The 72089-nt window shown below is 38.4% G+C and overlaps 1 protein-coding gene across 5 annotated transcripts; it reads right to left on the reverse strand.

The window, feature by feature from the left end:
- Positions 1-12060: 12060 nt before the first annotated feature.
- PNPLA4 (patatin like phospholipase domain containing 4) lies at positions 12061-40815 on the reverse strand. 5 transcript variants are annotated; one of them, XM_063305071.1, is made up of 9 exons: positions 40786-40815; positions 36664-36863; positions 35096-35222; positions 22387-22571; positions 19535-19629; positions 19199-19334; positions 18470-18535; positions 15222-15374; positions 12061-12463 (listed from the first exon to the last, which is right to left on the reverse strand). In XM_063305071.1, the coding sequence occupies exons 2-9, from the start codon at positions 36853-36855 to the stop codon at positions 12332-12334; spliced, it is 1086 nt and encodes a 361-aa protein (XP_063161141.1). In that variant the 5' UTR covers positions 36856-36863; positions 40786-40815; the 3' UTR covers positions 12061-12331. The 5 variants fall into 5 exon arrangements, with proteins under 5 accessions (XP_063161141.1, XP_063161140.1, XP_063161143.1 ...); XM_063305070.1 differs by lacking the exon at positions 40786-40815 and having other exon boundaries at positions 36664-37078; XM_063305073.1 differs by lacking the exons at positions 35096-35222; positions 36664-36863 and having other exon boundaries at positions 40786-40807.
- Between the last annotated feature and the right edge of the window lie 31274 nt (positions 40816-72089).

Consider the following 72089-nt stretch of genomic DNA (forward strand, 5'->3'; position numbering starts at 1 on the left):
ACAATGTGCACAAGCAGATTAGAGTTGGAGAATTGAGAACTTGACCAAAGATAAATATAACAATTTCATGTTGTTGTTGTTTATTTGTTTAGTCACTTCTGATTCTTCGTGACTTCATGGACCAGCCCACGCCAGAGCTTCCTGTCAGTCGTCAACACACCCAGCTCCCCCAGGGACAGGTCCGTCACCTCTAGAATATCATCCATCCACCTTGCCTTTGGTCGGCCCCTCTTCCTTTTGCCCTCCACTCTCCCTAGCATCAGCATCTTCTCCAGGGTGTCCTGTCTTCTCATCATGTGGCCAAAGTATTTCAGTTTTGCCTTGAATATCATTCCCTCAAGTGAGCAGTCTGGCTTTCTTTCCTGGAGTATGGACTGGTTTGATCTTCTTGCAGTCCAAGGCACTCTCAGAATTTTCCTCCAACACCACAGTTCAAAAGCATCGATCTTCCTTCTCTCAGCCTTCCTTATGGTCCAGCTCTCATAGCCATGTTACTATGGGGAACACCATATGCGGACCTTTGTTGTCAGTGTGATGTCTCTGCTCTTAACTATTTTATCGAGATTTGCCATTGCTCTTCTCCCAAGAATTAACTGTCTTCTGATTTCCTGACTGCAGTCAGCATATGCAGTAATCTTTGCACCTAGAAATACAAAGTCTTTCACTGCTTCTACATTTTCTCCCTCTATTTGCCAGTTATCAATCAAGCTGGTTGCCATAATCTTGGTTTTTTTGAGGTTTAGCTGCAAGCCAGCTTTTGCACTTTCTTCTTTCACCTTCCTCATAAGGCTCCTCAGTTCCTCTTTGCTTTCAGCCATCAAAGTGGTATCATCTGCATATCTGAGATTGTTAATGTTTCTTCCAGCGATTTTAACTCCAGCCTTGGATTCCTCAAGCCCAGCATGTCGCATGATGTGTTCTGCGTACAAGTTGAATAGGTAGGGTGAGAGTATACAGCCCTGCCGTATTCCTTTCCCAATCTTAAACCAGTCCATTGTTCCGTGGTCTGTTCTTACTGTTGCTACTTGGTCGTTATACAGATTCTTCAGGAGACATACAAGATGACTTGGTATCCCCATACCACTAAGAACTTGCCACAGTTTGTTATGGTTCACCCAGTCAAAGGCTTTAGAATAGTCAATAAAACAGAAATAGATGTTTTTCTGAAACTCCCTGGCTTTTTCCATTATCCAGCGGATATTGGCAATTTGATCCCTACTTCCTCTGCCTTTTCTAAACCCAGCTTGTACATCTGGCAATTCTCGCTCCATGAATTGCTGAAGTCTACCTTGCAGGATCTTGAGCATTGCCTTACTGGCATGTGAAATGAGTGCTGCTATTCGATAGTTTGAACATTCTTTAGTGTTTCTCTTTTTTGGTATGGGGATACAAGTTGATTTTTTCCAGTCTGATGGCCATTCTTGTGTTTTCCAAATTTGCTGGCATATAGCATGCATTACCTTGACAGCATCATCTCGCAAGATTTTGAACAGTTCAGCTGGGATGCCGTCATCTCCTGCTGCCTTGTTATTAGCAATGCTTCTTAAGGCCCACTCAACCTCACTCTTCAGGATGTCTGGCTCTAGCTCACTGACCACACCGTCAAAACTATCCCCGATATTGTTATCCTTCCTATACAGGTCTTCTGTATATACTTGCCACCTTTTCTTGATCTCTTCTTCTTCTGTTAGGTCCTTGCCATCTATGTTTTTGATCATACCCATTTTTGCCTGGAATTTACCTTCAGTGTTTCTAATTTTCTGGAAGAGGTCTGTTGTCCTTCCTACTCTATTGTCTTCTTCCACTTCCATGCATTGCTCATTTAGAAACAATTCCTTATCTCTTCTGGCTAACCTCTGGAATTTTGCATTTAATTGGGCATATCTCCCCCTATCACTGTTGCCTTTTGCTTTCCTTCTTTCTTGGGCTACTTCTAGTGTCTCAGCAGACAGCCATTTTGCCTTCTTGGTTTTCTCTTTCTTTGGAATGTATTTGTTGCCGCCTCCTGAACAATGTTGCGAACGTCTGTCCATAGTTCTTCCAGGACCCTATCTACTAAGTCCAGTCCCTTAAATCGATCCTTCACCTCCACTGCATATTCCTTAGGAATATTAGTGAGCTCATATCTAGCTGATCTGTGGGTCTTCCCTAATCTCTTTAGTCTGATCATAAATTGTGCAATAAGAAGTTCGTGATCGGAACTACAGTCAGCTCCAGGTCTTGTTTTTACCGACTGTATAGATGTCTGCCACCTTTGGCTGCAAAGGATGTAGTCAATCTGATTTCGGTGTTGTCCATCTGGTGAAGTCCATGTATAAAGCCTTCTCTTAGGTTGTTGGAAGAGAGTGTTTGTTATGCAGAGTGAGCTGTCTTGGCAAAAATCTATCAGCCTATGTCCTGCTTTGTTTTGTTCTCCCAAGCCATGCTTACCTGTGATTCCAGGTGTCATTTCACTGCCCACCTTAGCATTCCAGTCTCCCATGAAACAGTTTCATACATTTCTGTATTTCATATATTTCCATCTGTTAGAGCTGGAAGAATTGATCTGCAGAAATTAGGGAGAGAAAACATTGACCAAAAATATGGTTATTTTTCTAATGGATGAACAAGCAATTAGGGATTGCCATACTAATGAAAGCGGATTGCTACTATTCTGTTCCATACTGGGCAATTCAAACTCAAATGCTAATATTATCAATCTTGATAAAACTGTGTTAAATAATTCAAGGTTACATATCTAGGAAATTCATTTCCATTTCTTTTTATTTCTATGTAGAATGCTGATGGAAAAGGGAAGAGGTTTCATTTTTCAAACAGACCATCCCAATTTCAAATTTTATATTGGTTAAGGTTCTAACAAGCAATATAATTTTTGAAAATCACAAACGCAACAGTCCCATTTCTCCAAGACTCATTGGCATATGCAATAGATTATAGTAGAATCAGTGCTCCATGCTAGATGAGTAAATACTCTTCTCATTGACATAGACAAAACGCACCATAAACATAGGGGTAGGATTGGGAGACTTTTCAGAACAACATACATAAAGAAGAAAGAACTGGCAAAAATCACTTATACTTCTTCTAAGAGTAGAGACCCCACCTTAAGTGGAAGGATTGCTCCAATCTATAAAAGAAGACAACTGGACTCAGTTTCAAATGACTAATTTAGGACCTTGTTTAAACATTCTTGCAGGCATCTCTTTTTCATGCACACATGCACTTTCGAAACAATAAGAAAGTTTTCAGGATTTGGAGGAGGAAAGGTTAATCAGCTCCCTGACATGCTGGTTTTCTATGGCAAGAATCCATAATTGGTGGAGCAGCATCCAGTCACTTTATCTACCACTGGCATGTTGAACAAGACAAATCAGGAAAGGCCAAATCATGTCTTTCTGTTCCACCTGTAAACCAGGGTATGACTTTTCACAATATGGATTTGAATATATGCCTGCAACATTGATATAATGTTCACAAAACATAAACAAGATAATGTAATTTCATTACATATTTGCATTGGAATAGAATCATAGAGTGGAAAGAGTAATTTATACCAGCAAATCTAACTTCCTGCTCAGAGCAGTAATCTAAATTAAAGCACCCCTGACAGATGGCTGTCAAGCCTTGCTTGAACAGATCCAGAGGTGAGCCTGTCGCCTTTTCTGGACAACCCAGTCATTTCCCATCCAAATCACTGCATTTACTCTCTTCCTCCTTCTATCAAAGAAAATATTGAAATTGAGCCACAAGTAATTTCAATGGTCTTTCAAACCTATTTCTGAACCTTGAGTAGTTCTTAACTCTTTAGCCAGTTCCTAAGCTGTGGATCTTTTATGCTTGGCTTCAGTTGACTGACAATGGCTTAAGTACATCTGGCATGGAAGAAAATCATTTGCCAGTTTTGCTTTCTATTTATATACTCACAAACTGAGGGAGGTTAATTTTCTTCTTCAAAGCTCTCATTAATATTCCATGGGCCTCTTCCATAGATTTGACAAGACAAACATGGTCATCACCTTTAAAAGTTACATGAAATGGGCCTCTCCAAAGCTTTACAAAGGCCTGCCCTGAGTTCAGACATCTGGAAATAATGATAAACTCTACATTTTACATTGCAGAGCAGGAAATTCAGCTTATCAAGGGACAGAAAGCATGTCTGAAATAGGCCAGAAAGCTTTAGATTTGATTGGCTCTCTTTGTAAATGGAATTAGACATTTATTAATTAGTTACTTTATTTATTTTTATGTTTATGGAAGGCCAATATCCAGCCAAATCAAATCAAAATATATTTGTGCAGAGAGCTAGCAAAGAGCTTTCCTTAGGAACAAGAAAACTTGTCGGCACGGTCATTATACAGACTGAAAGTGAACCAAGATTAATTATTGTAACTCACAGTTTCAGATAGCTACTATAGGTGGACTATATGAGACATAACATTAAATATTCCACCTATTAATTAGACAACAGAAAATTTAAAAAGCCTGTGACCAGGTGAAGACTCAGAAACTAATAATGACTAATATTTATTGTCTTCAGTTATTGCATGACAGTGCCCTCACCGTCTGGCCCTTATTCTGTCACTTATAGGCTAGGAAAGAACAGGAGAAATAGCAGAAGAGACTGTACAAAACAAGTACTGAGATAACTGAATTTCAGGATGTTATAGAATGTCTGTGCAAGATCTCCACTAGTGTCTTCTACAGTGATCCAGCCACTGTTGTACCAATATAATAGTATTAAGAACAGGCTTTATATTACCTTTAAAAAATGGTTGGGAGATGCTAGAAGATGCTGTAAATTACTGGTGGAGAATGGCCTTAGTCAAATCCTGAACTGAGTTGGCTTTTTTTACAGACCTTTGTTAGATGCCAGAAACGTAAGGCAGGAGCTTTCAAAAATCTTTAAATCATATCTGGATACCTCTGAATATTTACCAGTCATTTGAGATAAGGAAAAAGCTAAATGTTGATTGGATTTGTTCTCTATGTGAAACTCATACCTAATTGGTTGGCTTTGGCATAGTGTGATCCACCCATTTATGGCTTAATATTATGTCTGGAATAGGCATTATTGAAGTTATAGATCATCCAAACTTCTTGCACTCAAACTCTTTGCTCAGTGTTATAAATCAGTGTTTTTCAAACTTGGTAACTTTAAGATGTGTAGATTTCAACCCCCAGAATTCCCCAGCCAGCATGCTGGCTGGGGAACCTTAGGAGTTGAAGTCCACACATTAAATTGCCAAGTTTAGAAAACACTGTTATAAATGAACCTACCCAGAGTATCTGAAAAGAAATGTATACTTTTATCCAACTCACTTCATATAGAAACACTAGGAAAGTTAAGGACTCTTCCTTTTGGCAGAGTGATAGGACTCTAGGACAAACATACAAGTGTTGGAGTATGATTATTAAACTGGGAGGCAGCTGAAGTAAAAAAAAAATAATCTCCAACCGTAAGTTTACTATGGGGTCCAGTCCCACTGATACTGTTCCTCAGCGGTAACCATTGAAGTGGGGCTTTCAGTCTGAAAAATTCCCACAACAAAGTGCCAGCAACACTGGACTTCTCAGTATTTTGGAAAATAAAAAACAAAAGAAAGAAGGTGGATCTTATGTTGCTATTCCGTTTTTTTCCCTGAAATTCTAGGAGTTCTAACCTAGAGAACTATTATGTGATACTATATTTTCATACATATTGCCCGAGACTTGTTATCAATGAAATTGTCGTAAAAAGACTGACTTCTTCAAAAGCTAATCTGCAACAAAATGTATGGTTCCATCTCTAATCACATCAAAGAAAGCTTAATTATTTGAAAATATCAGTACAGTATTTGAGAAATGGCAGAGCACATCAAACTGTCTCTGATATTCTCTGCTTTTACATTTATTTTCTACTATTTAGTTATTGATAAGAAGGCTGGCATAAGTAATATTGCCCAGCATATACTTTGTTATATGTAGAATTCCACCTACATTTATGATTTAGAAGTTGTCTTTATAAATAATATATAATACTACCTAAGAAAAAGAGAATGTTGAAATAAAATATAGCTAGTGATGCCTGATATGAATTTATTATCTGAAAAATTCAGTGGTCATATTATTAATGGTGTGCCAGCCACAACTGGCTCTCAGAATGAACTTTATTATGGACAGAAAAGCAAAATATCAATTTGGCATTCTAAGTACAAGGCCAAAATAAAAGTGCTTAATAGTTCCTCAAGAGATGAGTGAAGTATCAAATGTGGTACCACAAGATTCAGTCCCTGACCTTTATTCTTCAAAATTGTATTAATGACTTAGATGAGGAGTTGTTGGCTCTTAGCTACCACAAAGACCACAAAGATAGACAGGATGATCTATCTCCGGCCTGGCCCTTCAGGCCTTCCAACAATGCACCTGCTTTAATTTTGCTGCTGGTCATCCTGTTCTATTTCCTTCCACCTTTTCCAGCATTATGAACTTCTGAAGGGAACTAGAAAATTCAGTCATTAGACTAAATATGCAGTGTCTACATAACAATAGATTGCTTTCAATCAAAGCTGTTTGTATGCACTCAGAACTGCCTCCCATAATTTTTTCCACTTGCATTAACCTGTTTAGTTGTTGTTGCTGCTGTTGTTGTTTTTCTGGATGGTGCGACTTTTTTTTCCCATATTTTAGAAACCTCAGTGTAGAGGAAGTAGAGGAAAAGCAGAATAACAGTCCATTCTCATTGCAAGTATGGAAAATGTGGGATCAAGGCAGAGTAGGAAAAATTGTCCCTGGAAAACTGGAAGATGCTTTGGTAAATCTTTCCTTTCTTGACTGCGTGCAATGCATTTCCCACCGCAAAGCTGTATCCTGTCCTGCAATTTTGATTTACCTCCCCTAAAAAAGGAGGAAGGATTTTTTGCCTTTAAATTTGTCAATCCTTATGCACATTTTCAAGAATATGTGTAAGATTTTATTTGTTATGTTGGTCTTTCCTGCTTTGGGTTCTTCCACACCAACATTTCTAACCTCATAACATATTCGTCCTGAGATATTTCTTTATGGTGATGTAGCCCATGTCAGGCTGAAGTACTGAAAGTGGCATTTGATCATAGGATTCAGCTTGGTATTTTGGTGATTTTTTTTAAAGACGATATTTCAGTTCTGATGAATATGATACATTAACTTTTTATACTGCTATAGCACAAGGACTATAAATGAAATGAGAAATCACACTGCTAAAAAAAGCTCATGCATTTGTTTCTTTAAAAAGGGGAGGTGTCTGCTTTCAACTTTAGTTGGTTTCCTAAGAATCTTCCTTAGCAGATTGTGTTGAAATAGAACCCTTTTTGATGGCAGATGGGAAGGGAGGCTGTATAGGTGTCTGCAGACTCCTGCTGCTTTAACTAAAATGATCAAAGCATCATTGCTTATGGAACATTTTCCTTCTGGAGGTCAGGATGGCCTTTTCTAAGGCCCCAAAGACCTAGTTCTTTGCCCGGGCTTGGGGCCCTGAGTGTGTGCAGAGACCCACACCTTGACTGTGTGATTTGGGTTGTTGTTTCTTGGTTGCCTGTATCTTCAATTTTTATGTTTTTGTTTTTATTCTATTTTAATTCTGTTCGCTGCCCAGTCATTTACCGAGATGAGTGGCCTTAAATAGATAGATAGATAGATAGATAGATAGATAGACAGACAGACAGACAGACAGACAGACAGACAGACATTCATTGCACTGTCAGCTCTGCACTTTTGGACAAGCATGTGATATCACCTTTGTCCCACTCTCACCCACCTCGCCTTGGACACTGCTGGGAAAGTTCCATCTAGACATGAGCTGGGAGTAGCACTGACCCGGTTGCTCCTTTTTTAACTGAGATTGGCTGAGCCAAGCTCCAAAAAGTAGATGAAGACAAAGCTTAGTCTAATTAAATGGAGTTATCATTTACATTTAATTAAAGCAAAGTAAGTAAATTACACTTGATACGACTATTTCCCATGTGTGTAATGACTTTTAATATGATAGAAGGGGTTATGTTTCAAGAGGCAACTTTTTAATAGATTCTGAAGCCACATCCAAGATGTCCCAGGCCAGACCTACCTCAGGTTTCTAAGATTTCCAAAAGAAGGCTCTGCCTCTCCCAGCCTGGCACAGATCCTGTTAGCAGTTCCAGCTGATACAGATAATGAGTACTGGTTTCTTTGCCTTTCATCTACACCTCATTCTACAAGATCAACAGACTCTTAGCCAAGCTCATTTTCACCCATCACTAATGCTGATATTTGATTAAATATTTGCACACTTTGAAATTTGCCATCCAAGGAGCAGTTTCTGCTTCATCATAGATAGAGGCCAATATAATGTTTAGACTGCAAATCTACACAAGCTTGCTTTGAAATAAGAGTACTTCCTCACAGAGAGCTCCGAATGCTACCATTCAAAAGTCATTGCCCAGCTAGTCCATCTTCTTCTATCTAAAATTTTGTGAGAAAAAACAGAGAAAGAAACATCTGAACAGATTTGAAGAGAATTGTATTCTTCACCCAAGAGAGAAATAACTGTGGTCCTCCAAATGCTGCTGAAATACAACTCCCATCATTTGTTACTACTGACACTGTTTGCTGGAGCTATTTCAACATCTAGACATTGACAAGCGTTTTATCCGATGTTACTAGATATATAGGTAGCTCTCAAATTAGAGCATTTTTTTCTCAAATGTGTATTAGATACCACACTGAGTCTGTTTTTTTGCTATCATTTTTGTTCAGACTTTTCTCTCCATGCTATCAGCAATCCTGCTTATCTCGCTGGTCCCGAAGACAAGCAAGATTTCAGTAATGGTATAGTCTCTACCTTATGTCCATTCTCCCTGCTCTGTTTTTGACAAGAGTGGTTGCCTAAGCTTATATTGTTAAAATGCATTGCATTAAACTGGATGACGACATTCACAGACTTCAACTATTTCCCTCTTTAAAATTATTCTTCTAATAAGTTTTAAAATTCTCATCTCCTCCACAGGGGAAAAAAAGGCTTTTACATTAAAATAGAAAATAGTCTGTCCGTTATTGGCTATATCCTGCTTTATAACACAACTGTTATCTAATTAATCTCATTTCCTCCTTTTCCAATATAAGGGGGAATTTGATTTTTTCCTAATCAAATGCAAATCTCAGAAACCTACTCCATTAATTTTCAGTGTGACATACTTCAAGTGTGCACATGGGATTACAGCCATAAATTATCACCTGGACTTTAAATTCTTTTCTATTTGAAGATCTCTATCAATTTCAAAAGCTCCATAAACCAATTGGCTGCTTCTTCCCTTTGCCTTCTACTTACTCTTGGCAGAACTGAAAATAAAATCCAACCCAGAAAAAAATCTAGGTTGTGATGTGCCTGTTCTATGGCTTGAAAGAGAAATGTGTGTGCATACACACATACACACACACACACACACACTATATATATATATATATATATACATACATACACACACACACACACACATGCATGCACACACACACACAGGGTCTGGATCTTGACTGTCATTGAAAGTCTTGCAAAAATCTAATTGTGTACATAAAACATACTTTTTGGAGCCAAAGCCAGAAAAAGGAAGGAAATGAGAATCTTTTAAGTTTTAACACACTGATTTTTTTTTTTAAAAAGTCAGTTTTTGATGCCTGGTGACTGCCTGGACAAGTCCCCATAGTTTTCTGGGCAAAGTTTTTCAGAAGTGGCTTGCCATTCCCTCCTTCCTAGGGCTGAGAGAAAGTGACTGGCCCAAGGTCCCCTAGCTGGCTTTGTGCCTAAAGTGGAACTAGAACTCATGGTGTCCCGGTTTCTAGCCTGGTGCCTTAACCACTACACCAAAGTGATTCTCATAAAAAAACCCCTCAAAATTTAAGTCCCCCCAATAAAGCTAAATCAGTATTTTTTTTTTCATATACAGTATATATTTAAAAACTATTACGTGATGAACAAGTCTTGGAAAATGGAGACTGTCCTCTGCAATAGTGAATTATAAGAACTTTCTATATACTCTGTCTTGGAACTAAACTTAAAGAGCTTTGCTTCCAAGTAGAGTTGTCACCTTGTCAGTAATAGAGGTCACAGAGGACATATGCCTTCAGTAATTTTCTACCTAGTGACTATTAGAACAGATTGGAGGTCAAACAGCTTAAAAAAGAATCTTTCACACTGATGTCTGAATTGGCTCTTATTAGGCCCCTGCTTAGCAGGGACAATAATCTGCCGTACAGAAACCTAGAAGTAGCATCTGACATTACTGAGAAGTCAGCACAAACTCTTTGAAGAAAAATATGGCATAAAGATACAGCATAGTTCCAGCGAGAATGGTAGAATAGGGCATCCAGGGAAGGGAACTTCACTAATACTTGAAGCTGCCACCAATGAATATTTTAAAAGGAACCAAATGAGGAAGATAAGATGTTACTTTTCACACACTTCCAAAACCCTGGCAAACTTCAAAGCTCTTTTGGCAGCCTTCAAACCTTAGTACTGGAAAAACCTGCATTTTTTCATTGGATGAATTTTGCTGATGACTTCTCCCTTAACTAACATTAGGGTTTAAAAAAATGTTGTAATTTGTACTAAACTTGCTTTGACCAAGATACATAAAATCTCATTGCTGAGGTACATTTACTGAGTAGTGGGGGGTGAGTCACTGATCTGTTGACTAACACCACGCCCCTTCCTTTCAGCACATAAGAAAACATGGACGAAAACACAGAGAAACTCACAAACCTCATAAAGAAGATTGTAGCAAGATTACATTTAGTTTACTTCAAATGGATACAAAGAAAAATGCAAATGTTCTACAATAAAAAGGATAGGTGTCAAATTACAGAATTAGGAAGAAGAGAACAAAGAGAAATATTATAATGGAACAAGGTAAACTTCTCATTCCTAGAATGAATCTCATTTTCAGAAAATGTGCGTGCATTATACATATATATGTATGTATACATACAGTATATACACACACCCCACTTAAAAATACTTTGTTTATTGCTGTGATATAAAATGTTAATATTTATTTATTTTATTTATTTATACATTTATTCACCGCCCATCTCCCCCTCACGGGGGGACAATATATACATATGGAGAAAATGCTAATGAAAATAAAATTTGCTTTTCAACAGTGGTTTGCTGCATTCATAAGCATAAATTCTATAGTGGAAATAAAGAGTGAAATCCTGCTTCTACAACATCATCTCCTGGGCTTATACACAAATTATGTTCGCTAGTCTCATGCTAGACATAGAAAAGAACAGGTATATGAATGAATTTAAAAAAAAAACATTGTGAATTTTTTGCAATAAAATAAGAATTTATTCAAACAGTTAATAATTTAAAATTGATGCTGCAATACATACTATAAGTAGAATCAATATCAATACTATTCTTAGATTATGCTGACAAGAGATGTCGCACTAGAAAACCATACCCAATGGGTTCCAACTACATATTAAGCATTTTGGGTAAAAATGCAATTTGGGCAATTTTGATTAAATCAGCAAATTAAGTCCTTTGGGACAATGTTGTAAATAGAAGTGTATGATGCAATTTGCTTTATACGTATTTAAGAATCACTGTGATCTATTTTCTAGCTATCGCATAAGCAAAAATGCCAATACTTTCAATTGCAATGTTTCTTTTCTTTCTACAATGAATTTTATATGACAGAAAGGATAAATGAAGCTTTTGAAAGTCAAAATGTTAAAATTTATGCAGGCTATCTGAAAAACTAGCTCTGCTAATGGCAAAACACATATGTAAGACAATGAAAAGACATGCAATTAAGTTGTTTTGTCTCCCATGGTTTCATTGTAATTCATGCTTGAGAATGCACTAGGTTAAAAAAAAATTAAAACCAAAAGGAGTAAACCAATTAATGGACACATTAATAAGATTCCTTATGAAACAGCACAAGTATTTCATTTGCAGTAAATTGCACCTATTTTATAACTACATATGAATACATAAATTTAATTAGCGCCCAAACTCATATTTTTAGCATTTTAGCATCCACATGAAAGAATGAAGACAAAAAAAAAAAAAGAACTAAAGTTTTGATTTCTCTTAATCTTTTCTAAGCAGCAGCTTATCTTCTATGCCAAGTACATCTCCACTACATTTGAAACCGTCTACAAATTCAGTCCAGCACATCAATATATAAAACACTTGTTTGGCAACAACGAATGAAAACTCTATGGTATTCTTGTAAGATAAACAGAAATGGTGGCATTAGCCCTTTGGGCTCTGTGGGGGGCTTGGAGTTTTTTGTTGACAAGCCATCTTTTTTTTTTTTTTTTCATCATATATAATCTATTCAAACCAATTTTCCTTCAATAAAAAATGTATGGCATCATCATATCCATCTTGATGTAGCGATTCCATTTTCTCCTGGCTTGGTGGAAATAGAGCCTGATGAAGTCTTACAAAGTTGGTGATGGATAACTGCATCCAAGAGGGAGAAAAGGCAAGGTAGTTTTTACTTAATTCATCACATTTTGACATAATGTATTATTTCATATAGATAATTCTTACATTGCTAAGCCATAAAGTGCCTGATTTTTTTAATCTGTTGGTGAACCTGGCCTCTATGGTATATAAACCATGGCTTATGACTTAGAATATTTGAAGCTAGCCAATTGGGGTTTATATAATAAATCATGGTGAATCATGGCTAAGTTTATTGTGAGGAACTGCAAGGTTTCACGATATGTATACAACATACAACACTTAAGTATAATTAAATTAATTAGAACATTAATTAAATTAAAATGGAAGCAAATTGGTTATTCCGATTCTAATTATTTTCCCCGTCCTCAAAGCATGAAACTGAAAAGAGGCAGTTCTGCAAGGGGACAGAACTCTAAAATGTTTAAAAACAGCCAATCAGACCTTTCGGCCCATTTTGAAACATTTGAAGCATATTTTAAAACATTCACTGGTATATTATGCACATTAATTTCACACCTATTTTTACTAGATGTACTAGCAAAGGAAAATCGCACTACAAATATCCAGTAACCGCCAAAACCTAGTGATTTGATCTTGGAGCATCAAGATAAATCTGTGAACCTGGCCTTGATGCCCCCCCACCCCAAAGGTAAGGGGCCAGTAGTAGTTTGTCTAATGTCTTACCTAATTAAAAATAGCAGTGATAATTAAGAGTGTAAGACCAAATTACTAAGTTTTAATCACTAATACGTTTGAGTGATGAAAACAAAAATTTTGCTATAATTTTTTTAACATTTTAGCAGAATATATACATTTGTACTATTCTACTAGGCATTTAAATGTAGAATATTTAATGTGTAGGCATTTAAATATTATCTGGGGAAGATTAAAAAATAATTACAAGAAATGGAACAGAATCCAATAATAAGCAAAAACACACAAGAGTGATATAGACTGGAAATAGATCTTGCTACCTCTATCCATCATGGCAAATTAAAGGGTGGCACAAATCCAATTCAGATCTAAAGCATCAAATGTTTTAAACTTTTAAATGAGGTGTGATTTGCATATATTTTGTGTCCTCTGATGTACATTCCTTTTAAATGCTAGTCTGCCTTGAAAGTTTGATGTTTTTTTCATGCTCTTATATAACTATTTATTTTATATCCCACATTCTGGAATTCATTCTATCTTATTTTGTCAACCCAATTCAATGAAGTAGATTAGTCCCAGAGATGGTAAGTGCACCAGGATCAACCAGTGGATTTACACCTTGATAGGGATTAAACCAGATGTTCTTTTAGAACTTGTTCAACAATAATCACTACAAAACAATGAATCTCATATTTACACAGTAAAGCTACTGTGTAATACTATAATACAACCTATTTGTTTGGCCAGACACTTTAAATGGCTTATTATGACTTATCATTTTGACCTACCTGTATTGTGCATTTCACATCTTTTACCAGTATAGTTGGATTTTTCAGAAAAATGATTTATCCAACTTGTACCTTCCAAATGTGTTAGGCTACATTTGGATGCCATGCTGGCTGGTATTTCTGAGAAAAACTAGAAAATTTCATCTGAATGATACCAAATTGAGGAACTTATTGTACATACTAAGATTTTGAAATTATTCACGCTATTCTTATAAAGACTGATATAATCCTATATTTTTCAATAATTAAATGTTAAAAAACTTAACTCTAAACAAGCCTTAAGAAATGGGATGAGGCAGACTTCTGGAAGAAGAATGTGGACTGAAGATGGCTCCACAAAAAGTGGAGCTGACGATCATGACAAAGAATGAAGAGCCGACAAGTAGCCTGGCCCTTTGAACCTCGCCGGACAAAGGAGAAGACAAGAGATCGCCCACAAGTGCTCCAGACAGTTGCTCCTTGCAAGGAGACAGCAAGACCATGGCTTTTGAGCATGCAGAGACAAGGGAGTAATCATCTTGCTCAAACTATGGTCAGCACCTTTGAAAGGACACTAAGTTTGCATACTTCCTTTTCGACTCACTTTTGGAAATTGCTTGTTAACTACTTTTCAGCTATTAAACCATTGGATAGACAAATTTGAAAACACCAGGTGAGTCTGCCTTCAATGCTTAATGAAAGAAAGTTTTAACCACAAGCTTAAGAACTTCAAATAAATTGAAATAAACAGCAAAAAGTTGATTAAAACTTTGATTTTAGAAAGGTACAAAAGACTAAGGGTCCAGATAAATTTGAAGATTTTGGAATTAATTATAAAGAATCTTTTCTGTGGGAAAATATTTTGTTTTGATTTTTTTTTAAAAAAAACATAGATTTTAAGCACTGGACACTAGAGGGAACCAAACATTCCCATTAAAAGAGAAGAATACATAAACTTCACTAACAGGTACAGAATTACACAATATATTCTAACACTGGAAATACTGAAGGATACTTTCCCTGTCCTGAAGCTCAAGGCAATTTAAAAAAAGTATCAAAACATTCTGAACCAAATATTTATTTTATTGTTTCCTTAATAAGTTAGCTTCTGCCTCGTAGAACCCTCATATCTTTAATTAAGTGACCAAATTTAATTATCCTAGCTTCACATTATAACAATAGGATGCTAAATACAATGTGTAATAAATCTACATGCACAGAACTAAAAACATTACAAGGTTATCATATCCAACCTTTAGCACAAATACTTCCGAAACAACAAAGAATAATTCTGAAACTGGAGAGTAGATCCTTTTCCTTGCATAACTCACCATGATGTCTTGCTTTGCAACTTTGGCATAAATATCCACTCGTCCTTTGTTTTGTGGGCAGATGTCTAGTCGGCCACAAAAAGGAGAAATAGTCACAGTTCGTCCTTTTGGCAAGATAGGGAGGCCATTGGTTAAGCCACCGTCAATCCATTTCTAGTGGAAAGAGTTATGTTCTGTCAGTAATTAACTGCTTCATTATTCTGTTTACATATCTGTGTAAAATCTCCTATGTCAAACTCAGGGACATCAACTACTCATCTGTATTCATCCTCTTACTATATCATCTGTTTGTCACCCAAAAAATCTCACGGCTTCAACATCTAACCTAATTTCTAGATTTCCATGGTTCCTCCCTATCCTTTACAGTCCTTGCCTGATGAAAACGTGAAAGCCTGCATACACTGTTGAACTATTTTAGTTTATTCTATGAAAGGTTTTGTTCAGATACTGACTTTGGATTTTTTTTTCCTCTGTAGGCAAGATGGTTGTGATTGATTTTTAAATGGAACAGGTAGATACCCTATCTGTGCCTGCGTCTTAAATGTTTTTTAGGCTCATAATACTCTAAATGTTTATTAATACCAATAGAATTAGGTGAGAGGTGCGTATGATTCACTAGTACCATCAAGAATGACAGAGAATGTATGTGCTAGACAACAGCAATTCAATCCGTGGCCAATATAATGGTTCAGTAAAGGGAACTGACTCCAAGGTGAACATAAAATAGAACCGAGAAGCAACTTGGAGCCAAATTCCATAGACAGACCCATCAATACTATAATTAGGACTATTTTGGCTTCAAGAATTAATGTAAATCTTTAATAGAACACCATAGAAATAAAATATGGCATGCTGCTTGGCATACATTTCAACTTCATTGAGTACTGCAGAACAGTAGAATATCCTACAATGAAAGCCAAGATAAAAAGAATTACATAAAATGGCTTTAAAACTTTCAATTGCTCCTTTTCTTGGATATACGCAGCTTTTCAACATCTAGGTGATCAGGCCAACACTTTCAGAAGGCAGTAAGGAAACCTGTCCAGCAGTTTAAATTATTAAAGGCTACATGATAGGAAACGGCTGCTTGAACACAAACCCTTAATTTCTGTAGAAAAAGGACAGGGATTCCTAGATAGAGAACATAGAATAATAAAGCCTGCTGTAGCAAGCTCTAACAGATGCATTACTAGCTCTCACAAGGGTTGTGGTGGAGTTATACTGCTTTCCAGGAAAGAATAGTGAGTACGTGAGGATTCCTTGCAAAGGAGGACTGAGATCTGGTTAAAGCTAAAGACGCTTAGTCTAGAATGGAAATATACTTTTGAATGATCTGATTGCCAGGATTTTTATTATTATGGTTGGTCACAGTCAGCCAGATGTTTAGACTGGATTTAGCATTTTTATCCACCTATCGAGTCCTTCCCAAGGACCTGGATAAACAGATGTTGTTGTTCGATGGTGTTAAAGGTACCGTGGCAGGATGTAAAGTGTTCCAAGTAAAGCTGCCATTTGCAATTGACTGACGGTGATTTTGTCAATGCCAATGGTGTTCAAGTGATCCTCCAGATGTTTTGGAATGGTACCCAAGGCGCCTATTACTATTGGTACTATCTTTGCTTTCTTTTGCCACAGTTGTTCTACTTCTATTTGCAGGTCTTTTTGTTTTGTGATTTTCTCCAGTTCTTTGTTTTCTATTCTGCTGTCTCCAGGTATTGCAATGTCCACTATCCAGACTTTTTTGTCTTTCTTATCAACAATTAAGTCTGGAGTGTTGGGTGGCAGATGCTTGTCTGTTTGAATTCTAAAGTCTCAGAATACTTTGGCTTCTTCATTTTCTGTTACTTTGTCTATTTTGTGGTCCCACCAGTTTTATTTATTTATTTATTGAAACAGTAACAAAACTCTCCCAGCAAAACTTTAAAGGAATGTATTTTTCCAACAAAATCCTTACTCTGTTATCATTTTTTTTCCTAATTCAGAAGCTGTTTCACTCTTAAACTTCATCTCTAGTAATTCACATATATACTACAAAGAAGATACTGTAAAATAATGTGTAGTTAAAATCCACTTAAAAGAAATCATAGAGCATGACGGCAACATTTAGGATATACACTGACTCAGGTACCTAAACCTATGTAACTGTGGAATCATTTGTTTTAGAGTACTATGCATTGTTTCATGGACCACTGAATTTATAATCAGTGTAAATGAATAAGTCTGTCTTCCTTATCCCTCCTAAGTCAGCATAAACTCCCAGAACACGAAGCTCATTAAAAAAAGTCCACTTTATAAATACCACTACCATCGGAGAGTAATAATATACTTTAGATACAGAGCATTAAACAATTTTACTCTAAGTAAAGAGAATCTCAGCTTTTTACAATATGAGAGAGAGAATGCACAAGAAATTAAAGAAAAAAAAACTTGGTTGGTTGTACAACTTTTGTAATAGGAGTGATCCAGCACAGCAGACAATAAAATTACTAGACTTTTAATGGCTGCACAACAAAAGGAATTTTGACACCTCTGTAGTTCAAAATATAGCAAGTTGTGTCTACTACAGCATTCTCTTGTTCAAAAGTATATCTAGTTCTGTCAGCCTTGTGATGTAGTCTAGCCAAGATGCACACCCAAAAATATTAGCTCTAACTAATAGCTTTATTGTAAGGTTACATTAACAGATTCTAGCAAGTCTGAAAGTTCACCTCTCCTCCTTTGCCTTTACAGTCCAAGAAACTAGGGAAGGTCCCTTCTGATATGTTTATCATGCCCCTTTTGCTTCTGTGGGCTAAACCGCCTCTTTTCTGACCGTTGTCTAGTCTGCGGCTCTTCCTCCTGTCTCCAAGGTCATTCCCACATACCATTACAAGTTCATACATTACTTCTAAGGTTGGTACTAACAAAAAATAAAAAAACCATCCATCCTGTAGTGATACTCTCACTGTTTTAATAATACCCAGAAGTGTCAATCATACAAGACATCTACAATATTTCATTAATTTTAACATCAGAAACATTCCATGCCATTTCAGAAGCCCATTATGAGTGATACTTTTGCCAGAGCAAGTCTTGAAGCATAACATTACATAATTGGTTTTCAAGGCCACAGTGCTTCAAAGGTGACATGTTAACACAAGTTCTTAAAAATATATCTGCTGATAGTTATGATCAGCCTAGTTGATATGAGGATTTTCTGCAGTATGCATGAAAATCTTATCCAGAATAAGAAATCTAGCTATACAGACCTGTCCTTTATAATCCACTGCATTAAGTCCCGCATAGAGAGGAATAAAACTGCTGGCTAACAAAGCCTAGAAAACATAAACAATCAAAATAAAGGTTTATGAATAATTATTACCTTATTTCCTTAATTAAGGAGAAATACTGAATAATAACAACTCTATTTTAACTAATATTTTGCTTATAATTTTAATTATTAAATGATGTGTATGTGGCTAGATGGGGATGAAGAGACAAGGGTAGATCCGCTCTAGTGTCAAAATCCAGGTATGTCCCATTTTTCTGCTATGCAATATCTTCTTTTCAATCCCTTAATTCTGTTTGTCCTGGACCAAGGCACCTATATTATCCTAGCATGAGAGCTTAAAGATAAACAGCTATTTCAGTTGTACACTGTAATAATTGTGCAGTAAGCTATGAAAGAGGAAATCATCTTCACTTCATTATTGATAATTTTGAGATAGAGATTAAGCACAAAAGGAAAATCACAATTACTGCTTTAAAAATAATGCAACAAATAAAAATAAAAATAAAAGCCAATTGTTAAGATTTCCAGGTTAAGTCATGCATTTCTGACTATAAATATGTCAACAGTCTTTATTTTTAAAGCAAGGAAGTTCTTCTAGTGAAGAAAATAAAGAGCTTGCAGGCCAAAACTATTAAAACCTAAACTCTTAAGACCCTGGAGACAATTGTGTGCTTTCACTTATAGAAGTAATATGCAACTTCCCTACCTTAATAAGATCTTCCCTGGAGGCAAAATTTGAAAGCAAATAATTTTTTCCATTTTTAGTACTAGTGACTGATACAAAGAGGCGATTTTCTGCTATCTCATGGGCATTAGGGGGGAGGATTGAATCAATGTAGCCCCTATGGAGAAACCAAATAAACATTAATCAGCCTTAATAATTAAACAACTTCTAAATAATTTAGGAAGAAAAGAATGCTGTATTTCCCCAGAGTTATTATCACAAACGATGCATACAAAATCTCCTAGGTACCATTTATTGTAGAGTTTACAGGAAACCAAATCTGGCAGTATATTTGTAAAATAAACTTACAATCCTTACCCAAGTTTTGTCATGAGATCATAGCCGGGTGTTAATGCTCCAAAATATAATTTTCTAGTATCTTCAGCCAGTTGATAGGTAATATTTGTACACGTCTAAAAAAAAGAGTCAAATGCCAAATTGTATGATTGATAGTAAATACAGCTCATTTCAGTAGATTAATCTATTTAATTATACTAAGCATTTAACTGGCCATTTAACATGTGTATTTGGATAGATGGATAAACAGACAGATACCAGGAATGCAGCTTCTGGGTCTCTTTTTATATACTCCAAATATTTAAGATTGTACCAGTGTTCACCATGCTACATATTAACAAACAGGCTTCCTAATTAGAAGAAGATAAGTGTGAGCCCATACAACTGTACCTGTTTAATATAAGAAAAATCACAAAACTAAGGAAAGATCTATCCCCCAATAGGGAAAGGTTCAAAATCACGTCACTATTCTATCCCTCTCAGCGGTTAAAAAACTATTTTAAAAACTGCAGTCTCTGATCATATAAAGGTGTACATACATTATGAATGTCTTTTTCTTAGAATACTCTATGTATCAAAATACAACACATGTCTGCATTGTTACCGTTACTGATAAATTAAGTAGAATTCATTATGTTCCTACCCACAACCACTGTAATTTTGATGAAAGAATAAGATTATCCATACTGGTAGAATTCTTTGTTTAAAAAAAATAGTTTATCACTACACAAAAAGACCTACCTATCTCAGGATCCTACCTGTCTCAGGATCTAGGTTTAGATAACCTAAGCTAAAGTAAATGAAAAATCAAAATGGAAGCAAAGAAAAACTTCTGAAATCATGCTTATAGCTGTGGTAAAGAAAAATAGCCACAAAGACTTGAAGAAAAGGACAAAGATCTGTTGTTGCTTTTATAATATATAGTTTATTACAAGGTCTAAATATTGCCAATAGTTTATCCATTTGTATAATTATAACTTACATATTGTGATGCCTGTTTGTCCATACGCTGATTGTAAGAACAGGCAGAAATATTCGTATTTTTCTTATAATTAGTATTTATCCCATATTTCAAATGTTCATGATAATGATATATCAAAAGCTGCTAATTTATTTCTATTAACTAAGAACTATTTCTATTTTACTGAAATATTTCATGATGCCTGAAATTTTTGTCCAGCTAAAGGGCAGTTGCTGAACTACAGTATAAAGGATTTTGATGAGCAAAGGAGATCCTGGAATTTATGGAAAGAATCATACAGCTTTAAATCAAAGAAAACTATGGATGACAGCGTTTAGCTACTTTAATGCCACAGACTTTGAAGATGTAATCTATTAAGATAAATCCTCATAAAAATGCAAAACCAGCTTTAACAGCTGCAGGTGGCATATGGGCAATCCCGGTGACATTGGAATTTTAAGAGAAAGTTGGTTAAACAGCAGTGATTTCCACCACTGACTTCCAAAACCTTTAAAAGGATGTGACCAGGGTAGTCACAGCAGTCTTAGATGAAATATGACCAAGAGACTGAAGCATGGTCAACTGATTTACAGGTTAACGAAACAATAAGCTCAGCACATAAATCCTTAGCAGATGCAGTTGAGCTAGGCTGGAGTGAAACCTGGCAATATTACTAAGTCAAATGAAATACAAAATAAAATTGTATTGTAACATATAGAACAAAGTGACACTTGCTATGTAAGTGATTTTTGGGTAACATTTCCATTTCTAGCCTAACTTGCGTGCGCGCACACACACACACCATTTTTAGGATCAGGCCTTGTCCTCTCAGCAGCCACCTCCACCTCCTATCACTTACCTGCCATTCTTGCTACAGCCATTCATGTACACTTCGGCCACCCAATCAACCTGTTGATTTTTCCCCCCTCCTGCTTTTTTATAATATTTTCTTTCCACAGTTACCTTCTTTGGAAACACTTTGGAAATCTTTTCCTTTCAGATAGGGTATCATTTATGCAGCAGTCATAAAACTGTCTGCAGTTCTGGTGGGATGAATTCCCAACTCAACTTCTGTCGCTAACTCAACTTCTGTCCCGTTCAATCAAATTCATATTCTGATTAATAAAATGGACAACATTGTATCTTGGGATACACAACCAGTTCTTAAAACCTAGGATTTATAATGGCAGTTGCAAATGACACATCTGTTGGAAATTATCATCCAATGTTATGGAACATATAAAAAAAACACCAGGCTTTTTATCTTCACTCAACAGGAGGAGGTGAAGGGAGAGCAGCACGTGTTGTTGTCACGCCTATTTCAATCATCATGTCATATTAGCAGATGACTTTCCCTCAGAAACATCTCAGTGCCCACTACCATTTCCGTACACGTCATGACTACATAAGGCAATGACCCTGTTCACCCTATTTTGCTTAACAATGGTAACTGAGTATGTCTCATTTTTGTTTTGTAGAACAAGCTAACACTGCAAATTTACAAACCACAATGGCTGGTTCGGCCAAGCATGCAAAGCCAAAACCAACCAATTCATGTTATAACTGAATGTGTTATCTCTCTCAGGCGATCAGGATAAAATATTGTTTTTAAAATCCACAGAAACAACATCCCTGTTTCTAATCTTCATTGCCATAATGTTCCTTAAGTTTTCAAATTGGTAGCTAAAAACAAAATACATCTCCAAATTCAAATTCAAATGAGTGAAACCCTTTTGTTGCTGCTGCTGTTGCAGTTTTCCCTTCTATAAAGCGCCTTCGCTGACACAGTCAAACACATGCTGCAGCTTCATGACAAGACGGTGGTCTCATTGTTAAAAGCTTAGCTGAGCTTATCCAAAGCAAGTAGTTTTAAGCTACGTTTTCAAGATTACAGGTTCTTTTTCGCAATTACCTCAATACTTTCTGGCACCGTTAAAAGAACAGTGGCAGTCAAAGCTCCAGAAGATGCTCCTGCAAAGGCCTTCACAATCTTCAATAACTTCTTACCATGTCTGCAAAGGGCAGATGCTGCCCCCAAGTGGTAGATCCCCAGAAAGCCAGAGGCTGCAAAGGATAAGTTGAGATGTTTCATCGTTGCTGTGGAAAGGAAATTTCAAATGGAAATGCAGTTATTTTAAGACTTCCCAAGCATCTTCTGCAAAATGGGACCTATATTAGACTAAATGAAAAATGCACAAGAGATAGGTCATGGCTTGTCATTAGTGATGAGCATCTCTACTACTCTGCTTAAAAGCTGCTATCATCAATGTTGTTTAAGAGGCGTGCTTTTCTGTTTCTAATTAATACCAGGTACTAATTGGAAAAACAACCCAGGCCTTATTTGGGAGGACAGGGGGAGCACATTATATATTATGTCTTACATACATCAGTGGTAACTATTTTCAGTTCTTCTTGGTCAAGGGAGAGGAAACAGCTGATGCATTATTGCTTAATCATAACATTTGATTAGCATCTCATGCTAACAAACTTTATGATGGGCTATCTGGAAGATTAACCAGAACTTGGCAAAATAAAGGCAATCACAAAAATAAGCAACTCTGGACTTTCCTACTCTCTTTCAGTATAATTATCTAATTTAAAATGCATACATTTGAAATGCATTTTTTCCTCTCTGTTCAGGACTCAACTAATTAAGTGGAGTGGTGGTGGGAAAATTTACAGGGTAAGATATATCAGCATGCACTTCACATTAGTAAATATTACCACGGCAAGTGAATGAGATGCCAAGGGATGCTAAGTTGCACATTCAGCCATATGATTAGCCTATTTTGGTGGACAAAAAAAAACACAAATACAACATCAGATAGCTGGTGGCAAAGAAATCTAAAGAAAACATTAAAACATATTAAATAATCACCATACAGCAGAATGAGCACTGCTGTAGCTTGAAACAAAGAAAAACAATGTTCCTAAATGGTGCAATGTTTTATATTTCAGGATAAATTGGAGATGCTTTGCATCTAAATCCATATTTGCATGAATTTACCATCAAGAATTTTAGTGATGGTGCCTGGTGTATATTTTTTAGTGAAAAGAAAAGACTAACGTTCATGGTCTTATTCATATGCATTCATATTATCAGCAAAGAAACTGAAACTGAAATAAATGAGGTAAATGAGTGCAGGAAGAAACCATGATATTCATGCTCTTCACTTAGTCTCTTGCTATTATTGGCTCAAAAAATAAAGTTTCTCGTATAATCTGCTTAACATTTCTATGAAAAGTGTTTGACCTCTTTAGGATTTCTATGTTTTGCAAATATTTACTAGTGAAAGATATAAGACTAGATGCTTGATGAAGGTCCAGTAGATAGGGAGCTGAGTGAAAAAATAACATCAATGTTTAATTATTGTTTTATTTATTTCTTAAACAAAGTCATCCAAAATGCAGTGTGCCAGTGTGAAAAAGTAACTGCACTTCATAGTTCATGCAGTTCACTTAAGGGGATTTCTAGTGGCAGGTAAAAAACTTCATTAAACAATCAGTGCTACCATATTACATGTTTTAGGAACAGTGAACAAAGATGGATCAAAATTGACCACTCAGATGAGTACATTATCTTCTCTGAGGATATAAGACCATATGAAGAAAAGAATGGCAAATGTACACTGCAAAAATCACTGCTTTTTTCCACTATGTTCATAGATAACCCAGTAAATGAAGCATCCTATCTATTTGAATTAGCAAAAGTCAGTAGTACCTAAGAGCAACCATCTACTGCAGATGCAATGGTGGAAGCTACTAAGAAATTCTACAGCAAATTACAAAAGCTATTAAATGCATTATCAAGAAATGAGGTAGTAGCAATGGTTAATGACATGCAAATGTTGGAGAAAGAAAGGCCTACAAGAAGATTTCAATTGGGTAAACAGAATAATGCAGGAGATAGATTAATAGAATAATCTAAATTATGCAAAAAGAATTTTGCAAAGAGAATTCTTCAGTCCTTCAATACCAGCCTTCAGACAATATATACATGGACATCACTGGATACACAATACTGGAATCAAATCAACTATAGAGCAGGAAACAGAAGATGAAGAAATGCAATCCAATCAGCCAGGACAATTCCAGTTGTAGGTTATGAAACAGTCCCTGAATTGTGTATCAAATACGTATGACAAACTTAGAGAATATGTATTAAAGACAGTAGGCATAGTAGATTTGATTAGGAAACATCCAGTCTGAATATAAAATTTATATACAGAACAAATTCAGTATGCTTGATTTATGTGAAACTGAATCTGAGAAGCTATAGAAAGAAATCTATCACAAAAACTGTAGCAGAAAAAGATATTCCCAAAATTTCAAAAATGGAAAAGAAAGCAATGAGATATGCATATACTTTACTGAAAACTGGGTCCCAACGTGCTTTGATAGGGCTGTAATGATAAAAATAGCATCTTTACACTGCCTTGAATTATAAGTACAAATAAAAGACACAAAGGCTGGCTAATGAAGAGAACAGAAGAAGCTTTACTGTTGCTTTATTACTATAGCATGTGCTTTTATTGTGTAGATTGTACTAGAAAATGGAATATATTATGGCTAGTTTGTGTGCTAGAATGCCTGCTGTTATAAAGATTCCTCAGAAGAATAAGCAAGAACCTGCTGGAAGAAATAAAATGGAAAAACTGATACAAAATTGCAAAGGAAGTGTGACAAGGATGGATAGCTGCTTATCATATACATTATAAGAGATTGGAAGAGTTTACAGTGGACTCAAAATAGGAGGCTGAAATACTATCTGAAATATGCAAATAGAATTATTTTGTTAAGCCAAAGTTATTTATAGTTCCTTTCCAAAGGAAAAGTAAAAATCTGGATTTATGTTAAATATTAACAAAGGTAATACCAACTGGCATCTCTCCTGAACTTAGCATTCAAGTTTAATAAATTATTAGTATTAATATTCACATCAAAGAGATGACGGGGGCAGACCATGTGGTATTCTTCAACTCAGTTAAAGATAAAGATGGGTAGTGCACAAGAAAAAAGGAGGACATTAAGTTTAGGGAGGAAAGGAAAAGGCCATGAAGGATGAATAAAGATCAGAATGGTTAAAGCAACGGTCCTGCTAGTTAGTGGCAATGTTTAGCTGTAAAAGCTTGACATTAAGAAAACATGAAAGAAGTTTGATGCCTTTAAATTATGGACTACAGGTAGTCCTTGACTTATGACCACAATTGGGACTGGAATTTACGACCACAAGAGATGTGGTCGTAAAGTGAGATGTCACATGACTGAATTGCTTAGCAACTGCAATACTGGCAATTCTCCTTGCCATCGTTAAGTGAATATTACCAGTCATTAGCACAGGACTCCTCCTCCCAGCCCCAATCCTTAATAAGGTAAGGGACTCCCTTTAACTTCCCCCACCTGCCTATCTACTCCCCATCTCCATCCTTTTGGCCACTCTGCACCCTGTCTTGCATGGTGGAAAGCAGCCCCAGAACCACGTGGTTCCTTGCCATGCCCCAGGAAGCTGCAGCTGCCCTCGCCAGTTCCAGCCACAGCTGCCCTTGCCACCCTGCACTCCAAGACCCCTGCCGCCCTGAGCTCCACCACCCCAGCTGACCTTTGCCGTCTTCTTGCTCTTGCTGCTGACAAGGCATGCCCAGCTGGGCTTCAGCTACCAAAAAAAAAACAGCCAAAAGCAGCCTCAGAGCCCCAAAACACCCCTTCACAAAAAGCTGCTGGAGCACAGCATGCCAAAAAACCAAACCCCTAAAGGACTGCTTTGGGCTTCTTTTCCCCCCTTTTTAGAAGCAAAGCCCAGCCCTGACCAGGAGCCCTTGCAAAGTGACTACTTTGGGTTCTTTTTTTTCTTTTTCCAGCATAAAGCCAGCCCCAGCTGGCCCAGCAGCTAGGCTGGGCACACCTCATCAGCAGTGGGAGCAAGAAGATGGCGAAGGTCAGCTGCGGCGGCAGAACACAGGGCAGCAGGTGGCCAAAAGGGCAGAGATGGGGGGGGGGAGAAATAGGTGGGTGGGGGTTGTTGAAGCGCCCCTGCAGTTGTAAGTATGGGTGGACTGCCAGGCACTTGAATTTTGATCACATGTCTATGGGGGGGCTGCAACAGCCATAACTTCAGGCACAGGTCATAAGTCCCTTCTTTCAGTGCCATTGCAACTTTGAATGGTTCCTGAATGAATGGTCTTAAGTCAAGGACTTTTGTTGTTTATTCATTTAGTCGCTTCCGACTCTTCGTGACTTCATGGACCAGCCCGCGCCAGAGCTTCCTGTCGGTCGTCAACACCCCCAGCTTCCCCTGGGACGAGTCCGTCACCTCTAGACTATCATCCATCCATCTTGCCCTTGGTTGGCCCCTCTTCCTTTTGCCTTCCACTTTCCCTAGCATCGGCATCTTCTCCAGGGTGTCCTGTCTTCTCATCATGTGGCCAAAGTATTTCAGTTTTGCCTTGAATATCATTCCCTCAAGTGAGCAGACTGGCTTTCTTTCCTGGAGTATGGACTGGTTTGATCTTCTTGCAGTCCAAGGCACTCTCAGAATTTTCCTCCAACACCACAGTTCAAAAGGATCTATCTTCCTTCTCTCAGCCTTCCTTATGGTCCAGCTCTCGCAGCCCTATGTTACTACGGGGAACACCATTGCTTTAACTATGCGGACCTTTGTTGCCAGTGTGATGTCTCTGCTCTTAACTATTTTATCGAGATTTGTCATTGCTCTTCTCCCAAGGATTAAGCGTCTTCTGATTTCCTGACTGCAGTCAGCATCTGCAGTAATCTTTGCACCTAGAAATACAAAGTCTTTCACTGCTTCTACATTTTCTCCCTCTATTTGCCAGTTATCAATCAAGCTGGTTGCCATAATCTTGGTTTTTTTGAGGTTTAGCTGCAAGTCAGCTTTTGCACTTTCTTCTTTCACCTTCCACGTAAGGCTCCTCAGTTCCTCTTTCCTTTCAGCCATCAAAGTGGTATCATCTGCATATCTGAGATCGTTAATGTTTCCTCCAGCGATTTTAACTCCAGCCTTGGATTCCTCAAGCCCAGCATGTCACATGATGTGTTCTGTGTACAAGTTGAATAGGTATGGTGAGAGTATACAGCCCTGCCGTACTCCCTTCCCAATATTAAACCAGCCCGTTGTTCCGTGGTCTGTTCTTACTGTTACTACTTGGTCGTTATACAGATTCTTCAGGAGGCATACAAGATGACTTAATATCCCCATACCACTAAGAACTTGCCACAGTTTGTTATGGTCCACACAGTCAAAGGCTTTAGAATAGTCAATAAAACAGAAATAGATGTTTTTCTGAAACTCCCTGGCTTTTTCCATTATCCAGCGGATATTGGCAATTTGGTCCCTAGTTCCTCTGCCTTTTCTAAACCCAGCTTGTACATCTGGCAATTCTCGCTCCATGAATTGCTGAAGTCTACCTTGCAGATCTTGAGCATTACCTTACTGGCATGTGAAATGAGTGCCACTGTTTGATAGTTTGAACATTCTTTAGTGTTTCCCTTTTTTGGTATGGGGATATAAGTTGATTTTTTCCAGTCTGATAGCCATTCTTGTGTTTTCCAAATTTGCTGGCACATAGCATACATTACCTTGACAGCATCATCTCGCAAGATTTTGAACAGTTCAGCTGGGATGTCGTCATCTCCTGCTGCCTTGTTATTAGCAATGCTTCTTAAGGCCCATTCAACCTCACTCTTCAGGATGTCTGGCTCTAGCTCACTGACCACACCGTCAAAGCTATCCCCGATATTGTTATCCTTCCTATACAGGTCTTCTGTATATTCTTGCCACCTTTTCTTGATCTCTTCTTCTTCTGTTAGGTCCTTGCCATCTTTGTTTTTGATCATGCCCATTTTTGCCTGGAATTTACCTCCAATGTTTCTAATTTTCTGGAAGAGGTCTCTTGTCCTTCCTATTCTATTGTCTTCTTCCACTTCCACGCATTGTTTAAAAATAATTCCTTATCTCTTCTGGCTAACCTCTGGAATTTTGCATTTAATTGGGCATATCTCCCCCTATCACTGTTGCCTTTTGCTTTCCTTCTTTCTTGGGCTACTTCTAGTGTCTCAGCAGACAGCCATTTTGTCTTCTTGGTTTTCTCTTTCTTTGGGATGTATTTTGTTGCCGCCTCCTGAACAATGTTGCGAACTTCTGTCCAGAGTTCTTCCGGGACCCTACCTACTAAGTCCAGTCCCTTAAATCGATTCTTCACCTCCACTGCATATTCCTTAGGAACATTAGTGAGCTCATATCTAGCTGATCTGTGGGTCTTCCCTAATCTCTTTAGTCTGATCCTAAATTGTGCAAGAAGAAGTTCATGATCTGAACTACAGTCAGCTCCAGGTCTTGTTTTTACCAACTGTATAGATGTCCGCCACCTTTGACTGCAAAGGATGTAGTCAATCTGATTTCGGTGCTGTCCATCTGGTGAAGTCCATGTATAAAGCTGTCTCTTAGGCTGTTGGAAGAGAGTATTTGTTATGCAGAGTGAGTTGTTTTGGCAAAATTCTATCAGCCTATGTCCTGCTTCATTTTGTTCTCCCAAGCCATGCTTACCTGTAATTCCAGGTGTCATTTGACTGCCCACCTTAGCATTCCAGTCTCACGTGATGTAAATAACATCTCTTTTAGGCGTGTTGTCCAGTAGGTGCTGCAGATCCTCATAGAACTGCTCTACTTCAGCTTCTTCAGCATCTGTGGTTGGGGCATATATTTGGATCACTGTGATGTTAGATGGCTTGCCCTGAATTCGAATTGAGATCATTCTATTGTTTTTGGGATTGTATCCAAGCACTGCTTTAGCCACTTTACTATTCATTATGAAGGCTACTCCATTTCTTCTGTGGTCCTCTTGTCCACAGTAGTAGATCTGGTGGTCATTTGATGTGAAGTGGCCCATTCCAGTCCATTTCAGTTCACTGATGCCCAAAATGTCTATCTTTAATCTTGACATCTCACCAATAACCACATCCAATTTGCCCTGGCTCATAGATCTTACATTCCAGGTTCCAATGGTGTGTTGATCCTTAGAACATCAGATTCGCCGTTCACCACCAGCACCGTCGGCCGCTAGCTGTCCTTTCGGCTTTGAGCTAGCTGTGTCATCATGTCTGGAGCTAGTTGAACTCATCCTCTCTTCCTCCCCAGTAGCATTTTGACCACCTTCCAACCTGGGGGTCTCATCTTCCGATGGTATACTGACATATCTCTGGTTGTACTGATCCATTTAGTTTTCAGGGCAAGAATACTGGGGTGGGTTGCCATTACCTTCCCCAGGTATCGCATTTAGTCTAACCTCTCTGTCACGACCTTCCCGTCTTGGGTGGCCCTTCATGGTTTAGCTCTAGGCATCCTTGAGGTGCTCAGGCTCCAGCACCACGAGAAGGTAACGATCCTTTGCTGAAGAAGTCAAGGACTGCCTGTACAGAAATCATTACTAACTGTACAAGACTAATAGCACCTGGACTAAATGAAAACTGATGGTTCCTTGAAGCCATGATCAGCAAGCATAAACTCATAGGCTTTGGGCATGTTGACTGCTGGTTGCTTCTATGACTACACAACTCAACCGGGAGATCTAAATTCATATTAGAAGTAATAAGCACAGACATCAGGCCCACAACTAGGGTCTGTGTCACCTGGGGCAAAAATGGATTCTGCACCCATTTTGGCACCCCCCACAGCACGGCACCCGGGGCACATGCCCCGCTTCCCCCCCCCCCCAGTTGCAGTCCTGACAGAGATCTTTCTTCTTCTATCCTGGTGCAGAAGAGAATAAAACAAAGCTGCATCTTAGAGACCATTTTGTTTAATGTTTATATTAACAGTATGTACAGACCCTTATCAAAAAGGGACACCGTCTGCCTAGTTAATCGCAGTTATATTATATGCAGATGACACTGCCATTTTTTCATTAACACGTATCAGGATAAAAAGAGCATTGCAAGCTTTAGCTATCTAGTATAAGGAGGATTCTTTACTGATAAACTATCAGAATATAACAGTACTTTATTACTGAGCATACAAATACAATATAAAATTGGCAATTAAATAGGTATACAACTAACTGGTAATTTTTTTAAAAAAATAGTAATTGTTTTTAATGCAATGTGTTCCTGGAAGCCAAATAGATTTGTTAAAGGACAGTACTTCAACAAGCTTATCAGTCAGAAACAGATCGTTCAGAACTAGAGATGGGGTCTTTCAGAAATCACACATAACAAGTTGTAAAGGGACATTTTCTTCTTAAAGTGTATTGAACACTATAGTCTACCTAGAATCTGGTATGCCTTTAATTAAGACATGGGCATGGCTAGGTATGTGTAAAATGTTTTGTGCATGGAACATATGGTTTCAGTGATCCATGTCCAAACTGAAACAAACACGGAAGAAAAAGGTCATATTTTTTTCAGATATGGACCAAAATTCAGTTCTTCTACAGTGAAGTGGTTGGGATATTAAGAGTGGGAAAAGCCAAGGAGACTGGTAGTTGCTGAAGGGAAGCAGAGCAGTGAAGTGCAAGAGTTTGTCCAGGTGGGCTAGTAGGATATAATGTGCTGAGAGCCTGTCCTTACTGCTGGGACTATCCCAATAATGCACACTGGCAAAAATGGCAGCTGAAGGAAGAAAAAGGAGTAGAATGTCTAGTACACCTAAACTGGACTCCAGTGACTTTTGTCTGTTTCAGTAATTCAGACCTACAGTATTACTCATTACTTGATTACTTGTGGAATTCCTAAGCCATATGCTCCTTTGTTATTCTCTCTACAGGGAATGAAGGGAAATATATTTTTATCCCATTTTAAAGAACTACTCTGGTAGAGAGCACAATGTCTATCTGTCCCTGCTTCTATCTGACCAGGACCCTGACGTATCTTTCCAGGTTGCCCAATTTCATGCTATCATTTGTTGCATCCGTCCTACCCGCAGTTGAAGATTAGCACAAATGTTGGGGATTGTCACCGCTATTTCTACTATAGTTACTATAATAAAGTATTTCTTGTAATTTTATTGCATTAAAAAAAATGTTTTATTAATAATTATCAATCTATGTATTTTATTGTTGTGTTTCTGGCCCAAAGGCCATAATAAAGGTTTCATTTAATTTGCAGTCTGGATATAACTATCTTGAGTTTGTAACGTTTGTCTTAAAAGCGGAACTGACCATAACAGATTCGCAGAATCTAGAAGTATACATAATTATGAAATTCATGTTGGGCTGTATTTTTCATACAGCTCTGTTACTGCTGTGTTTCCATATATGGATTATGTGAGGTGAAGCAGTGAAATAATTTCTTTTTTCTGTAATAGGAAACGGGGCCACAAAGACAGTGTAATAAGTATTTCTTCCCCTTCAGTCCATGTTTTCAAGGTAGTCTAGTTCTTTTTCATACCTGCAGTAGAAATCCCTCTATGTGCTTCACCTGTCCTTGGCAATAAATATACAACTATAACACTGTTATTACAGTCTGCCCTCTTTCTTGACAAAATAAAGTTTGCCCTCTTTCTTGACAAAATCTGAAACCTGAAGCCATTAGCTATACATGCTGCTTAATGGCAGAGCTACAGATGCAGCCAAAAGCATTATGCACTTTTTCCCAAAGAATCCCAATTTCTCTGCTTTTCTCTTGTCCATGTTCACTGTGCTGAACAATGACACAAAGTGCCAAAGTGAGTACTTTTCTCCATTCAAATAGACTGAGTGACTGATAAGATTGAAGACAACTGTGATAATTAAAATAACTAGTTCTCTTGAGAGATCACTAAAATCCAATAATGACTTTTAACTTCAAAGGAAAGAGAGCCAGTTTGGTGTAATGGTTAAGGCTAGAACCCGGGAGACCATGAGTTCTAGTCCTGCCCTTCCACTACACGTGGAAGCCCTGTCAACACACCTCTGATCACCACACTGCACTACTGTACTCCAGTCTGCGGTGGGACACCTCTGAGCCAAATCATATAAATCACCCAGAGACTTGATCAGATGTGGAAATCATCCAGTATGAACCAACAGCATGACTCAATGATGAAAAAATGCTAGTGCAGTCTTAGGCTGCTCCGCATATACTGAGATCATAGAAGTAACAAACTATTGTCAGGTAAACAAATTATGCATTCTCTCTCAGCCCTAGGAAGAAGCATGGCAAACCACTTCTGAAAAAACTTGCCAAGAAAACTGCAGGGACTTATCCAGGCAGTCACCAGGACTCAAAAGCTGACTCAAAGGTGCCAAAAACAAATCAAAACAAACAAACAAACAAAACTTCTAAGGGATACCAATAATTATATCCATGCCATTTCATTTATTATTTACAAGAATATGTTAAGTCATACATCAAAAGCAAAATGTGTGCTCTATGGACTGTGTAATAATAGTGGATGCCATTTACTTGCATTAGTTTCAACTTATTTCATGGGAAATTAGGATTCTTTGGGAAAAAGGGGAGGGGTACCAATACTTTTGTCTGCATCTGTATCTCTAGCACGGCCAAATGAAAGATAAATCACACTGATTTCCCACTTGTATGTTTGCTCCCCATATATATATATGTATGTGGATTTGGTTCCGATCCAGCTATAGCAGAGAATTTAGCCACTATCCTAGAAATATCAATATATTAACTAGTAAACCTGATCATTTAGTAGGAAACACACACTTGCCTCTTGGCCAACACAAGTAGTTTATGATTTGAAGGAAGATTAGCTTCCACCTCCAGAATGATATATGGGGAAATTCAGAAGGAGATGTGCAACTCATCCAGTTCTGGTATCTAATCATACGCAGAAATGCACTTGGTGCAGTATATATTGAAACTCCTCACTGACACCATTGAGAAGGATCTAAGCAGTGTAGTTGCCTTTCTGTGGGAGGACACAAAAATATGATGAATTTTTGAGCCCTAAATATGGATACATAAGCTCATTACAGCAAATGCATGAGACATCATTTCTGCACCTCAAGATCTAACGCTCCCTTCTTAAAGTAAAGTAGTTAGGCACAAGCTAACAAACCTCAAAAGTTTGGCTTAAACCATTTTACAAATCCATTTCTATGTGATGTCATAGAAAGCCAAAAATTAGATAAGAACCATTAAACTGTTAATAATTATCAATAGCTGTGATTTTTTCCAGAATATCCAGATTGAAGAGAAGTATAATCACGCAGAGGTTCCCCTCTAGTGGTTATGCAGTTACTCTTATAATTGTGATATTTACACTTTATATATTTAATCCTACATTGGGGTGGGTGGACATTGACTGTAGGCCAACTTAACCATGAGACAAGCAAAGCAATATGAAAGAGAAAATTAATGGAAGAATATTATTTTCTGCAGAGAGGAAAGTAGGGGGGAAGAGTGAACCAAGTCCAAAAAAAGAATCCCCAAGAAGCTTACTTAATAGTCAGGATATAATAAATAAATCTTTATGTACCCTGCATTCAGATAGTAGCCTATAAAGCAAATTAAACAATCAGATTCTATTTACACTAGAGTCTTGCTTCAAAAACTGTCATGTCAGTGAGATACAAATCAATGGTATATTTTTAGATCCTTGTCCTATCCTGTCCTGTCCATGGAATAGCAAGCATCTTGAGCTACTGCTACTATAATTAAAAGTACGGCTGCTTACGATTCTATCCCAGATTAACAATACAGTAAACAATCAATATACACGTGGAAGCCCTGTCAACACACCTCTGATCACCACACTGTACTACTGTAATCCAGTCTGTGGTGGGACACCTCTGAGCCAAAACCATATAAATCACCCAGAGACTTGATAAGATGTGGAAATCATCCAGTATGAACCAACAGCATGACTCTATGATGAAAAAATGCTAGTGCAGTCGTAGGCTGCTCCGCATATTCTGAGATCATAGAAGTAACAAACTATTGTCAGGTGAACAAATTATGCACAGATACACACTCAAATCCTGAACACTTGAGAGGGCATGTACCACCACTAAAGGCTGGGCCAACATGATAGATGCCATTATATTTTCTTTTTTTAATAACTGACAAAGCTATTCTGTGCTTATTTGATGGCATCCGGAGAACTATGTTGTTCTAAGTATTATATTTTAAGGAAGCAGAAACTAAATAAAGCATGCCAGAAATGTTGAAATCCAGAAAGCAGGTCAAATGAAAAATGGAGAACACAATTGGGTAGGTTTCTTCCATTAATAATAAGTGTAACCAATTTTCACTAGAAAACAGGATTAGACCCAATTAATGTACTTACAAGAAAACATATTTTGGTTAAATCCTAGAAACGTTTTAACAGTAAGAGCTGTTCAAAAGAAGAACAAGATTTAAGATTTATGTTTACTTTAAACTGCAGTACAGCTGTTTACTATGAGTGCTATATACTTTTAATAAAAAGTACCCTTTAATAAATCATACCCTGTAAACTTTTTTCCTTCAAGAATCTGATTCTCCAGTCCAATGGAGCATTAAAACATAAACAGCTTCAGCGTTCCTAAGAGAAAGCCTAAAACTCCAATTACCATACAAAAGAGAGCCTGATCAGAAAACGCAAAAGAGGTAAGTACTTTTTTATCTATAAGACTCTACTTTTTTTCCCAAACAATAACATTAAGAACTAGAGTGCTTAATACCTTCTATCTCAAGGTGTCTTCCACCATCTAGTGACTTGGATGATTTCTTATTTACTCTACTTTCCTCTGTTACACTGAGATCAGTTGTCGTATCCATTATGAACCATGTCTTTTGAAATTGGGAGACCTATGTATATCATAAGAAAGTTAATACCAAAAAATAAGTGGTCACATAAGATATTTTTACCAGTACAAAATAATCACAAATTTTCAAAAAGAAGAGTACAGATTTGTTTCATACCTACATATGAAATCATTTCTTACCTAACAGTTGCAATCTAGTACTTATTTTTTTCTGAAATATCAGGTCTAAGGCTTTTACCAAGTGCTATTATTAGAAACAAGAATTTAGCTGAAAACAGCCTTTAAAAGTTTGCACTATCTGTAAAGGTAGTAGAGTTTGCTCATTAGCATTAATTCCCATTCACAGCAATGCTCACCTTGGGTAGGCTTATATTTACCCAGCCTAGGCCCAAACATAGAAGAAATGCCATCTGTTTGATGTAACATGGAAAAAAAGGGCCATAATTACCTACCCAGAGCCTTCATACATGTAAATTTCATTAGGGACAAATTGGTGCTCATAATTGCCAATAGGTTGAGAAACAGCAGGGGTAATTGCAGTGTAATGCTTTTCACTTCAAGCTCACAGAGACAATCCAGGGGGCTACCGAATCAATGGTATTAAAAGGCCCAGACTGATTAAAGAACAAACAGACCTAGCGCTCTTATCCTGTCCCTCATCCAATAAACATCATCTACCTTAAAGAAGATGCTATCTCAAAACCAAACTTGAGCCAATCTGGAATAGCTCTAGTTCATTGCTGTTCTCAGGAATGTTCAGAATTGTGCTGCCACCACACTTTAAAGTACCTACCACGAAATACATATTTATAGTCAAGCAACAGTTTATTCTAAACTTCTGCATTCAGAGAATAGTTCTTAAGGAATTGAAGTCGGGCCACTCTATTTGGAAGCAACAAAGTAATTACTGTAACTCATGGACCTGTTTAGCTAAAGATAGGAAAGGCTATTCCTCCCCAAACCTAAAAAAGCCATGAAAGGCAATGATCCAGAGGATACATGATCTGCTATGTGTCCTTATATAGGCTAAGGCTGCGTAAAGAGAGACCAACTCCATGAAAGACAGAACATCATACAGCAAAAGCTATTCTGTCAATCTTGGAACATTTAAGTTTTAAGCTCTTTTTCATTTCCATGTGCCTGTGAGGTGCTTCCCCCAAATGAAACCTGGGTTTCAAACCTGGGATTATAATGTTCTTATAATTCAACCTCTAGAAAAGTCGGTTTCACACAAATGATAACATCTAAATTAATGAAAATATAAATTCCCCCTTCCTACAGGGCTCCTTGGGTAATATGTATTCAAAAACTAAATGCATACATTTATTAGGCCTCATTTTAGGGGGCAAAGGCTTAAAAAAAAGCCTTCAAGAGATAATAAATTTAAGATGGCCTTCAGAATTGGTAGAATATTTGGCAGTCTAATAACTGAAGATTCCTATTCTTTCACATGAAGATAAAGGTAGAAATGAATAAATACTTACAGTACACGTGGATAAAAGATGGAGCGCTTGTAAAACATAACACTGACCAGAATTCTCAAAGCTTGTGGCTCTACATAGAGAATTGTGCAGTCCATCTTGCTTCAACCGCAGCCACTGTCTTGGGGATCTATATATCCTCTTGGTAGCCCACATGCCTTTAAATTCAGAAAATGAGTTGAGCTTGAAGAACATTCATCTTGCTGCCCATCAAAAAATAAATAAATAAGGCAATTAAAGGATTATCAGGTAATGCTATTTAGGAAGAATACAGATACGACGTTCTTGATATTTCCTGGTAAAAACTTAAACAACAAATGGTTGTCAAGATGTCGCAAACCAATAAACTAGTTGTGTAAGAAAATCAATATGAAAGATAGCAGATATACATTAAGAGTCCTAGAATCATAAGATCCAAGTCTCCTTAGGATGACTCAAGTATTAAGAAATACTGTTTTAAGAAACCCTTATTACATAAGGGTTATATTACATATAAGATTCAACCCATGCCTCACAGCTACAAGTTGCACATGCATGAAAACAAGATTTTTTTTTTAAAAAGCTGATAAAATCAAGCTTCAAGTATCACTATTAGCTTAATGCAATAAATATTCCAGCCAAGCCAATATTAGAATTTTAAATAAAAAGAGGCTTTGTAGGAATTGTACCATTTCTCATACCATGAGAAGACAAAAATCCTTCATCCAAACAGAGTAGCAATAATTAGAAAGTGAAAAGCAATACAGAATTTTCTTTCTTTAAACACGCACACCAAGTAATTGCGGGATCCACCATGGAGAGGGTATCCTTATTATATTATTATTATTATTATTATTATTATATTTTTCTTCCAAAATTAGTTTTGTTAATTGATTTTGACACAGCAGAAATGCAATAAATTAAATATATATATATATATTGCTGTCCTTGCCTTCCTCTAAGGAAAGCAAAGTATTGTGCAATTCATTATTCAGTAACTAAGTCAAAGGGGAAAAAATCCAAGTGCCATCTCATAAACTTCATGGCTGAGAATCATGAATATTAAGAAACACCTAAACTGCATTCCAACCCGTATCTTCTCTGAAGTAAGTCTCACAAAGTTTAACAGACCTTACTCTCAAAGAAGCATGCAAATAAGTATTAAGGAATCTAGTAAGGCTATTTCCATATCCTTAACAATCAATGTAACTCAGTTTCATGAACTTTCTATGGATCACATGTTCCACATTAAAAATCAGAATTATTGCCAGTAACAACATATCATACCATAGGATGGTAATGCCTATTTATACTTTTGATATCTAGTGCATACATGTTTAATAATGTTACATTAAGCTTTCATAACTTCAGGCTGCCTTTTCTCCCAGCCAACTCCCTTTCATCTACTGCTCATCAAGCAAAACATTAACATGAGAGGTTCTTAAGATTCTATCAGATACCTGGTTCTTGCAGTTTTTTAAAACACAAGACTCCAGTAAGAAGTAGAATTTGCTGTAGTAACATAATGCAGCATGTTAGGAAAATATGCCTATTATTTATTCATTCTTGCCTTCTCACTAGTAGCTCATCCTCCTACATTTTTTCCGTGTAACATCTTTATTAGTAGGTATATTCCCAGTTTTATTAATTTAAATTTTGCAAATCTCTATTCTGTTTTATAGCTATGAACAAATCTATCCATGGACATCAAACTGCCTGGAGGTTGCGAGGGTCTGGATGGGGAACAACAGGCTTCAGCTGAATCCTGACAAGTCTGAGCGGCTTTGGGTTTGGGGACTTGCCAGTTCTGGGATTATGCCATCTTTGGTGCTGGATGGGGTTGCACCACCCCAGAAAGACCCTGTGCACAATCTGGGAGTCCTCACTCATCACTCCTGCTTGAAGAGCAGGTGATAATCATGGCTAGATGGGCCTTTGCAGAGCGTCATGTTGTGCACCAGTTACACCTGTTCCTAGATGGGGGGCAGAGGGCTCTGCTCACAGTCATTCATACCCTAGTCACCTCCAGATTGGACTACTGTAACGAGCTCTACACGCGGCTGCCCTTGAAGAGTGTCCAGAAGCTTCAATTGGTGCAGGATGCAGCAGTGTGGACAGTTATGTGTGCCTCTAGAAGAGCACATATCCCACCTCTCCTCCATGAGCTGCATTAGCTGTCAGTCTGCTTCCAGATCCAATGCAAGGTGTTGATTTTAACCTTTAAAGCCCTTCATGGCATGGGGTCAGGTTTTCTGAGGGACCACCTCCCCCCAGTTACATCCGCCTGTCCGATCAGATCTGGCAGAGAGGGCAAGCTGCAGGTCCCTTCCCTGCCATGGCACCCATCTTATGGAATCTTATCCTTCCCAAAGTGAGGCTAGCTCCATCCCTGTTAATGTTCCAGAAGTCCCTCAAGACCTCCCTAGATCAGGCCTGGGGGTCCCAGAGGACCAGTGACATTTTAAGATGATTCCATCATTGTAGTTAATATTTGCTCTTCCCTGTGACTTGGTTTTATATTTGAATAATTGTTTTATATTTTTAATAATGAATTTTATATATTTATTTTGCTTATTGTTGTACGCCGCCCAAAGTCACTTTTTGTGAGATGGCAGCCATATAGACTTGATAAATACATTTGTAAAAGACACTGTTTTGATTTTAACAACTAGACTGGCAGGGTATAGGGAATGTCAATATAACCAAACTTCACTCCTAGACAGGAGCCAGTTTGCATGCATGCAGATTTGTCACTTTTAACTATAATCTGATGCACACTTTAAACACCTATCACGTGGAACTCTTACAGATGTTTAAAATCGTGATGCATGATAAGGAAGTATTGGAAACTCCAAAGTTTGCCACTGTTCAAACTTTCAGTTGGTCTAATCTGGTATTTTCTAAGTACAGATTTTTCTCCCCCATTAGTCAACATGCCTGCTTCGACTTTCCCTTATTTATTCAATAGACAAAATAGAGCAGTTAAGAAGTTGAGGCCAAGATGCCTCAATCTGGAATAGAGCAAGCACCCATTAATGTCACTCACAATTGGTTATTAATGCGTTACTAACAAGGACAAAGACTGAGCCAACAGTCCAGAGATTTAAGGCATTATAATTTATCACTTTTTTTCAACTAAACCACCCAGCGCTTTTGTGCAAGGCTAATAAATCTAATGAGCTTGGTCAAGTAACTGAATTTAAATCATCACTACCATATTGATCGGCCTGCTATAAAACTGGCAAAGCGCAGGCTGAACAGCCTTCCTATTTGGCAGTAATCTTCACTCCAGCTCCCTGGTTTCCCAGCTGAGCTCAAAGGTAAATTTTACTCTGCTTGAATACTGCAGAATCAATGCTGAAAGGCCATTGTCTCTGCATTTTAAGATTCCTTTTATGTTACTGCAGCTTTTCATACACTTTAAGCAAGGCTTCCAGCCTATTAAAGCTATTATGAGGGAGGAGGGATGGGAAAAGATTCAGCTGTATCTCAGCAACTTTTCCTTTTATAAGCCGTTAATTTACCTTTGTTATTTTTAAAGAGTACTAATCCCCTTTTAACAAGTCCACTCCACCAAGTGGATTGCATTCAGTGAAATGATAACGGTGCTAGCCTTTAGAGTGACACAAAACTCAATTGTTTTCTACTGCAAAAACATAAAATAACGGCCACTTCTCTACAGAACTAACATAATATAGCTCTTTAAAGGCCATGGCTCACTGGGGCAGGGTCTTCCATGCATACCACTGACAGAGCCAGCAGGACTGGCCAAATAACCCACCGGAAGCCCTGACCATCCGAACAAGTGAGCCGAGGAGGATGAGTTGGGGCAATATTCAGAAGCCGACACGCTGCAAATGCAGCCTGATGATTTAACGCGAGCAGATCTCAGAGCGAGCCCCGAACGACAAGTCAGATTCACTCCTATCGCGACCGACCGACCGACCAAAATAGATTAGCATAAAGTATCTCTTTTAACCCGAGAAAAATCCTTTGGAACTGAAACCCAACAGGGGCTAAACTGATCGATTTCCATCTCAAAGAGACATAGCCTTCTCCAAGGCTAAGAAAAAGGCTTAAAGCCGCATTTTTCAATTTTAGCACTTGGGGGAGTGCAAGGCAAAGGCCAGGTCCTCCACAATATACCTCCCTTCCGCCTCCTCTCCACCTTCCTTCCTTCCTCCAAAGAAAACCGCGTCTCACTTTTCACGCCCTCAATTTACCTAATGTGACTGGCTGATTCCACACGCTCGGCAGCGCTACCGGGTCTTAAAGAGACAGATCCTGCACGAAGGGAAGAGCTTGTTTCCGCTTCCCTCGCGTTGGGCCTTCGCAAATGGGTTTCTTCAGTTATTGCATTAATTTAATTAGTACTTTTTAACAGTCCGCGAGAGATTCCCAGCTTCTCTCACCTATAAAACAGCACGTAAGATGGTGCGATTGCATAGAAAGGAAAGCAGGAATTTGGGACAGGAAGAAGATGCAGCTGGTGATAAGTAGGGAAGGTATTAAGACACAGCTGTGGATTGTAAAAATCCGAACAACGAATAGACGCCAGCAAAATAAATACATGTAGAAAACTCTAGTGGTTGTCAAATTCCTCCAGCCCAGATCTGGAAGTCCTAATAGTTAATATTTGTTGATGACATGATTAACAATGCAAGCAGTGGAAAGTTGTAATAACTTGTTCGTTTTCATTAGTGAGAGATAATGAACACACAACCACGGGGAGCCTAACGTTGGGAAAGTGTGCTTTCTGAGACAAAACACTATGGTGCGTTCACCTCTTTTTATTAATCAATTATTTCAGGTAATAGGTTAGTTTTCTATCCCATCTTTCCTCCAGGAACTCCACCTTGCATAATCATCTCCAGGTTCTCAGTAAGCTTCCATAGAAGAGCAAGGACTTGAACTAGAAACTCTCTGGTGCTAATCTCACACTTGAACCATAAAAGGTGCGTATTTCCTAAGGTGCTCCTGAGGCAAATGGGTTTGCATGGGAAGCTGTTCTGATTGGGTCTCAGGGATACAACTGCAGAGTGGAGAGCAGCTGATCTGGGCTTGTTCTCATGGTGTGTGAATGCCAGTGCCTGAATTGGGCTTAGCTGACTTCCTGTGGAGGAATGGGTTCAACAGATTTAAAAAATGATTTTTAAACATAGTTTTGAGTGGAAAGAAGTACCCGAGAAGTGGGCTTCACTTTATTTACAGAAATTTAAAAAATTATATAAATGAAAACTTACATAAATGAGCCCATGGAGATTCTTAGAAAATAAAAATGGGAAGTGGTTGCTGTCCAGAGATGCATTTATAACTGTCCTTGCCTGCCTATAAAAAAATGGCAAAGGTACAATGTGATAATCACTCCGAGTTGTGAGTTGGGCAGCATGCAAATTTAATAAATTGCCATCATTGTCTGGTGGTCATAGCTGCAAGAGGGGTGCCAGATGACAGCCATCTATGTTCACCTTTCCGAAATGCTTGACTCCTCTTAATCTACAAGTGTAATTGGCTGAATGTGGCTGAAGCTTGACCAGAGTCCTAGTTTCTTAAACATGTTGAAAAAGGCATTCACATGTTTATTTTTTAAATGGAGAAAGCAGTAGCATTCTGAAAAAACAAAACAAAAAAGCCACTGTGAACTCTTTGCAGCCTTTTGTTAAAACAGCATGCTAGCTTTAGATCCCCAAGAGAACTGGAGGTGAAGATAATGTCAGCTAGCTGTTAATCCTTTTTGCTAGAAAAAGAAACTTGGTACTGACACAGCAAGGCTTGAAAATGAGACTTGCAGAACTATTTAAATAACACAATTATTATGTACTGAAACCACATGAGGATGTTTTAAAATATACAATAAGTACATACAGCAAATCATGTGGATATAAAGTGTCTGTAAAGAAAATAAGATTACACTAATGTATATTGTAAACACTAATTTTTTTCTCCCCCATTTCTTTTACTGGTGTGACTGTGTGTGTGTTCATTTTTACATACAATCGCTTTTCCAATATGTTTTCACAGGCTGAAACTGTCTTACAAGTATTTTGCTTTCAATCCAGATAATGATGTGCTTTTTTAAAAAATAATTTTATCTCATCAGACTAATTAACAAAATATGGGCGGGGTGGGGAAGCATACATAAATAGAATTAATGAGTAATATAACAAAGGAGGAGGTGGAAAAGGAAGAAAAAGGGCCTGAAATTTAACTCATGAACAAGTATGAGCTTTCAAAAATTTAATGGGTTGCTTCAAAGTCGTCTTCCTTGCCCTTTTGCCACTAAAACAAGTTAATGGAAAGCATGCAGAGGATGACTTCTGCAATTCTTTCAAATGATTTTACCAGCAGTGGCCAAAAGAGACACCTATTTTTTTCGTTGTAACCAAGTAATGAATTGTGACACTGTGTACGTGTGTATGTGCACTTCTCCACAGGGATTAATTAGGATGTGTGCATACATATTGTATGTGTGTTTGTTTGTGTAAGAGAGAGAGACAGAGAAGACAGAACACAACCTAAATGTGCAGTGCCAATACAATTTAAAATTACTATTAGGGCACAACTGTATCAGATGTAAACTATTACATGGTTTAGAGTAATCTGATTGGATACTAAACTAAAATATTACCAAAATGAGTCTAGGAGTAGAAGTTTCATCTACATTTAACAGACTCCCCATACACTGCTTCCCTTAGTGTAATCTGTTTAACTTTTCAGAATTCCCATTAGCACAACTAAAAGATTCTAAAACCAATTTAACACTTTAACCAAGCTGATGACACCCCCATTAACAATTACATATTATTTATGAGTTAAATAAAACATATTCCTCTAGAATCTACTGTATATAATTCAGGAGTTAAATAAAATGTGCAAACAGCAAACAATTATTTCATTGTCTGTAAATTTAACTTTTAACTGTTACTTTTCTTAATAGCAGTTTAAATACCTGCTACTTCATTTATAATGCAAACACTAATTAACGTGGATTTGCTGTATCCCACACTAAAGATAGCGATGAAACCAATATGAAAAAAAATCTACCATCCTGTATACCATCTGTTTAAGATTCAACAAGGGTACATTTATATTCCATTTGAAACCTGTTTGTAAGTTATAGATAAATAAGGCAGTTAGTTTTACATAAAATTATCACAAATGAAAACAAGCAAAACTTGTGATAGGCAAAATAGAAGAAATGCTTTTTATTTCATCCAGAATGCTGATAGAGCAGCACTGAGAATCTCAAAAGGACTTTATTTCACAGTCTACAGCAGTTGATTTAAACATGTATTTTTCAAATATGGTGCCTTCCTGTTATGTTAGGCTACAGCTTTCATCTCCATCCAGCAATGCCAGTGAGGAATATTGTCTAACACATCTCAAGTGCTTCTGGGGAAGACTGATATAGAAATTCTGAATTTCGTTTTTTGACATAAATTTGCTTCATGACATAAAGTTGGTACTCAAGAAGATAAACCAATGTGAGAGAAAACATGAGGTAAGACTTTACCTGTGAAGGACATCAGCACCTTAATTGAACCTAGAAGAATATTTACAGCTATGTAGAGACCAAATGAGTATCACTGGAGTCTCACTTGTCCATAAGAAGCATGGCAGGGGGCAGCATTTGCTCTAGTAAAAGCTTTACTGTTGTTCCACAAAGATACCTTGAAGGTCGAACATATCATGGTTGTGAAACCTCCAAATTATGAAGCTCAATTGGCTGAAGGTGTAATGAAATGTTAACAATAAACTGAAATGATAAAAAGTGGTTTTAACTTGGCTTTTTTAAGATGAAAAGGCAAACAGGGATCAAAGTAACTTCCTTCAGCAGAATAAGTTCTGGCTAAATCACAGAAACATCCGTCCCCCTAAGCCCCAAGACTGTACTAATGCCGCCTCTAATTTGTCTAGATTCATTTTCACTCTCAGCCCTCACACACAACAGCAGCGCCTGATAGCACCTTTCTTTCATTAACTTGTCAAGTGCAAATAGAAGATTGCCTGCTAAGGCAAAGAGTGCACTTATTGTCCCATTAGGACAGAAACTATATTGGAAAATATAAGTCAGTATATGTCAGTAAGGAATGCTTTTCAATCCTTAGCCACATATCTGCAGTTCTTCTAAGCAAAGAACAAGAAACTGGACTTAAGTCTACAATTGTATTAAACTGGGTACATGGAGCATCTGTGTACAAAAACGAGACCTTTGTTCAATGTTTCCTCCATAGTGCAGACACTTTGCTTTTGATGTATGACTTAACATATTCTTGTAAATAATAAAACAAATGAAAATAGCATGGACATAATTATTGGTACCATTACTATTCAAGGTTTACTGAATAAATTACAATTGACTGTGTTTGCACAACATTATAAGACATAAACTATTTCTCTATTTCTTATTTATTTTTTATTTTGACTGGGTCTCTCACAGTATAAAAACAACACAAATAAAATGAAATAAATAGAAATGCAATAAGAAAATAAAATGGCAATCTAGACAACTAGCATTAAAACATATGTAACATATTTAAGATAAACATATGTAATATATGAGAAACATAAGTAACAAGAGGATTCCATACATCCTGTCCTAAGGCTTGAGAGAATAGACAGGTTTTTAAGACCTTCTGGAATGCCATCAGGATAGGAGCTATCCGGATATTAGGGAGGACCTCATTCCAGAGGGCAGAAACAGTGACAAAGAATGTGCATCTCCTGGGTCCCAAAAGATGACACTTTGATCAAGGGGACATGGAGCATGGCCACTCCGTCAGCTCTTACCAGCTAGCAGAAACATGGAAGATGAGAGATTCCTTAAATAACGGCCCCATGCCATGTAGGACTTCATAGATTTTAACCAGCACCTTGAATTGTACATGGATGCTTAGCAGCAATCAGTTCAGCTCATGCAGCAGGATGTCACATGGGTATGCAGCAGCAGGCCCACCACTTTTTCTGCCTCTGTGTTCTGGACCAGTTGAAGCTTTCGGGGGTTTAAAGGGTGGCCCCATGTACAGCGCATTGCAATAGCCAATCCATGAGCTGACTGTATGGAGGGCTGCCTGATCCAGGAAGGGCTGGAACTGCCCCCCCCCCCAATTGAATTGTGCAAACAGACTCTTGGCCACAGCTGCCAATTGATTTTCAATCAGGAGCTGTGGGTCCTTGTGCTGGTTAATGACCTCAATAAAGTTATTTCAAGCTGTGGGTCCAGGACAACCCCCAGATTGTGCGCTACTCCTGAATGGGAAGTACAATCCCATCCAGAAATAAGAATGAAAGATCTCCAGACCTAGGCAGTCCCAACAACCACAATAACTCAGGCTTATTAGGATTGAGTTGGAGTTGGTTCTTCCTCCTACAGGCCCACGTAGCCTCCAGGCACTGAGACAGGACAACAGCCTCACTTGGCCAGCCTGGGGTCAAAAGATGTAACTGGACATCATCAAGCTACTGATGATGTTGGACCCCAAACCAGCAGATTATCTCACCCAGCAGTTTCATGTAGATGTTGAAGAAGAGGAAAGAGAGCATCGAACCTTGTGGCACCAACTGGGCCTAGGGATATCTCCCCTCCATCCTACTAACACCAACTGGAACTGGCCTCATTACAATATAGTGTCCCCAATTCCTAGCCTCTAAAATCCAAAGTGACTAGACTTTGAACTGTTATATAATAAAATTATAATACTGAGGTCCTGCACAAAATAAATAGTGACAAGTGTTATATTAAGTAAGTATTTATATTACAAATAAAAGCACTTACGGGAAATTATAAATAAACAACTTAGGTCAATAATTTCACTCCAGGAAATAACATGATTTTGCTAAAGCAAAAACAGCTCAAAAGATTCTGAGTCTGAAAACCCAAATACAGGTAGTCGTTGCTTCACTATGGTAATTGGGACTGGCGACTCCATCGCTAAGCAACGCAGTTGCAAAGTATGATGTCACGTGACCATGCCAATTTACGCTGGCAGTTGCGGCAGTCCCAGTTGCTGTTATTAGGTGAATCCCACATGGTCACAGCATCCCACGGGCATGTGCTGCCATTTGTGACCTCCTGCCAGCTTCTTCACTTGCTTGTCAGAAGCCGGCAGTGAAGGTCACAAATGGCAATCACGTGACTGCAGAACACTGCAACATTGTAATTACAAGCTGGTTGCCAAGCACCTGAATTGCCATCATGTGACCATGGGGATGCGACAACTGCAACTACAAGGACCCATAACTTTGTTTGGTCGCTGAACGAGTGGCTATTCAACAAGGACTACCTGTAACTCATTTCATGATGAGATAAAATATTTTAAGGTACATGACAATATTGATAGGTTAAGGAAGTCCCCAAATTTGTTGCATCAAGGAGGTTAGCTCTATATCTAATATGGCAAAATTGGCCTTGTGGTGAAAACTAAAGTAAAAAAAGATACATAGAGAAAAAGGGAACAGAATTTTCCTTCCATCAGCAGATGGAGTCTACCCTCAGTAAAGTAGCTGGAAATTGAGTTTCCCAGATTAATTGCTTACATGAGATTTCAAATAATAACTTTAAAATTAGCATGGTAAAATTAAAATAGTAACATCCTCCTAGGAATCCAATAGGGCATCATGCTCATTGCCACTTATTTATAAGTTTGTAATCAAGGTCCCCTGACCTAGAAAATGTTTTTTTTTAATCTAATTTTAACACTCAAGGGAGGCACAGATTAAAATGCTATAACTGGTGTTGCCAAGCACGTTGCTATTTAACTGACAAATTGCAACTCTGGGGAAATCTCTTCCTGCCTCTCAAATACTGATTAGATATAAGTAAGTTTAGGTGCTGATCTGATATGCTGGCAACTGCAGACAACAAGGAATGGAATAAGATAGCAACTGGTGATTTAAAAAGACTCATGCAACCCAAGTTTATAACTCATTGGGCTAAGGGGGAATATAATCAGGATATGTCCCCTGTGAGGAAAGGAAAGGAATTACTGGTATTATGGGAGAGTTGTTGATATTTAGCTTTTAATTAAAGTCTTTCTCAATCTCGTGCTCACTAGGGATCATGGGTGCTGAAAACCCACCTATCTGGAAGTCAGTAGATTAGGAAGACTCATGTATACTGTTAGTCAAGGAAACATTTAACCAAACCTATAAAAATATGTGGAGAAAATGATGTGTTTCCTCTCTTCAGTTTTCTAAGTTCAGGAGTTTCATGGTATCCAAAAAGATATTCATGAATAACCTTTCCAAGTGTAGGCCATAAAGGAGATTTCTTGTGAAGGCTCACCTATAGGTAGATCCAGCAACAAAGTGTTATAATCTAGATACTGCTTTACTCATTAGTGAAAACTATCTTAAATGGTTGATTGCATTTCCCATTCTCCCATTAGGTAAAACTAGAAAAATGTTATTATGAAAAAAAAACTGTATTAGGAATATACCCCATGAATTGTTATTACAAGTAATAAAATAAATGCATCAGGATTAAAACCCATATTTTGTACTCATAACATTGATTCTGAATTTCCAAACATAGCAGTCTTATCAAAAGCTTATTGATTTTAAATATGAATCAGTACATGTTGTATTATTTGAATGACGCTTGATGACTTTGTCACTCTTCGTACTGTCTTGTCCATGAATTTCATTGCTTATAGTATTTTTCATTTTGTATATCTCTACTAAACTTTGTTAATATTTATGATACCTTGCAGTGAAAAACTATAATGCAATCGAAATTCAGACTGTTATAACTGCCCTGCCACCCCTTTCCCCCCTCAAACTTAAGAATAAAATTAAAGATATCAGACTGACTCTAAAGATAGACAGACAGACAAATATTCTTATTCAGTAATAAAGATCCTAGATTCCTGCTGCAGGGGGCACTGCACTACAATAAAAGAGAATGCTGAAAAAAACCAGGTCATTTAGTTTCCCCAGATTATGTGATATAAACTTATAACAGAGAAGCACTGGAGCTTCTGTTCTGTATTTTACAGTCCAGTAACACTCACTTTAGTAAAAAGACATTAAAAAAACCCCTTATTTTCTCTGCTTTTTCAGTGCTGCATGATATATTTTTTTAAAAAGCTTGATGCTGAACTGGAGAGAAAGATCAGCTTAGATGGTAAAAGATGAAACTAAAGGAAGGACAGTCGTTGTTACAAATGAATAGCAGTTCCCTTTATAAGAAAGAGATTGTATTTATGCTTCACCCCCAGTTGATTTTATATTAGTATTCAGTCATTTATTTCCTCCAACTTTTCATGAGAAGATAGAGATCTTTTTCTCAGGATTCACCATCAGAACGTTAGATTCTTGGAAGCTGATGATTGTATCAATAATAATATCTAGCTGTGCTGACTTGTATCTGCTTCTTTTTTATTTCCTTTGATTTTTTTTTTTCCCCAAGAGTGGGCATCTTCTCCAATGTCTCCCACTTTCACATTATTGTCCAAAATATTTAAGCTTTAGTATCATTATGTGTAATCCATCTTTGAACATGAGAACTCAGTGTCTTCAGCAGGCTGCAATACTTAAGCACTTATATCATCCTCAGTTATACAACAGCAAAATATTTAACTCATGTGGAAAAATATGTTGGTTTTTTTAAGCTTAAAATTTTTGCTGCATTTTGGCTTAAGCATTTTTTATTTTTCACTGGAACTTTCTAAAGCATCCTTACCTTTAGTTTTTCATTCTTAAATGGAAGTTCCAACTGTCTGAAAAATGAATAGGTGGTCAATAGCAACTAAAAAGCTCTTAAAAGAAAATCTCCAGTGAACAGCCTCTCAGAAGTCCATGGCCCCACTTCAAGCATACAATATATGACTCTTAAAACAGAGTTAAATGGAATGAAGAAATAATTAAGCCAGAATACATAAGCATGAGTAAACACTTCCAGAAAAATGGGAACAAAATGATATTACTGGTATGCTGCTTTTTAAAGAAAATGATTTTTTTTGTCTTTATCTGATGTTGTCCTGAATCCTGAAAAAAAAGTTGCATCTACATGTTACCTACCATCACTATACTTATTCATCAATTATGAAAAGAAAAACTGAATTTTATTAGGTCACAGTGGAATAAATTTATTACTCAATGATACAACAGTCTAGGGGAAAAAGACTTTGGTCCCAAACAAATAATCAGATAATGTCCACATTATATATTACAGGTAGTCCTCACTTAATGATAGTAATTGGGAATGGCAACTCTGCCACTAAGGGACACAGTCATAAAGTACGATGTCACATGACCATGTCAACTTAGGATGGCAGGTACAGCAGCCCCAGTTGCCATTGTTAGGCAAATCCCATGCAGGTGCAGCATCAAGCAGTCATGCAATTGCTATTTGTGACTTCCTGCCGGCTTCCCCATTGACTTTGCTTGTCGGAAGCTGGCCATGAAGGTTGCAAATGGCAATCACATGACCATGGGATGCTGCGACAGTTGCTATTGCAAGCCATTTGCCAAGCGCCCAAATTGCAATCATGTGACCATGGGGATGCTGGAAAGAATAAGACAAATGCAAGCATATTCCTATATATCCACCGTGGTTGGAAAAATCACAGTGCTGAACAAATCATGTTAAATGATTTCATATGAAAAAATTTTCTTTTTATTTAAATATGATCGAAACGTTTTAAACTTGTATGCTGATCTTGTTTCTAAAACTTTATAAATTGATAATGAAGCTGTCACTCTTGTATCATTTTCCTTTCCATTCAGTAAGGGGGAAAAAGTATTTGTGTATCAAGATATTAAGACATCAATACCCAGCATAAAATTCGGCTTGGTTGCTAATTTTACACAAAGAAGATTTCAGTTAGGCTACTAGGATAGTTGTATACAATCACATTTCTAGATAATATGGCAAAGCTAGATTACTTGCTAGTTTTAGTCGAGTTCAGACCTGTTCCTGGCCCTCTGTTTTTGTGTTAGTGTATCCTACCCACTTATGCATAATATTGAATTGCATGACTTCTGGGTAGAAAAGAATATATAAATCAAATAACTGTTATCAATGAAATCTGGGGATTAATAGTTAATATAATTATTGGACTTGAAGCCGTGAGTTTGTGCTAACACTATCTTAACCTATCATATTAACCTATCATAATGCTGCATATATATCTTTGTTGACTTGTTTGCATTTGGCTTCCTAAATTTACTTACAGAATAAAGGAAACAGCATCAAATAACGTGTTTTGTAACCATGTCCTCCTTGGGCCTGGAACACAGCTGGATAAGAGTAATTTGATTTAATGTACAGTATGTCCCAAAAATCATACATAAATTTGTGATATGAATTAGAATGCATTTTCAGATTTACCGTTACAGATATAGAGAGAGATACAACATTAAACAAAATCTAGATTATTTAGTGATATGCCCAGTGATTTCTGACCTACTAGCTTTAACGTTACCTTGAACATCCAGTAAAATTGCTATTCAGGAGAAAAGAATGATATTTATAAGTCCTAAATACCTGCAAATATGGTCACCTACCAGAAGCTAACTCTATAAAACTGAAAAGAGGGTATATTTGGCAAATCTTCAAGTATTTTTCCCAAATGGTTGGATAGGTGTTTAATTCACCATCAGTAATATTTCAAGAAGCTATAAAGCAGGGAATGAGGCTGCTGGGCAATGTAGATTACCAACATCTGGAAGACCCTAAATTGCCTACTCCTTTTAGAAGGAATCAAACAGTTTTCTGTCCTATGCTCTAACATCTCACCTCTCAAACAAGAGAGAGAGAACACAAAACACACAATTTGCATAAAAGTGGCAGATTTTATAACACAATAAAGTTACTAAACTTTAAATAGAACCACAATAAATACTGTTGCAGTGACTAGGTAAACCTGAGTGCCCGGTCAGTCTGCTGTCCAGGTGCTGATTATTGCTAAGGCACTTGAAGGCCTCTAGCCTTTCTTCCTAATGGGTCTTTCTCTTCACACAAGACTTGGGTTGGAGAGCCCTTCAGTTTGAAGCTCTCAGGAGCCACATTATTTTGTCATTAGAAAAATAACAAACTATTAAAAAGTAGGCTGAAATTCTGTTCTGGTGAAATTCTGTGTTCTATTCTGCTTATATACAAACAATGATCACAGTACCAAAATAAAGCATTGAACTATCCAATTGCAGAATATATACATGTGAAAGAGAAAGAAAATAACCTTTTGAATTTTTTTTACCAGTTCTAAAATCAATTTAAGGAAAGACTTTGCTGCGAAATTCTTCCAATGGAGAGGAAAAATTTATAAAATCTCTCGTGAATGGAAGGTGTTACCATTGTATTTATTTTGTGAACAAGGTAGCCAATGAAAGTTTGTGAGTGTCCTATCTTTGATATACAATCAACTTTCTGTCAGCCTACAACCTCCCTTACTTCCTGTGTTTCAATTAAATTCCAACAGCAGATATCACAAGGGAACAGAGCATCAGATTGTGGTGGAATCTAAATTCAATAAACAAACCAACTCTCTTTTGGAGTTTTTCACTCAGAATGCTATTACCACTACTATGAGGAAGCCCTGCCTTTGATAAACGATTAGAAAACTTCTTTGATCAGTATAAAGTAATCAGAGAAATTTCCAACCCAATTTCAATGTCCAAAATTGATGAAGAATTTTGAAGGATCATTTCAAAAGAGCAGCTTTATCTTAAGCATTCTAATTCTATGTCAGAATGTAGTCAGTTTCTTTATTATAGAATTATGCACCCCAATGCAGAAATGATAAGGTTGTCTTCTCTATGCCTCATCCAGAAAAAGGAATCTAGTCTCATCTAATTATATCCTAGCCACACTTTTAGAAATGTTTTGCTGATTGCCTGTAATACAAAAGCCATTGTTGGTCTAGCTAAGATGAACTGAAACATTTTAGAAAACCAAAATTGTAACAGTGAACTTTTGTTCTGTCAAATGTGAAATGACTTAATTGTAAATTCTATATAAAGCAAAATATTAGATATTTGAAACTACAGTATGTAGGTCTAAAATAAATACCATTTATATATTTTTCTAATTTACTTAGGTAAAATTGATTTTGTTATGGTTGAAATTACTCACCATTTTACGTATCTTTGTTCTTTCTCTGGAAAATAGAAGATCATTAATAATCAATTGGGACAATTTTTGTTGAAGTCTTTGGAGTACCAGCATCATTGGTTAAATTAATCTTAGTGTAAGAGAGGCAGTGTTACTGTGCTATCTCGAAATGTCATTCCAGAATGAAAATGCCAAAACTGTATTAGAAGAGGTTTCAGAGTAAAGAGGGAAAGGGAGGAAGGAAAAGAAAAAGAGAGAGAGAGAGAGGGGTCCTCAAGGAATGAGCAGGTAATAGAGTAAAATAGGATCTAGAAAGAAAAGGTATCTATTAAGAACAAATAGTAAAGAGGGGGAGGGGGAATTTTTATGCCAAAACTACAGTAAAAGGGAATAAAGATAGAAATGAACATGTGGTAGAGGCAGTGGGTCTAATCCAAAAACCACAAGGCAAAGAAAGAAGAAGAAATGAAAATGTTTCAAATATTTTGATTTGAATAGTTGGTTATTAGGGAGGATAGAATAATTTTCCATTCTGTGATGAAAAAAGCCTTCTAAAACCTAAAAAATGTAGACAGATGGAAGGATGGATAGTAATAACAAGGATAGATACTGTATGTGTGTGTATGTGTGCATATGTGTGTGTGAAAACAATACAGAACCATTTGCATTGTACTTTTTCTTGATTTGTCTGTTGTTGCCATCTCTGACAATATAACTTTGTAATCGCTTGCTACTTTATTTCTGCCTTCTTGCAATTTTTGTGTGACTTTGCACACACTATGGATGCTTGGTGTGACTTTGCACACACTATGGATGCTTGGTGTGACTTAGCACACACAATTAGGATGGCTGTCTCAGGCACCTAATGGATCTGTAGGGTTTCACTTGAGAGTTTTTCAGCAACAGGGTAGGCAGATCATAGATCTGTTTGGGAAAAAGTATCATCAGTATGCAGATGATACTTAGTTATATATCACCACTCAGGCTTGCCCAGAAATGCTGTGTAAGTCATGACCCTATGTATAGTTGCTATGAAGGTCTGAATGGATGAAACATGTTTGAACTGAATTCCAACAAAATGGAGTTTCTATGTGACTCTGTTTCAGTTCTGGTGATAGCTCTGGATGGGTCATCCTCCCCTTAAAGAAGTAGGTCTGTGACTTGGGAGTCTTCATGAGCTTACAGCTCCTGCTAGAACAGCACATGGAATCCATAGCTGGGGTGGGTGGGTGGTGATTTGTCCAGTATGGCTGAGGGAGCAGTTATGGTCCTTCCTAGATCAAGAAGCCCTGATAGTGACTCATGTCCTTCTTATCACATGTCTTTATTTTTATTTATTTGTGCAGTTTATCCCCCAAGCCAATTCTAATGGTGTCTAGATTGTTTATAGATGCAGTGTCTTGACTAATGAAATGTATTCTACATTTATCTTTGAAGATGAATCAGAAACTACAGCTGTTACAAATGTGTTGACCAGGAGGCTATTATGTAAGAGCATCTACTAAAAAGTAACACTGATTCTATGGTCCCTGCACTGGTTACCAATACTGTAGGTTTCTGAATCTAATTCAAAGGGCTGTTAAACTATAAAGCCATTTATGACTTGGCTCCAGGATACCTATGGACAGTCTTCTGCAAACCAAGGCTTTTCATCCTGTGTGAGAGTTGCTTACAAACCCAATCCTACATGAAATTGAGGAAATATAGACCTGAAGGCGAACCTTTTCACTGAGGTCCTCCTTGCTATGGAAACCTTCGCCCCAGACCTGTATCTAGCACCCATCTATTGACCTTTTGGAGAACTGTTAAATAGGCATCTGAGTCAGGATTTTTAAAGTGTTACGAGATTTTATAGTGACCTTAGGCTATTTTAATGTAGGTTTTACTGTTTTTGTTGAGGAGTTACATTTGCACTGTGACAATCCTGTTGTAGAGAATAAGGAAGATGACCTTGATGGAATGTACAGGAACCATTACCTAGGCAAAAGGGGCTGAAACATTTTTTAACTTCAGAACAACAAGATAACATTTATAAGTGCCTTAGCCAAATTCTCCCTATTCATTGAAGGGGGTAAAGCACAACCATGCTTGGAATATTCTGTTATTATAGCCAATTTCAATAAAAGTAGTTTTAACCTTCTGGTGGAGTTGATTTCCTGGTATGATCTACCTAGTGGAGCAACACCTATTATGCTTTTTGCCTTTATTCTGTAAACTGATGGAAAGCTTGAGAGATGATCAGTATAGGTACATATGAAATAAATAAATAACCATCATTATCTCTAATACTAAAAAAAAAAATCTATGATTCAGTTAAGAAGCTGCTACCCTTTAAAAGCTGAAACTCCTTTTACTCCCAAGGATTACATTTTGGAATGCTTATTTCCACTAGTACCACTGTTAGAGGCAGTTAGAGTAAGATTTATCCTTTTTTCCTTTCCATTTTTCAAGCTCTGTTGAGTAACCTGGGTCTGAGTGAGCTGGGTAAAAAATCTGTAGAAAAAAAATGTGTTATTATTCTTGTACAGAAAACACATTTTGCTGCAAATATAATGTAGCTTGTAACTTAGCCAGTTTCACACAGATCACTGTGAATATCCATTGTAAATTTCTCTATGACTTTTTCCCCCTTTGATGAATGGCCATTCATAGGTTGAATAGTAGAATACTGCCCAGTTCCTGGTGTAGAGAAGTTGCTGTTGAAGATGCTGTCAGGTTTAAGGCCAATTTCTGCGAACCACAAAGATCTCAAGTCATGGATGCTGTTTCTTTCTTATCATGCTTAATTAGCATTGCTAATTCTGCCATTTGATACTCTGCTCAATTGATCTCTGGAGTGAATGATGCTGTGTTTACACATTTCTCCACATTATGTTTTCTTTGCCATCATGTTCTGTTTTGCAATGGTAGTTCAGAAATCTTGTGCTCAGCTATAAATATCTGACCCCTCATTCTCCCATTTGTCTGTTTTCTCCTGCTGAGTCTTTGCCTTGTCTTTTAAAATTCAGTCTGACCAAGTGAGTGAGTGCTTTGAATGATAGCTTGTCAGGACCTACTAATGTTGTTGAGCTATACAGCACTTCCCCACAGCAGGTAACATCCTGGAAAAGCAATGAGCACCACAGGCTTGGAACAGAAAGGGCATCTTTCATTGTCAATATAAAGGAGAAGTTAACTTTTATTATGAATGTGTTTATTTCTCTAAATTTGATATGAATACATGAGCAAATGCCCATGTTACCTGTCTTGGGAGTCTTCGTAATCTGTTTTAACAATACAGCAACTTGAATATACATTTTAAAAATACTGTGTTATAGTAGCTCCAATGTATTTAAATGTCTTAGGAGAACTTATTATATTTGAATCTAAATTTTCTTTAGATTCACAATTTAGTTCAGTAAGTTTTTTCATGCACCACTTTATCTTCATAAGGCATCTGTAAAATCAGTAAGGCTGGGAAAAAGTCTTGGGTCCAAAGATATATTTTAAGGTTTATGCCTTAAAGAGAAATTTAAATTAAGTATGTAATCAGATTCAACTAAGTCCTGAATTGTAAATCAAATTAGTACAGTTGGAGATAAATTGGAGGTCCCTCAAAGAAATCACAGTTGAATCTTAAATTTTCTGTAACTTTATGGGAGATTCTTTGCTTGGTCTGCAAAAGGTAGAATAACTAATCTACTTTCCCTTTTCTGTAAACAGAATGTTAATGTATGTTTTCATAAAATATGTTTATAAACAATAAGAAGGATTAGCATTTTTGTTTGTTCACTTTTATTTTGCACAAAATCAATAAAGGTTCCTTATGAAAATAATCTTTGGGCATCTGTCCACATTTTTCTGGCCCTATCCCTCCAGAAGTGCAAGTCTGGTTGCATTATCACTAAGTTCTTAGAAATAATAATATAATATCAATGTTAATATACCTTTAAGTACTGTTTCTTTTTTAAAAAACCCGCATAATTAAATAAAATTACAATTATTTTTCTGAAATTAGGTAGGCCCTCACCTCTGAGAAACCTTCTATGCTTGCAGAGTTCATACAATCCTTTTTAAAAAGTTAATGGTTTCAATGAAAGTTCCTTTTTCAAGAAAGTTGCTTTTTAACAAAGAGGGACAATTTTCATCCCACATGACTCATGAAAGATAGAGGAATACCAAAATCTGATCTGTCAGATTGAAGCTGTCAATCTAGGTAGTAGATCAAAACAATCAGAGCCTGGGAAAACCAAATGCTAAAAGAGCCAAAAAACCAAAAAGAAACTATACTATTATTAGGTAGCCCATCTCAGAACCAGCTTTGAAAAGCTCAACAATAAGCTAGCTAAAAAAAGAGGCAGGGGTTCCCAGGGAAAGATTCCCATACCTGAAAGTGAAACAGTTTAGGACAGAAAAACAGTTTAGTTGTTGTTCCTCCTTCTCTTTGTCCTCTATTTATTAATCACAAAAACATTTCATGGCCATTGGGGTTGAAAGGCCAGCCACACTAGATTTCTAGAGTCATCCTAACAATTGAAAGACATACCTTACTAGTGCCCATTCTCAGGTGGCTTTTCAGCTTTGTAGACTGAGTCCCAGCTGCCTTGTGACAAGCGTGGTGATTAGAGCACATGCTGGCAAAGTATCAGTGAAAGTATGGAATGAGAATTCTAATTCTGATGTTATAAAAATGGTGAAGAAGGTTCCTTGGCTAAGAAATAGAAAGAGAAATAAATATATTTTAAGTAACTTTAAGTAAAATTAAGTAATTTTAAATGTTTTACATATAAAGCTTTATAGACTTGGGTAATAGTTTTCTTTCTTTCAAATTCATTTGGATAACTCATCAAATCAAATGCATTAATAAAGGTTTACTGTTGTCTACCCAGAAGACAAAATAAAGGAGTCCTGCCATTGAAATACAGTTACATTTCATCAACAATTACTATTATTTTGCTTGTTTCCTTTCATGAAAAAAAAAAATACTTGGGTCAGATTTGGCCTTGAATTTTCTTCTAAAGTGAAAAGTCACTCACTAAGTAAAGCAAAAGTAAAAAGCTGCTCCTCAGGATAAAAATAGCAATATTCTACAGGAGGGATTGATCTACAGAATCAATTCTCAAACCACTTTTCCAATGGCCAGCTGTGACTTTTGGCAAAAAAACAAGAAACGTGTACAAATGCTCTTTCATGAATTCATGATTTATCACAAATACCTATTCACAAATCTCAAAGATTAGTATTCTAATTGCCACTTCTAGTTACTGCTAATATCTGGCAAGAAAACAACGAACAGCTCAAAAGTGGTTTTGCAAAATAAAATTATAGAAATTAAATTATATCCTCCATCAGCAGGCTTTAAGTTTAGCTGAACAAATGCTGCACGTAAAAATGTTGAAGCATATATAGATGAAGAGGTGATTTCTTATAATACAGGTGTACAAAATTTGTGGGCCCAGATATTGCTAAATCTTTCACCATTTGCCATGCTAGCTGGGACCATCTGAAGGCCCACAACTCTTTGCCAATGCATATGGAAAAGTATGGAAGGATGGCTTAACGTATAATAGACCCATACAACTCTACATTCTAGCACACAGCCATTGCATACATAGCTAGCAATGATGTCAAGGAATCACCAACAATCACAATACTGTAGCTGACCAATTAGTCACAAGAAGTAATCATATAAATATTGCTACACTATGGTGGAGGTATGCTTTAAATCCAGTTAATGAATACAAAAATATGGAGTGAGATACTTTACCTGTGACCTAATTAGCTTCACTAAACAAAACTTTTTTTTCCTTGTTTAGTAGGTGATGTGAACACACCTTTAACATGGCTTCTAAAAGAGCAGATAACAAGAGCACATTTATTTTCCAGTGTGTGACACAGAAGTGGGTTATCCCAATTGGATAGTATCTTCTAGATATGCATATTCATGCCCAAAGGACCATCAGAGTATTTGCGCCAAGTGGCTTCAAGTCTTGCTGAATGATTTGCTCAGCTGAATGCATGTACAATATACTTTTAAAATTACTTTTTCATTCAGGGTACCTTTATTTTTATTTAGTTATTTATTAAATTTATATCACCGCCCATCTCCCCCAGTGGGAGACTCTGGGTGGTTTACAATAAATAGCATTAAAACATAGCCAGATAAAAATTACATTAAGATATACATAAAAGCAAAGATGAAATCCAAGTGGAGATGAATCACTAAGGGGTACTATGGCGCCAGCCATCCCCAGGTGGAGCTATCTCTCTCCCCCTCCCAAGCAAGGTGGCAGAACCAGGTCTTAAGTTTCTTCTGGAAGTCCGAGAGTGAGGAAATCTGTCTCAACTCCAGGGGCAAGATGTTCCAAAGGGCAGGCACCACTGCAGAGAAGGCTCGCCTCCTGGACCCCGCTAGATGAAATTCCTTTGCTGATGGGGTCCGTAGCATGCCCTCCCTGCCTGACCGGGTGGGATGGGTCGATGTAATGGGGAAGAGGCGGTCCCTCAGGTAACCTGGCCCCATGCCATGTAGGGCTTTAAAGGTGATAACCAACCCCTTGAATTGGACCCAGAAGCAAACTGGTACCCAATGCAGCTCGCGTAACAGTGGTGTCACATGGGCTGATTTTGCAGCCCCGATAACTGTCCGCACAGCCACATTCTGGACCAGCTGAAGCTTCCAAATACTTTTCAAGGGTAGCCCCATGTAGAGCGCATTGCAGTAGTCTATATGGGAGATGACAAGGGCATGAGTGACTGTTCGGAGGGCATCTCAGTCCAGGAATGGGTGTAGCTGGCTCACCAACTGAAGATGTGCAAAGGCCCTCCTGGCCACGACTGCCACCTGCTCTTCGAGCAGGAGTCACGATTCCAGGAGGACCCCCAGGTTCCGCACTGGTTCCAAATGGGGCAGCGCCACCCCATCCAGAACCAAGGATGACAACTTCCTGGAACCCAAGGAGCCATCAATCCACAGCCACTCTGTCTTACCAGGGTTCAGTTGAAGCCTGTTGTTCTCCATCCAGGCCCCCACAGCCCCCAGGCACCTGGAAAGGGTGGAAACCACATCACTTACTTTACCCGGGATGGAGATATATAACTGGGTATCATCAGCATATTGATGATACTTTATCCCATGGTGATGGATGATCTCACCCAGCGGTTTCATGTAGATGTTAAATAGGAGAGGAGAGAGTACCGAACCCCGCGGCACCTCACAAAGGAGGGGTCGAAGGCTGGATTTCTCCTCTCCTATCACCACCAATTGGGAACAGCCCTGGAGAAAGGAAGTGAACCAGTGCAAAACTACCCCACCCACCCCCAGCCCCCTGAGCCGCCCCAGAAGGATACCATGGTCGACAGTATCGAAAGCCACTGAGAGGTCCAAGAGAGCCAGGATGGATGCACTCCCTCCATCCCACTCCCACCAGAGATCATTCATAAGTGTGGCCAATGCAGTCTCCATCCCATATCCTGGCCTGAGACCTGACTGAAAGGGGTCCAGATAATCCATTTCCTCCAAAATTCTCTGGAGCTGCAACGCAACCACTTTCTCAACCACCTTTCCCAAAAAGGGAAGGTGGGAGACAGGGCAAAAATTGCCCAGTATAGTAGGGTCCAAGGATGGCTTCTTGAGGAGGGGGTATACCAGCGCCTCCTTAAAGGCAGCCAGAAACACCCCCTCCCTCAAGGATGCATTAACCATCACCTGGACCCAACCACAAGTCACTTCCCGGGCTGATTTTATCAGCCAGGAAGGGCATGGGTCAAGCTGACATGTGGTTGCATTCATAGTCCGGAGAATCCTGTCCACTTCCTCAGGCCCAACAGGAGCAAACCATTCCCAGATAACAGGGTAAGTACATTCCCCTGGCATCTCCCCAGACTCTACTTCACACTTAGAGTCCAACTTAGAATGAATCTGAGTGATTTTATCCTGCAGATGCTGTGAAAACTCTTCCGAACGGCCTTATAGATAGGTCCCTGGATCTACCTGACCCAGAAGAGATCGAGTGTTCTTAAACAAGGCCGTCAGATGGCATTCTGCAGATGCAATTAGAGTGGAGAAATATTCACATTTCACCTCTCTTACCGCCACAAGGTAGGCCTTAATAGTGGATATAACTTGTGTTCAGTCAGATTCAGTCTTTGTCTTCCTCCAGCAATGCTCCAGACGTCTCTTAACCCTCTTCAAAACCCTCAACTCCTCCATAAACCACGGGGAGTGACAGGTCGAGCGAGGCAAGAGAGGACGCACAGGCGCAATCCTGTCCAAGGCCCCAGCCGTGACCCTATTCCAGGCCATGGCCAGGACCTCCACTGGACCATGCAGCAGGCCCTCAGGAATAACCCCCAGCTCCCTCTGAAACCCTACTGGGTCCATCAGTCGCCGGGGGTGGACTAATCAAATGGGTCCAGCCTCCCTGCGGAGCGGGGTGGCACAATAAAATCTCAGGGTCACCAGGGTGTGGTCTGACCATGACAATGGGGACAGATCTAACTCTCCCCTCAGATCACATTGCCACTGCTCCAACAAGAAAACTAAGTCTGAGGTGTGACCACTGTCTCGAGTCGGGTCCCGGATAATCTGGGACAGGCCCATGGCTGCCATGGTAGCCATGAACTCCCGGGCCGTCTCCGAGGCACATCCCAGGGATGGCAGATTGAAGTCCCCCAGAACCATAAGCCTGGGGAACTCCACTGCCAACCCCGAGATGGCCTCCAGCAGCTCGGGTAGGGAGGTTGCTACGCAGCAGGGAGGCTGGTATAGCAGCAACACCCCCAACTGTTCTTGGGATTCCAGCTTGAAAAACAGGGTCTCACAACCAGCCACTTGCGGGGCAGGGCCCCTGAAGGCCACTAGAGATTCTCTGATAACAACTGCCACCCCGCCTCCCCTGCCCTGGTGTCTCGGCTGGTCCCACACTTGAAACCCAGCTGGGCACATCTCAGAGAGGGCTACACTCCCTTCCGAGCCCAGCCAGGTCTCGGTGATACATGCCAGGTCTGCCCCCTCCTCTGTGATTAAATCACATATGAAGGGGGTCTTGTTGTTCACTGACCTGGTGTTAAGGGACAGCAGCCAAAGACCGGGGCCTGTGAGGGTCTGTTGTCCAGGGCCTGGGTATGACCCTGGAGGGCCAGAACATGCCACCAGTAATAAACACCGGGGGCATCTTCCCCGAAGATGGCCTGCCCTCTGGGTCCTGTCATAACGTCCCCGGCCCATCACCACCTCGATGGAATAGCCTGCCCCACAGCCCCCAGAGTTTCCTAATCCGATAGCCTCCTCTCCCGGACCTCCAGAACTCCTGGGCTTAACCAGGGGTCTCTCTTCCCACACATCCACCTTCTCCCACACCATCCACCTTAGGCAGTGGCAATCCCCCCCAGCACACCAGCTTCTGCTCTCGGCGCTGGTGGGTCACTGCTGCCATCCACACCCTTACAGTGCCCCACCTCAACCTCTCTCACTAGAAGAGGTGGGACACACCAGCCACTCCTAACCACCCCTGACTCTCACTCAAGGGCGGGTAGATTTCCACATCAAACCAATCCTAACCTCCTCCCGAGCCTCTCACCCACGGGAGGAGTGGCACACTCACACTCACACCAAGGGACCCCAGCCCTCTGCCACCTAATATAATGGGAATGGCCAGTCTCCCTTCCCCTCCCCCCTCCCGAAGCCCCTAAGATTTTAAAAGCCAGGGATTTCTCCCAAAGCCACTTCACCCCCCAATCCTTCCCATTTCCCCCCAAATCTGTTGCCCCAACAGGTTCAGTCTGTTGCGAAGCTGCCATTGTGGGGCGCTGTCTGGCCCATTGAGATGTGTCCAGGGGCTACCAAGGGAGCACAGGGGGCTACCGGGATTCCGCTGGGGTCCTCCAGGGTCCACACCCAGGTATGCTGCTGCTGTCGCCGCCAGAAACCTCTGCTACCCACTGCATGCCGCTTCATTTGGGGGGGGGGGCTCCACTCATCTCCAGGCCACCGGGGGAGCACAGGGGGCTACCAGGATTCCACCAGGGTCCTCCAGGGTCCATGGGAGGGCTGTTCGCACCCTCCCAGGTATGCTGCTGCTGCCACCACCACCGCCACCAAAAACCTCTGCTGCCCGCCGTTCACCACTTCATTCAGGGAGAGGAATCCAACTGTCTCCAGGTCCACCCCGATTAAGCCAGGGGACCGACCAATCCACCCCACAGCCACCTAAGCTGACCTGAGAGCCAAGCCAGAGGCAGGACTTCAGAGGCTCGCAGAGACTAGAAAACCGGGGGTCAGCATCTTTCTTGCAGCGTCTTTCTCGCAGCGGCTGCCATCTTGGATTCACAACATGACTTTCCTGGTAAAATTCTCTTGGACTTCAGGAAAAGCCTACCTGACCCCCAAAAACTGCTGAGTTGTCAGTTCTGCCTGAAGAGCCTGTGAGCATAACTGTTCAGTCTGCCATGTCCCCACCGGAAGTCCTTTCAACATGATGCCTATGTAATAACATTTCCTGTATGAGTAGCTCATTGTGGCTTCTTGTGGGTTTCTAATATATAATGGATAGAGGGATGCCCAGCATTGCACTCTCGGTAAAATGTATAAGCCATTATAAAATTATGAGTTAGAATCAACCACCTTCAGCTTTTTCATTGGTATCTGGACTACATGCAGCAGAACAGTTTATCAGTTAGTAAAAACAATAATAGCTAATTGCATATACTGTATATATTCAGAGTGCAGGCCCATTGAGCAAATTGCTCAAATGAGATACTAAATACATAGCTATGGGAAATATGCTTTCTTTGGGATGTCTACAAAAGAGGGCCTCCAGACAGCATTTCCTTTTTTAAATGTAAAACATACGTGATTTCCAGGGCTGAATTTACCAGTTTTAAACCTGATATTTCTGCTCTGGAACTCATTTTTGATTGAACTACATCTCTGGAAACAGATTCTGCTATGGATTCATTGGCAAGCTGGCTCTAAAGCTGATTGCAATTTTAGAGCAGAGTAGGGAATCTTTTTGCCAGGGACATAGTTCATTCTTTTTAAAGGTTTTGGCTTCTGAAAACCACAGTACACATGGCCAGAGACATAGTGGCACTACTGAGGGAGACAGAGTTAAAACGTTAGGGCTGATTTTCAGAAATTTGGATAATTCTAGGTGGCTTGCAGTAAAAATATGCATTATGCTTAACAGATTCTTAATACACATGCTTTCATGGCTAGTCCTACAAAAATGAATAAATAAATGTAGAAAACCATCTTCCTATTGGCCGCAATCTAGACACTTTGGGGCACAGAAATGGGACTTGGGAACTGGCTGTGGTCTGTGGGTCACACATTGGCTATCTGCTTTATAAGCTATTTAAAATACCACATAAACCGCAATTATCTAAGTATGGATTGATGATAAAGGTAATGTTTGAAAAGCCATTTTTATTACAACAAATAACAACAAAGCATCACAGTAGAACCAGAACACAAATTAAAATCCAAGATTTAACAGTATGACAATGACTGATGTGTTAACAACTTGGTTGCTATAATGAATATATAATCTGTTTTTAGAGCATACTGGTTCTTTTCCAAATGAATCAACTGTAATACAGGAGAAGATTGTTGATCTCCCGGGACCATTGATGGTCTTCGAGGACTGAGGTGCCAAGTACTAGTCAAAATAGTACTTGTTTTTATATGCAGGAGATGTCCTTCAACCAAAGGAGTCATAGTTTCTAAACAGAATAATAGATGCCATGTGTCCAGCTTTCCCTGCTACATTTTTGTTAACTTTGTTAAACAGGTTAACTGTAAACATACTGGTTTGAGATATCAGAGGCAGTGACCAAAGGACCTAGACCATCAGATTAAGAATATCAATTTCTAGGATTTCTAGAGTAATAATAATTACTTTACTTTAGAGCTGCCTTCCTTCCCAGTTGTCAAACTGATGACTTTCTGAGCACTAGAAGTTGACATGAACTGATGAAATCCTAGCTTTTAGGAAAGACAAAAACAGAGGTGGCAAAAAAAAAATCAAACAAGCATCAAATAAGGAGCTAGTTACAAATCTAAAAGAAATTATGAATCATTGGGCAACACAGTTTACAAAGCAGTTGCTGGTAGGAAAAGAACATTGCACTTTAAATTGAAAAGCCAAATAACCACTGAAAGCTAACTCTTGTTAGAGGCCAAAAGAAGGGTTTAGGCAGGAAGAGAAGCCAAGAGTAAACAAGTGGGGAATAAATACAGAAACCAAGAAGGTCTAGATCTTATGTAAGCCAAAGGAAAATTTGGATTAAACTCTATGTTGCATTTAATATGTGTGGCTGATCTTTGTTGTTGTTTAATAATACTATAAATATACAAATCCCAGTCTGAAACAAAATTACTGGTCATGAGGAAGATTTAAGCTTTCTTTTCCAGCTACTTGCTTTGGAGATTCCATCCTTGATATCAGATTAGATCAAAACAAAACAAAACAAAACGTGTTGTTGCCTGTCATTATGTCCATGGGAAGTAGAATTTGGAGAAACAAAGCAGCTGACATACAGTTCAACCTCCCAATCCCATGGCAAATAATCCTATCCACAGCCTTTTCCCATTTGTATCTAACCATGGTATGACCATGACCTGGCAGTCTCTGATGTTGCCTTCATCATATCTTCAACCGATGATTGAGACAGGCTTAAGTCATTCTTAGTTGTTCCAGCAAATAATGTTCTCCTTTTAAACCACACAACAAGCAACAATTTAAACATGAAAACACTCTGTTTTGCTTTCTGATCCTCTAGACCAAAGAACTGCATGCATATTTTTAAATAAAAAATGATTTAAAAAAGGATGGTTGCAAGCTATTTAATTAACAAAGTTGCTGTGTTTACATGACACACTTACCCATTGTTAGCTGATCATGGTTCACTCCATTCACCTAATCACCTAATTTTGCATAGCAGTGAACCAAAAAAATAGCCACACTGACTTAGTTCACACAACATTAAGTACATATCAAACCCTAAACTATTAGTTTACAGTAAAATACAGTAAATACAGTAAAACTATATTTTAGCCTAGCATCTTATTTAGCAAACCCATACAACTGCATCAAACAAATCACAATTACGTTAACTGTGCTGTGGCATGTTGTGCGAACACAGCCACCAGGTAACAAACTTGCCATTTTAGCCTAGTCTGTTGTGGGAATTGAGCTATCAATTTCATTTGCACTACTATTTATTCAGCCCAATTTTCTAGCACACACAATACAGCAGTCTTAAATGTGGTTGCTAATTTGTATGCAAACGTATCCAATGTGCCATCTGACTTTTAGCAAACAGGGAAATATTCCAAGGCCAGCAAAGGATCTCTACCATGGAGCCAAGGAACTTTAAAGTGGATTTGCTGACATCACTGGTTTCATTTCTTTAACAAAAATTCAACCAGTGATAGAAGTTGTCTTATTGCTGCTTGCCTAAAAGCCCTTGAACACAGAGAATTAAAACAAAGAACTAAAGCACTGTTGACACTGCACTGCTTTAACAAGTAAGCCTTCCTGAAATGTTCCAGTAATTTGCATCCATCAAAAATGTATCAACTGTGTCCTCCAATTTGCTCCCAGCAAATGGGACAGCAACTTTCACATGCCATTTTCATGGTCTTAAGGAGTGCTAATGATGAAAATTTGCAGTCTGTTTTTTTTTTTAATGAGCAAATGGATCTGCTTCTGGATATATGCTATGAATTTACGAGGTTGTTTTCTCTCATGTATCTGGCTCTGTGGTTAGGGAACTAAGCAAAATAATATTAGATTATGGTATCTGAGACAGGGCTATCAGGCTGAACCAGGTTAACAATTGGATGTCAGCAAAGAGATAGAAAAAAGTCTTAACTCTTTGCTGATCACTTGGAGATGTTCAGCCTAGGTAAGGTAGTCCTAATCTGAATTTTAAAATAAAAATGAAATTAACCCAAGTTTATTTGTAATGCAATAAAAGTAAAGTCTACTTCAAGTTGAAATCAGCTCCTGGCAATTATGCATCCACACAGTTTTCTTGGCAGCAATATATAAGTAGGCTATTTTTTTTCAGTTACCTACTCTAACTTACTCCTGAGTAAACCATACAAGTACTGACCAGATCTGATCTTGCTTAGTGTCAAACCTAGTAAAGATCAACCAGGTGCTGCCACTATCAGAGATATTTCATGTAGTATAGTACAGAATAAGCTAACAATTATAAGTTTGGATATATAATTATTATTCATTCAAAATATCATATAAAGATAAAAATTAATCACATCTATTTTATGGCATTTATAGTGGGAGGGGCTGAGATGAAACCTGTATATCTCCTAGACATTGCTGGGAAATTCTTTCTGTGGAGGCTTGCTTCACAATTAGTCCTCTTCCGGTGTAATTGCTGATAATGTGACAACCTACCCACTTACTGCAATTATTAAGTGGGTTAATGCAAAGATTAATTCTGAAAATTATATTGTACAGTCATATATTTGTGCATTAAAAAGTATCACTCTACAATCAGCAGACCCTTGTGGGTATTAATTCACCATAATTTTAAAATAAAGTTTTGATGACATGAACTGTAGTAAGTCAATGAGAGTATGGAGCATGCCTAATCATGAGAGCAATCAGGATGTGAAAATAACATAAAGACTTGCATTTTTTAAAAAAAATATAAAGATAATACATGAGTATGGATTCTAGATATAGTTCAGTCAGTTTTCTACTTTAGTCAACATGTAACAATAAATACAATTCATCTCAGTGACAGTGTATCCCATAGCTTTCTTGGATTCAGTCAGCTTGAAATCTAGATCCTGTGCAACACTGTGTTTCCTGGCAGCTTTTCTTTTCTAACTCTCATTAAAGGGCAGCACAGCAATAGTTTCATTCACTATTTCTACTCTTCCAATAGGCAACACATTCTCCTAATAGGTTGACTTGATTGTAGGCAAGTTCCCTCAGGCTTTGTTAAGTTTCTTTTTCTTGGGCTAACCTTTAAAACCTCAGACAAGAATAGCTTTTTCAGAGTTAATAAATATTTCATAATTAAGAACAAAGCACAAAGATTTGAATAACTGTAATATGATTTTGTCTGTACTGACTTACCTACTTGGAAGAATACAGGACTGCATATACAAAGCAAATTTGTTTTAGTGTTCACCTGATATTATTTCATTGAACCAAAAGAACCTATAAAACTATCTGTTTGCATTTTAGAAAAGAGTCATGGTCCATAAAGGTTTTTTTTTTCTTCTCTGTCAAGTTCTTCTATATCATAAAACAATTTAGCTAGATCGAATATATTCATTCAAGCCAGTGGAATGTATTAACATCAATGAAGATAACAATCCATCCCTTCCTTGAATTACTATGATACTGGATGGGGTAGAATCATTAGAAGGTTCTTCAATGCCAACTGAGCTTCAATGTACATTGCTGGTGGAACCACAGAGCCACTCCAAAGAATGTGGGGCATTATGGCAGAGCATTATAGTGAAACCTTGATTTAACAGACCACTGTTTAGCAGGCATGAGTTGCAATGGACCAAATATCTCTCTGGATACCCCCCACCCCAAAAGTAACAGTCAAGACCATTGTATTAGAAGTAATCTAAACAAATTAATATTATGTTATTAATATTATGCAATTTGCATCATTTGTGTGAAGTCAGGTGTAAATCACCATAATGATATGCCTCCATATTTAATATACATCTGAGAATAATAGATGTTCCTTGCCCAAAATAGCCCATTAATGTAAGGTTTCAGTGTACAGACATAGCTGGAATGAGTACTTGGGTGCTGATATTGTAACATACACCAACTAAGGTGTATCAGCCAAAGTAGGCTTGAAGTTAATTACAGAAGTGATACTAGCTCTGAAACTGCAGAGCTGAAGGACAGCATGCCTGTCACTGTTCACTGACCAGAAGAACAAAATTATGACAAAGAAGACACCAGCATAGCCCTATCTTTTGCCGGGAGAAGAAACAATTCCTATAAACTGCCTCTGACTTTCATTTCCTGCCCTCCCCCCTATTTCTGACAGTATATTTTTCTAGTATTTTTCTTTAGGAGGTAAACCTAAGAGCGAGAGCTGCCTGATTATGATTAATTCTTGAAAGCCATTCTGCTAATCCTTTTTTGACTGAGGGTAAGGTAAATAATATAAAAATAATATGAAAATATTTCATATCACAGCAGTCAAGATTTTTTTTTTAATTTGCTATAAAGCTTGGCTTCTGGTTACTTCACAGCCTCTCCAGTAATGTGGAAATGGTCCTTCTCCTGCCCCCACCCCCCCGCCGCCACAGGAGGTGTCCTTTTCTCTGTAGGAGGTGCAAATGCAATGGTACTGACTCTTCAGCACTTCAGGACCTACTGACACATGGGATGCAGGTAGACTGTTAAGAGTTATTATGCATTTTCTTTTTGTCAATCATTTTGCTTGCTAATGCTGCTATTTCTTGTGCTAAGCACCTCCAGGAGTGTTCTAGAGAGGATGGTGGGCTCACTGAAGTACCTTGTAAAATGGGGAGGGGGATTATCTGAAGTTCTTCAAAACAAGCACTGAACAAGTATCCTTCAAGCAGGCTGGTTGGAGTCATAGCAACCAAGGAATTCCAAGGGCTCCAGGCAAACCCTATAGGAGAATATCTAGGAAGCAGCAGTGACCAATAGGAGGTTGCCTTGGATATTCAAGTGACTCAAGCATGCTGGCTTGCAAGTCACCTGCCAGATTGCTGGGAAGCAGTCATGAAATACAGCATCCCATTTACTGGCATTATTGACCTTCTCCGTTGCTTTGTGCCTCTTGCCCTCGTTTCCCTCTTTCTGCCACTTTCCTCTCCCACTAGCTACAAGGCATTTTTCTCCCTCCTTCCCTCCCTCAATCTCAATCCCTTATGGGCTATGCTTGGATTCCCCTCAAATTCCTGAATTCTTTTCTTTCTTGCACTGACACAAGTCCCAAGAAAAAATGCAGCCACCAAAGCTCACAATGAGGTCCCCTACCCTCATGGTTATCTATGATTGGGAGAATCAACAACTTGGCCATAGAGCTTTGGGCAGAATGAAGCTGGCCAGACGCTGTTTTGGCAGCTGGGAAGGACTTCCTTCTTTCTTACCAAAACGGACTCCTTCGGTAACCAGGAATCCCAGCTAAAATTAATTTAGAGTAGAACTTGCCAATTAACACCAAAAAATGAAAAAGCAAGATAAATAATATGCCTCTGGTTTTCCAGACCACCAAGGTAAATTTTTTCTTTCTACCACCATCACTATCACCACCACCACCACCACCACTCTGCCTTACATCTGTGACTGGAGAGCCCCTTGTTAACAAATTGGAAGCACACACCTGGGCACTCTCATTGCTACAAGCATGGCAGAATTACAACCAGTTAACTTTTCACAGTGGTATCTCAGCAGGCATGCAAATAACTGATTTCTTACACAGCAAAATGGCATATATGTCTATTTCAATCCTTCCTCTACAAGTAGCAGAATCTAAATGACTTAACCTCAGCTCAGAAGCTAAGAAGGATCAGGTCTAGTGGTTAAGGCACCAGGCTAAAAACCAGGAGATAGTGAGTTCTAGTCTCGCCTTAGGTATGAAAGTCAGTTGGGTGACTCTGGGCCAGTCACTGTCTCTCAGCCCAACTCACCTCACAGGGTTGTTGTTGTTGTGGGGAAAACAGGAGAAGGAAGGAGTATTACATATGTTCCCCACCTTGAGTTATTCCAAAACCAAAAGCTAGGCCTAGGTAAAGGTAAAGGTTTCCCTTGACATTAAGTCCAGTCATGTCCGACTCTAGGGGGCGGTGCTCATCTCTGTTTCAAAGCCGAAGAGCCGGCGTTTGTCCGTAGACACTTCCATGGTCATGTGGCCGGCATGACTACACAGAACGCCGTTACCTTCCCCCCAAAGCGGTACCTATTAATCTACTCACATTTGCATATTTTCGAACTGCTAGGTTGGCAGGAGCTGGGACTAGCAATGGGTGTTCACCCCGTCATGTGGATTCAAACCGCCGACCTTCCGATCAGCAAGCTCAGCAGCTCAGCGGTTTTAACCCGCAGTGCCACCGCGTCGCACTATTACTGTACCTACCTTAACTATATATCAAAATACTTCTTTCAGAGTCAAAAAGAAGCCCAAGATCCATCATATCTCATCTGTTTGTCCCTTAACCACAATTTTAAAAAAAGAATAGGAATATTTACCAAAACACAAATTCCAGTCTGACCAGTTACATTAACAGCTATTAATATTCTTTACAAAATGAGTTAAGGAGTGAGTTGGGAACTACCAAAGTATGTCTGAAAAGAACATGAGTATATATTGGATTTCAAGAACAGAATATTATGTCAGATAATGTTACAATCTTTGAAAACATTAAGAGTAGATAATTATTGTGCATTGTGAAATGATGAAGCAAATTATATTTACAATGGATTGGTGATGATGGAATTAGTTATAAGTAGGGAAATATGGCATTACTCCCTTGTGAATAAAGGAAGTGGAAATTATTCTTAGAAACACAAAAGCTTTCAAACGTGTGCAAAAGTTGTCCGAAATGACATGGACATTCCAAAAGGAAGGACAGCCAATATATACATAACATTGTCATGAAGGAATTTTTAAACCATAATAAAAAGACTCTTAGGAGCTGTGCTCATACAAGACTCGGAAAAAAATAATCAGATATTCCTACCACGGTCTGCTCCATTCCTTTATAATCCTTTATTTTAAATATGATTTTACTAAATTTTATATTCCGTCCTTTTACAAGGAAATAGCAGTGAGATTTATACAAGAAGGATTATTTTGTGGTTTTTTCCCTGCTTTTCCTCAGGTAGCTCAAGTTTCTGAAAGCAAGTGACATCCATTGAGAGGACTTTTTTTCCCCCTTTGCAGCACTCAGAGACGTCATTTCTTTATTTGACACATCCATATTTTAATCCTTTATGGAAAATTTTATTTCTGGAAGGTCAAATTAGCAAGTTCATAACCACTCTGGCCTCTATATACTATCAGTTTTGTTTTGTCAGAGACAACATTCAGTTTCCACATCCAAGAATTTTCTGCCCATGTTCTGGAGAGCATTCATAGCTGCACCTCAAGAGATTTCACAAGTGAAACTTTAGAAACATGCAATGGCGCCTGGCAGCCCTAAGGCGTCAGCTTCAGGTGCAGAGATGCATTGAAAGAGAATTTAGCGGAACAGAACTGAGAAAGAAATATGAATGTTCACTTCATGCAGGGAAACTGCCACGCGAGCATAGATTTTTTAAAAGCCTACGGAGCTGCGCTTAACACAAACAAAGCAACAATGCAATTGGTTTTAAACAGATTAATCCATAGCATGTTGCAAACTAGTAAGGGATTTACAACTCTTTTGAAC

The sequence above is a fragment of the Candoia aspera genome, chromosome 5 (genome assembly GCF_035149785.1).
Source record: "Candoia aspera isolate rCanAsp1 chromosome 5, rCanAsp1.hap2, whole genome shotgun sequence".
NCBI classification, from domain to species: domain Eukaryota; kingdom Metazoa; phylum Chordata; class Lepidosauria; order Squamata; family Boidae; genus Candoia; species Candoia aspera.

Coding starts and splice junctions, on each gene's coding strand:
- PNPLA4 (XM_063305071.1), bottom strand. CDS start 36,855: ATGTTCTTCAAGCTCAACTCATTTTCTGAATTTAAAGGCATGTGGGCT. Junction 22,572..35,095: donor AAGACACCTTGAGATAGAAG/GTATTAAGCACT, acceptor TCCTTTCCACAG/CAACGATGAAACATCTCAAC. Junction 18,536..19,198: donor CCAGGGAAGATCTTATTAAG/GTAGGGAAGTTG, acceptor TATGTTTTCTAG/GCTTTGTTAGCCAGCAGTTT.